General features: G+C 54.0%; 1 protein-coding gene across 1 annotated transcript; it reads right to left on the bottom strand.

Annotated features, from left to right (window-relative positions):
• Positions 1–48,563: 48,563 nt before the first annotated feature.
• Positions 48,564–69,625, bottom strand: FSCN3 (fascin actin-bundling protein 3). Its single transcript, XM_073343969.1, has 6 exons — positions 69,527–69,625; positions 55,960–56,656; positions 52,444–52,562; positions 51,835–51,994; positions 49,675–49,845; positions 48,564–48,769 (listed from the first exon to the last, which is right to left on the bottom strand). Exons 1-6 carry the CDS (start codon positions 69,623–69,625, stop codon positions 48,564–48,566), a joined length of 1,452 nt encoding a protein of 483 aa, XP_073200070.1.
• Positions 69,626–70,608: the final 983 nt, after the last annotated feature.

Here is a 70,608-nt window from a genome sequence, read left to right as displayed (position 1 = left end):
AATTTACAGCCTTGGGATGTGGTGGATTCTCTCTCACTTGCTACCTTTAAATTAAGACTGGATGTCTCTTTCTAAACGACCTGCTCTAGCTCAGCCAGAAGTTCTGGGCTTGATACGGGAACCCCAGGGTGAAATTCTCTGGCCTGTGCAAGGCAGGATGTCAGACAAGATGATCAGAATGGTCCTTTCTCACCTTAAAATCCAACAATCTGGCTCATGGTCTCTAAACCCGATGACTTCTAAACCACGGGTATTCAGGACCCAAACTGCCAGCGTCTTCTGCCTAGAGAGGGGTGCGCTAGAAATACACAGGCAGGGCCAGATGTTCAGAAGAGCTGAAGACCAGATTTCCAGTCGCTCAGCGCTCACCATTGGAGCTGTATTGTCACAAGAGCCCAGCTCCTGTTTAGACACCTAAATAAGGCCTGGATTTTCAAAAGGGCTCAGCAGCCAACATGACGAGCTCTTTGGATGGTCTGGCCATAAAAACGCAGACAGGATACATAGAGAATAGTGTACTTATTAGCATGGACACAGAGCTGCCTGCCCCAGCCCATGCAGAGAGTAATCAGGTCCTCCCAGCTCACTCCTTGCCAGCCTGGTGCCTGGCACAGATGTCACACTTCCAAATCTCTATATTAAGCACGCACACACACAGCCCTGTAGGGTTTAATACACTTTACTTTGTATCTGTGCAACCTCTTGCATCCAAGTATCTCAGAGCACTCCCTGCTACCCCAGGAGGTACAACAGTCACAGTATTTCCATACTACATCCAGGGGAACTGAGGCAGAGAGAGGGTGAAGGAACTTGCCCAAGGCCACATTCACAATGGCAGAGTGAATAATAGGAGCTAGCAGTCCTGACTTTCAGCTTGTCCCCACCTGGGATAGAACCCAGAAGTCCTGAGTCCCCAGCCCTGTGCGCTGACCTCTGGACATCACTTCTCTCCCAGAGCTGGGTCCAGAACGCAGCAGTCCTGACTCCCAGCCCTGTGCTTTGACCACTAGACATCACTCTCCTCCCACATAATTGTATGGTGGGATTTTTCAGTGATGTGCACCGTTGTTCACCAGGGATTTCGCTGAAGGACAGCCTGGTTCTCCCCAACTTGTCAGCCAGTCTGGATTTGAACTCAGGCCTCCAGACAGAGAAAGCTTTCTGTGTTAACCCCCCACACTCATCCTCTTCCCCATGTCCCTGCAGCCCCCACTAGCCCCTTGCTTGCCCTATGGGCTACAGAACTCACCTGCCCCGAATGCCCACCCCAGTGGCAGGTCGAGCCCTTGTAGACGTCACCGTGGACAAGAACATTCTTCTTCATGGGACCTTGCAGAGCTGGAGGTGAGCTGTCGCTGCATCCAGCATCCTTTATATGCCGGGTAATACATGAAGCTTGTTTATGAGGCTTCATTTCAGCACATTACTAAACCAGGGGGCATAAATATGATTGAGGTCTATAAAATCATTACTGGTGTGGAGAAATTAAATAAGGAAGTGTTATTTACTCCTTCTCGTAACACAAGAACTAGGGGTCACCCAATGAAATTAATAAGTAATAGGTTTAAAACAAACAGAAGGAAGTATTTCTTCATACAACGCACAGGCAACCTGTGGAACTCTTTGCCAGAGGATGTTGTGTAGGCCAAGACTATATAACAGCGTTCAAAAAGATAAATTCATGGAGGATTGGTCCATCAATGGCTATTAGCCAGGACAGACAGGGATGGTGTCCCTAGCCTCTGTTTGCCAGAAGCTGGGAATGGGCAACATTCTCTCTGGTCACTTGGTGATTACCGGTTCTGTTCATTCCCTTTGCAGCACTTGGCATGGCCATTGTTGGAAAACAGCATACGGGGCTAGATGGACCATTGGTCTGACCCAGTGTGGCCGTTCTTATGAGAATCTAGATTTCTGTTGGGCAGAAAACTGGCATCTTTTCCTGAGATCTGCCAAGGATCCCGGCAGAAACAAAGATGCATCTTCAGGTCTTTATAGTGGAAAGAAGGGTGAGCTCTGTGGTGACGGGGGATAGGAGTGAGGGGGTGGAGCCGAGCAATGGACATGAAAATCAGGAACCATTTCCTAATGGTGAGACCTGTTGGGCTGTGGCATCACATCCAGGGGTATGATGGGACCCCTATTGCTAGAGTAACTGCAGTGCACTGGGGAAGGAGGTGCTGTAAATACACCTGCACTGGTTTTGGGGGATGGGTGGGGAAGGACTCTAGACCTGATTCACAGATGCCCTGCACTTTGTACCATCATTTACACCTGTATAAAGTGGGTGTGAAACTATCAAATCAGAACGGTAGCATTTTACATACTTTGCTCTGCTGCAAATAATGCAAAGCAATAGGGCATCCGATTTGCATCCCCACCGCCACGCCCCCAACACACTTCATCTCTGATCCATGCGCCTGTGGGGTGTGCCAAGCAGGGATGATACGGTTTTGAAAAGGCTATTTGTTCTCTTCTGGAAAGTGAAGCTTTGAATTCCTGATCATATCCCCATTCAGAAGCACCAGAGACGGCTCTGGGGAGAATTCTTCCTGCAAGGCAAGGAGGAAGCTTTAGGACTACAGAAGCATCTCCTGTTTGCAAGAGAATTCAGACAATCCCTCTAAAATAACTCCCCATCCCCTCTCCAGTGCAAAGGAGAGGAGACTGCAGTGATTGGTAACAGCACCCAAGGGAGCTAAAGAAATAGCTGCTCACCCTGAATTCAGCCAGTGCCCTGGGCTGGTGGCTTGGAGCGGTCAGACTCCCATGGGCTCCCCCCAGTGCAGGTGCAATTTGTCATGGAAAAGCTCTCCCCAGGAATCAAGTCCCATTCCACAAACACTTACAGAGCCAGTGACCTCTTTGGTGGCTTTATCAAAGAAACTCAATTAAAAGGAGCAGACGCTCTCTTCCTGGGCCCGTGCGTATCAGAGGCCCTGGATTCTGTTACTGTGTCTGGCACGATGGAGTCTGAATAGCCGGCAGTCTGCAACAGGGGGAAGAGTTGTACCGTCTGCACTCAGGTGCCCTGCACCAGAGCAGCCGACCCCAGAGCTCTGAGCTTGTGGAATTGCTGCATCGAACTAGCTTCTTGCCCAAGCGGGATGCATAGGGCTGGACTGCACTGGCCTCGCTCACGCGGAATACTGTCCTGAACCTGGAGTCAAATCCCATGGAAGCCGACGGACATAGAATCATAGAATATCAGGGTTGGAAGGGACCCCAGGAGGTCATCTAGTCCAACCCCCTGCTCAAAAGCAGGACCAATCCCCAATTAAATCATCCCAGCCAGGGCTTCGTCAAGCCTGACCTTAAAAACTTCTAAGGAAGGAGATTCCACCCCCTCCCTAGGGAACCCATTCCAGTGTTTCACCACCCTCCTAGTGAAATAGTGTTTCCTAATATCCAGCCTAGACCTCCCCCCCTGCAACTTGAGACCATTACTCCTTGTTCTGTCCTCTTCTACCACTGAGAATAGTCTAGAACCATCCTCTCTGGAACCACCTCTCAGGTAGTTGAAAGCAGCTATCAAATCCCCCCTCATTCTTCTCTTCTGCAGACTAAACAATCCCACTTCCCTCAGCCTCTCCTCATAAGTCATGTGTTCCAGACCCCTCATCATTTTTGTTACCCTTCGCTGGACTCTTTCCAATTTATCCACATCCTGCTTGTAGTGTGGGGCCCAAAACTGGACACAGTACTCCAGATGAGGCCTCACCAATGTCGAATAGAGGGGGACGATCACGTCCCTCGATCTGCTCGCTATGCCCCTACTTATACATCCCAAAATGCCATTGGCCTTCTTGGCAACAAGGGCACACTGCTGCCTCATATCCAGCTTCTCGTCCACTGTCACCCCTAGGTCCTTTTCCGCAGAACTGCTGCCTAGCCATTTGGTCCCTAGTCTGTAGCTGTGCATTGGATTCTTCCGTCCTAAGTGCAGGACCCTGCACTTATCCTTATTGAACCTCATCAGATTTCTTTTGGCCCAATCCTCCAATTTGTCTAGGTCCCTCTGTATCCTATCCCTGCCCTCCAGCGTATCTACCACTCCTCCCAGTTTAGTATCATCCGCAAATTTGCTGAGAGTGCAATCCACACCATCCTCCAGATCATTGATGAAGATATTGAACAAAACCGGCCCCAGGACCGACCCCTGGGGCACTCCACTTGACACCGGCTGCCAACTAGACATGGAGCCATTGATCACTACCCGTTGAGCCCGACAATCTAGCCAACTTTCTACCCACCTTATAGTGCATTCATCCAGCCCGTACTTCTTTAACTTGCTGACAAGAATACTGTGGGAGACCGTGTCAAAAGCTTTGCTAAAGTCAAGAAACAATACATCCACTGCTTTCCCTTCATCCACAGAACCAGTAATCTCATCATAGAAGGCGATTAGATTAGTCAGGCATGACCTTCCCTTGGTGAATCCATGCTGACTGTTCCTGATCACTTTCCTCTAAGTGCTTCAGGATTGATTCTTTGAGGACCTGCTCCATGATTTTTCTGGGGACTGAAGTGAGGCTGACTGGGCTGTAGTTCCCAGGATCCTCCTTCTTCCCTTTTTTAAAGATTGGCACTACATTAGCCTTTTTCCAGTCATCCAGGACTTCCCCTGTTCGCCACGAGTTTTCAAAGATAATGGCCAATGGCTCTGCAATCACAGCAGCCAGTTCCTTTAGCACTCTCGGATGCAACTCGTCCGGCCCCATGGACTTGTGCATGTCCAGCTTTTCTAAATAGTCCCTAACCACCTCTTTCTCCACAGAGGGCTGGCCATCTATTCCCCATGTTGTGATGCCCAGCGCAGCAGTCTGGGAGCTGACCTTGTTAGTGAAGACAGAGGCAAAAAAGCATTGAGTACATTAGCTTTTTCCACATCCTCTGTCACTAGGTTGCCTCCCTCATTCATTAAGGGGCCCACGCTTTCCTTGGCTTTCTTCTTGTTGCCAACATACCTGAAGAAACCTTTCTTGTTACTCTTAACATCTCTCGCTAGCTGCAGCTCCAGGTGCGATTTGGCCCTCCTGATAACATTCCTACATGCCCGAGCAATATTTTTATACTTTTCCCTGGTCATATGTCCAACCTTCCACTTCTTGTAAGCTTCTTTTTTATGTTTAAGATCCGCTAGAATTTCACCGTTAAGCCAAGCTGGTCGCCTGCCATATTTACTATTCTTTCGACACATCGGGATGGTGTGTCCCTGTAACCTCAACAGGGATTCCTGTAGGAGCAAGGCCTTATTCCGCATGAGGATCGCCATCTGCCCTGCATTGAAGGGGGTAGGCCAGATCTACTGCGGGTGCATTCCAGCACAGCTGCAGGCAAATCAGTGGAGCTCCGCCAGTTTGCACCAGGGGAGGATCTGGGTCTGGGTTCTAATTTTTCCCTTTCAAATTGCAGCAGTCACCTCTGGCCTGAGGAAGGGGTCGGCTGTGTTGTTCTTGCTGGTTACCGCTGTTACTGTTCTGCACCTGGCATCTCGGGTTCTGATCCACAGCCACAGTACAAATATTCCGTACTAACAACTGTGTAGGTCACTTGCCATCATTTGATTGTTGAACGAATGCCCAGGTGCCCTGCTCATCCTGTTCCCGCACTCACTGAGCGGAGGCATCATTCACCTTTTCTCCAACCCCGTCAAACTATGGATGGGTTGTGGGGGGAAGAACATGATTCCTTATCTCTCTGTTCACGCCAGGACCCTGGGCTAGCTGGACCCTTGGTCGGACCCAGTGCGGCCATTCTTATGTCTTTGTGTTCCTGATTCAGTGCGTTGCAAAAAGGCTCTGCACCTACACAACTTCAATGTAGGCAATGCTCATGGACCACAGAGGTTGTTGTGGTGTGGAAAGATTTGTGGGGAAGGGAGATGGGGTGGGACTGGGGGTTATATGGAGGCAGAGGGGGAAGGGCTGTGAGGAGGTGCAGGGGGGTTATATGGAGGCAGAGCGGGAAGGGCCGAGAGGGGGTGTGGGGGGTTATATGGAGGCAGAGGGGGAAGGGCTGTGAGGGGGCGGGGCTGGGGGTTATATGGAGGCAGAGGGGAAAGGGCTGTGAGGAGGTGCGGGGGGTTATATGGAGGCAGAGCGGGAAGGGCTGTGAGGAGGTGCGGGGGGGGGGTTTATGGAGGCAGAGTGGGAAGGGCTGTGAGGGGGCAGGACAGGAGATTATATGGAGGCAGAGGGGAAAGGGCTGTGAGGAGGTGTGGGGGGGTTATATGGAGGCAGAGGGGGAAGGGCTGAGAGGACAGGCGGGGGGTTATACGGAGGCAGAGGGGGGAGGGCTGTGAGGGGGCAGGGCAGGGGGTTTTATGGAGGCAGAGCGGGAAGGGCCGAGAGGGGCTGCGGGGGGTTATATGGAGGCAGAGGGAGAATGGCCGAGAGGGGGCGGGACAGGGCGTTATATGGAGGCAGAGCGGGAAGGGCCGAGAGGGGCTGCGGGGGGGCTATATGGAGGCAGAGGGGGAAGGGCTGTGAGGGGGCGGGGCTGGGGGTTATATGGAGGAAGAGGGGAAAGGGCTGAGAGGGGGTGCGGTGGGTTCTATGGAGGCAGAGTGGGAAGGGCTGTGAGGGGGTGGGGCAGGGGGTTATATGGAGGCAGAGCAGGAAGGGCCGAGAGGGGGTGCGGGGGGTTTTATGGTGACAGAGGGGGAAGGGCTGTGAGGGGGCGGGGCAGGGGGTTATATGGAGGCAGAGTGGGAAGGGCCGAGAGGGGGTGCGGGGGGTTTTATGGTGACAGAAGGGGAAGGTCTGTGAGGGGGCGGGGCAGGGGGTTATATGGAGGCAGAGCTGGAAGGGCCGAGAGGGGGCAGGACAGGGCATTATATGGAGGCAGAGCAGGAAGGGCTGAGAGGGGGTGGGGCAGGGGGTTATATGGAGGCAGAGCGGGAAGGGCCGAGAGGGGCTGCAGGGGGTTATATGGAGGCAGAGGGGGAAGGGCTGTGAGGGGGCGGGGCAGGGGGTTATATGGAGGAAGAGGGGAAAGGGCTGAGAGGGGGTGCGGGGGGTTTTATGGAGGCAGAGGGGGAAGGGCTGTGAGGGGGCGGGGCAGGGGGTTATATGGAGGCAGAGCTGGAAGGGCCGAGAGGGGGCGGGGCAGGGGGTTATATGGAGGCAGAGGGGGAAGGGCTGAGAGGGGGCGGGGCAGGGGGTTATATGGAGGCAGAGGGGGAAGGGCTGTGAGGGGGCGGGGCAGGGGGTTATATGGAGGCAGAGGGGGAAGGGCTGAGAGGGGCTGTGGGGGGGCTATATGGAGGCAGAGGGGGAAGGGCTGTGAGGGGGCGGGGCTGGGGGTTATATGGAGGAAGAGGGGAAAGGGCTGAGAGGGGGTGCGGGGGGTTTTATGGAGGCAGAGGGGGAAGGGCTGTGAGGGGGCGGGGCAGGGGGTTATATGGAGGCAGAGCTGGAAGGGCCGAGAGGGGGCGGGGCAGGGGGTTATATGGAGGCAGAGGGGGAAGGGCTGTGAGGGGGCGGGACAGGGAATTATATGGAGGCAGAGCAGGAAGGGCCGAGAGGGGGGTTATATGGAGGCAGAGCGGGAAGGGCTGAGAGGGGGCGGGGCAGGGGGTTATATGGAGGCAGAGGGGGAAGGGCTGAGAGGGGGCGGGGCAGGGGGTTATACGGAGGCAGAGGGGGAAGGGCTGTGAGGGGGCAAGACAGGAGGTTATATGGAGGCAGAGCAGGAAGGGCCGAGAGGGGGGTTATATGGAGGCAGAGGGGGAAGAGCAGAGAGGGGGTGGGGCAGGGGGTTATATGGAGGCAGAGGGGGAAGGCTGTGAGGGGGCGGGGCAGGGCGTTATATGGAGGCAGAACGGGAAGGGCCAAGAGGGGGTGCGGGGCGTTATATGGAGGCAGAGCAGGAAGGGCCGAGAGGGGGCGGGACAGGGCGTTATATGGAGGCAGAGCGGGAAGGGCCGAGAGGGGGTGCGGGGGGTTTTATGGTGACAGAGGGGGAAGGGCTGTGAGGGGGCGGGGCAGGGGGTTTTATGGAGGCAGAGCAGGAAGGGCCGAGAGGAGGTGCGGGGGGTTTTATGGAGGCAGAGGGGGAAGGGCTGTGAGGGGGTGGGGCAGGGGGTTATATGGAGGCAGAGCGGGAAGGGCCGAGAGGGGGTGCGGGGGGTTTTATGGTGACAGAGGGGGAAGGGCTGTGAGGGGGCGGGGCAGGGGGTTTTATGGAGGCAGAGCAGGAAGGGCCGAGAGGGGGTGCGGGGGGTTTTATGGTGACAGAGGGGGAAGGGCCGAGAGGGGGTGCGGGGGGTTTTATGGAGGCAGAGGGGGAAGGGCTGTGAGGGGGCGGGGCAGGGGGTTATATGGAGGCAGAGCTGGAAGGGCCGAGAGGGGGCGGGGCAGGGGGTTATATGGAGGCAGAGGGGGAAGGGCTGAGAGGGGGCGGGGCAGGGGGTTATATGGAGGCAGAGGGGGAAGGGCTGTGAGGGGGCGGGACAGGGAATTATATGGAGGCAGAGCAGGAAGGGCCGAGAGGGGGGTTATATGGAGGCAGAGCGGGATGGGCTGAGAGGGGGCGGGGCAGGGGGTTATATGGAGGCAGAGGGGGAAGGCTGTGAGGGGGCGGGGCAGGGGGTTATATGGAGGCAGAGGGGGAAGGGCTGAGAGGGGGCGGGGCAGGGGGTTATATGGAGGCAGAGGGGGAAGGGCTGTGAGGGGGCAAGACAGGAGGTTATATGGAGGCAGAGCAGGAAGGGCCGAGAGGGGGGTTATATGGAGGCAGAGGGGGAAGAGCAGAGAGGGGGTGGGGCAGGGGGTTATATGGAGGCAGAGGGGGAAGGCTGTGAGGGGGCGGGGCAGGGCGTTATATGGAGGCAGAACGGGAAGGGCCGAGAGGGGGTGCGGGGGGTTATATGGAGGCAGAGGGGGAAGGGCTGAGAGGGGGCGGGGCAGGGGGTTATATGGAGGCAGAGGGGGAAGGGCTGTGAGGGGGCGGGACAGGGGGTTGTATGGAGGCAGAGGGGAGGAAGAAGAGGATTCCATGCAGGTAGAGAGGTGGGGGGTGGTAGGAGTCGGGGAGGAAGCCAGGCAGAGGGGAAAGCGGGTTGCCTAGTGGGTTGGGGTGGGGAGGGGACTCTGCAGTGTGCCCAGGGCTCTGGCTTGGTCCAATGCTTGGCTGGCGGCAGGGCGCGATGCACGTGGAGGAGGAGGCTGGTGAGCTCATGGACTGACTGTTCCTGTCTCTAGAGAAATGGGTCCTCCAGGCACCGTACAACACCGAGGCTTTGACAGCCCGGGCAGGCTGGGGTTGCATGTCGTAGGGAAGGCAGTGTCGTCAGGAGAATTACATTTTCTGCTCCGCACTGACATATTCCCGAAGTCTGGAGAAGGCATCTTGGGAAGTGGGGGGGCTCCTCCAAGCGTATGGATACCCTGGAGGGGTTGGGACAACAGCAGCTGCCTGGCTGAGGTACCTCTGTGGCCCCCATCCCCACAATAATGGAGCCCCTCACAACCATCAGTGCCTTAATCCTCCTCCCACCCCCAAAACCCCACGAGGCAGGGCAGGGCTATTAAGTCCATTACACAGATGGGGAGCTCAGGCCCACTGAGCCTCTGGCCCTGATCTACAAAGGTGGCTGGGCTCCTCATTCCACTGATGTCCATGGAGCCGAGATCCCCTGGAGGGGCCGGGCCTATGGGACTTGGTCACACGGGGGTTCAGCAGCAGAGCGGGGCTCAAATATTGATCTCCCAAGTCTGAGGCAAGTTCCCGGCCCCGGACCCTCAAGGCAGCCCTGTCCCCAGTCTTTAGGGCGGATGCGCAAAGGAGCAGAGTACAGCACAGACTAGCTCCTTAGCCCTAGGGAAGGGACGGGGCAGGGACAGAGGCTCCCATCGGAAGTTCATGTGAATTCACCCAGTTCCTTTCCCACGCCCACCAAGATCCTCCCCATCTGACTCAGCATCCGCTCTCCTGGGACTTCCATGCGGCAGGGCACTGGGGGGTGAGCTGCGGGGGCACTGGGACGGCTCAGGGAGGAGAGGGTGTGGCTGGCCAAGGGAGCCGATCTGGCACATTCCGTCCAGTAGGGGGCGGTGTGGGTGTGCATGTGTTTGTGAGAGAGACACACACGGGTGCCGTGTGTGTTGCTCTTACACAGATTTTTCCCAAGGGCCCCAGGCTCTTTCCTCTGAGCAGCGCCCTGTGGCAGGCCAGCCTTCCCCCTTCATTGCTGCAGGACCTGCCCCTTCTCCCCGCTGCCTGAAGGCCGTCACAGCGGGGTAGAGTGAAGCTAATGACACCCAGAGACCCAGGCCTCCTGCCCTGGCTGAGAGCTGGGAAGAAGTCCCTCAGGATTGATCCCTGGAAGGCCCACAGGGCGGGCTGGTTTCCATACCTGGGGATGAAGAGTCTGTAGGTAGAACCCAAAATATTGGCCTCCAGGAAAATTAACCTGAGCTTGGGGCTCTGACAGGCTCGAGACGGGACAGAGTCAAAGCCTGCGATGGCCAAGGGAAGGATCCTCACAGCAGCTGAGAGATGAGGCCCTGCCCCTCCACACCAGGGGTGCATCCCTGCAGGAGACTCTTAGCAGAGCGGTCTGTCCATGTGATGCCGACGTCAGGCCCAGAAATCAGGGTATGGGAGCTGCCGCTGAAGGGCCTTGCCATCAGGGTTCTTCCTGTGCCCATGCAGTCCCTATGGGTACCATCAGCATCACGGTGCAGGGAGCACCTTCACCTACGTGACACGGGAGCATGTCACCAGGGTAGGGAACAGACAGAGCACCACAGGAATGGCTGCGCATCAGACCAGTGGTGTGTATAGTCCAGTATCTCTGCTTCCTGCCGTACCAAATCAGACCATTGGTCCATATAGTCCAGCGTCCCCACCTCCCGCTGTATCAGATCAGACCATTGGTCATTATAATCTGGTATCCCTGCCTTTACATATGACCACACCACCACCACCTAGACGGCCCAGCGCTTGGATGATAGCAGCTCTGGGATGAAGAGCAGCTGGCTGAACCTGAACAAGGCAGAGGGGATGCTGGTGGGCAGAGGACAGCGTCTTGAAGAGTTCCCAGCCATGGTGCAGCCTCTGTTGGTTGACACCCCCAGTCAATCAATTCAGTCCATAATCTCGGAGTTCTCTTGGATTCCTTGCTGATGCTGAGCTCTCATATCACAAGTGCTGCTTGCTACCAGCTCTGGTCGACAAGGGGACTCCATCCCATCCTGGCAGATGAAGGCCTGGCCTCAGTTAGTCATGGCTTCATCACCTCGCAGCTGGCCTACAGCAACACTGGGTAGGAGAACTTCCACGCTCACTCGGTCAGAACGCTGCAGGGCCTCTCTTCAGCAACACAGGCTACTGTGAACATATCAAACGGCTCTCTGCTCGCTACACCAGCTTCGAATAGATTTTTGAAGCAAGTCCAAGGTCTCGGTCCTTATCTTCAAAGCTCTCCCTGGCCTGAGCCCAGGACATCTGAAAGACTATCTAAAGCTCTGGGGTGAAGACAGGAGTCAACTTCACTCCTCTGGCCCATGGAATTCTCAACAGTAAGAGTGAGGCTTGTCTGGGCTGGAGACAACCTGCTCCGGGAGCAGTCCCAGACCGTGGAATAAACGCTCCCAGGAACTAAGAGCCCTCACAAACCTCATCCCCTGCCACTCCACGTACAAGGCATGTTTGTTCGCCCTGACTTCTCTCACAGAAACAGAGCAATAGGTACATGTATATGAAATCACACACACACGACACTCCTGCACACTCTTCTCCCGGTGGGGAGAGGATGGGCAAACAAACGCCATGTGGCAGACGAGTGGTCACATTGCCTTCCAGCAGCGGGTTTATCACTCAGATGCGGTGGTAATGAGTGCAGTATGGAAACCGATCTGGACTAGACTATCCCTGCCTTATGCCGTATCAGATCAGACTACTGGTCCATGTAGTAAATCATCATAAAATTATGCTTGGCACTTACTTTACACCTTCCGGCCCAGGATCTCAAGCGGTTTTACAGAAGTGGGTAAGGAACATCCAAGGGTTACAGAGGGGAAACTGAGGCACAGGAAGGGAAAAGTACTTACCTAGAATCACATAGTGAGTCAGTGGCAGAGCCAGATAAGGACCCCGGCATACTGATCCTGCATCCTCTCCCCTACACACCTATTCCCAGAGACAAGAATGAAACTTATGTTCCCAGGTCCTGCTGATCTAACCATCAGACCTCCCTCCCTCCAGAAGGGACCTTCTGACCACTAGAAAACACTCCCCTCCAAGACATAGAACCCAGGAGTGCTGGCTGCCAGTGCCTTAGGCTAAGTACTAGACCCACCTCCTCCCATGCCAATGGAACTCATGCCTCCTGACACAAAGTGCCATGAACTAACCACTAGTCTACACCATCTCCTCTGGCAGGGGATGCTTTTTCCTTTCTGTTCCGATCCAGTCTCAGGGAAGGGGCGGGGGGAGTTTCATTTATCTTGGCCATGTTTCCCTGTGTCTGCAAATGGGAGCTGCTGTTGCCAGGCCGAGTTCCCCCCTGCAGGCCTGATGGAGCCCAGGACGTCATCTGTCACGGTGGAGGATGGCAGGGGATTGATGGTGGCTTGCAGCAGGTGAAAGACATGGGGGAGGGGGCAGTTTGCAGAGAGGAAAGAGGCCCCAACACTCAGCCCTGGGGCTGCATGAGCCCCTAAAGGAGTCCATTGTGCAGCGAGAATGAGTGGCACAGAGGTTTTCCTGAGCAGACACCAGAGTGTCACCCAGAGCGCCACAGAAAGGCTCTAATGGTCATGGACCCAGACGTATCACCCAGGGCACCCTCAGCACCCTCTGCTGGCACATGGCCCTTGGCTGAAGTCTGGGCAAAAGCCCAAAGCAGAAATGTTGTCAATTTTTGCTGGAGGGGGGGAAAAAAATCTATTCCTGGCAAAATGATGTTAATCACGTGTCGCCGGGTAAGGAAAATAAAAATGGGGCCTGACTGAAGAACACGTGATTTGAGATTTATATAATGTTTTGCCAGGGGAACTAATTATTTCCCTCCAAACTCTTCTGGGTCCCCTCGACTTTCCTGTGTGTGCCAGGACGACGGAGACGTTGGACCGGGGAGGTGGCCTTCGAGAGTCTGCTGCCAGGCAAGAACCCAGCTCCGGCAGAGATGGGGTGGGTGACTCGGTAGGAGGCGTTCTGCCTCCTGAGTCCATTCTAATGCCAGTGCCCCGAGCAGGGCTGGGTGTGGGCAGCCTGGCACCAGAGGGTGCTGTGCTGTGCGAGCGACTCATTCTTAGAGGAGATGTAAAACCAAGGCTCTGGCCGTGTGTGCCTGTAATGGTCCTCACGTGGGGCCTGATAGGGAAGTATGGCCTAGGGGCCACAGCCACAACCCCAGACTGCCAAGGGGGTTGGGGGGAGCCTGGGCCCTCCCACTCCACCAGGCTGCAACCCAGGGCCCTTCAGGCTACCAGTAACCTGACAACCAAGGCTGTCCTCCCTGGGCCTCTTCCTCTCATACCCCCCAGGATCAGCTCAGTCCAAGGCCTTCGCCTGGTGGAGAAATCCAAACCAAACTAAATAAGAGGAGGTGACCAAATGTCCAAGGTCACAGGATACTTCTCTCTCCGCAATGGATCCTCCCTTCCCACAAGGAGGGCCCCTTTGAGCAGCGGTGTCAGAGCCTTTGGGTTTGGTTTGGTTTGGTTTGGTTTGGGCTCTGCTCTGCTCTGCTCTGCTCTGCTCTGCTCTGCTCTGCTCTGCTCTGCTCTGCTCTGCTCTGCTCTGCTCTGCTCTGCTCTGCTCTAGCTGTGGGTGCAGATCTGCTCACCTCCAGCTCTGCCACCTAAATGAGCTAATTCCCTGTCTTTTAATTCCTCCAGCAGAGGGAGCATTTGCTGCAGGTGTGGCAGGGTGGGGCTGGCTGATCCTTTAACCCCTTGTTGCCTAGTGTGGGGTTTGTACACCTCATCACAGTGCCCATTTCAGGCTCTGTTTGTAAACCCTGGGGTCCAGGCTTGCTGGCAATCGGGGATGTGCTTCTGCATTGCAGCACAGGGCGGTCTCAGAGACAGCTCTGGGCCTGCCCAAGAAGAGGCTGTATTATCAGGCACTCCACCTTCTTTGCCTTTTTCTCCCCCTTACGTGGTGTTTCAGCTTTCCTCCTTGGCCTTCTCTCTCCAACCTCCTCCCTGTGGCTTGGCCTGGGGTGGGGTTAGGGAAAGAAGATGCTGCACTTACATCTCAGCACAGCCAGGCTTGGCCTCCATCAACTCCCCTCTGGAGGAAGGTGGTCTGCAGCCAGGGTTCTGTCTCCAGGGGTGCTCTAACCCTCAGGGGGCTGTGGTCTCCCCATGCAGCATGGCTGTCTCAGTGGTTCGTGGCCAGGCTGGTGGCATATGAGCTCACCCGGTCGGCACCCATCTTTGGCCATATGCCATTGGAACCAGGCTTTGTATTTGCTCTGGGAATGGAGAGACAGCCAGAGAGGTCAGCAGGCCATTTACACCAGTTTCACTCCATAGACTTTAATGGAGTAGCTCCTGATCAATCTGATATCCGGAGCGGGGACTCAGATCCATGGATTGCAATGGCAGGATCCTCACTACAGAGGCCAATAGCCTCCCAGCGAGATGACCACAGTATACAGCCTGTGTGTCCAGGAGCAGCAAGGAGACCAGCAAGTCCCTGCCCCTTTATCCCTCATTGACTGAGCCAGATTCTGGGCTGGGGTACACTGGCAGCCGAACACTGGTCTACACCTGCAGAGAATGTGGCCCATAGCGTTGCCATTGTCATGCTCTTGACACTGGAGTCCAAGGGACCTTGTTCCCTCTTTGATGGTTCTCTGTGCTGATGAGACGGGGTGACAATCCGGCGTCTAGCTGGACGGCTTTGGAGTTGGAGGGCTTTTGACCTCCAAGCTGATTGGTCAGTGCTGTCTGTGAATGGCAAGCATTTTGGGTGGGGGCATGGGGGGGAGATCTGAGTGTGTGCCTTCACATCTCTATCAACTGCTACTCTCTTCACCCTCTCTAATCCATCTGCCTGGGAAATAAGGAGAGATCAATAAAGTATGTTCCAGGCAAAAGGCCCTGGAAGCATCATCCTGTGATAAAAGTCCTGAACCTGCTCAGGCTGAAGTGAACTGTAGTTTGCTCAAATATAAAGTTCCCACTTGGAGAAACAATAATTATGTGGTGAGAATAAACGGCTGAGCCTCTGACACAGCTGAAGCCACGAGGAATAACAATTATTTATCCCACTGCATGCTGGAAATATAAAAGTAAATGCCATCTTCATGTTTCGAGGGCTCCGTGGGATGGGATTTTCAACCAATGCAATAATACTGCATTACAATGTCACGCCAAAGGATCCCAGCACAAGAGACTGAAATCACGACTCCACACTCTGCTGGAATGCAGGGGGAGAAACAGGGCCTGATCCAAAGCTCGGGGAAGCAGGTGGGAATCATTGGCTGTGGAGCTGGTCCACAGAGAATGCAGCCCTGGACTGGACAGCTACAGTGGAGAGGCTGGTGTGATGGCAAATGCAGCACTGATTCTGGGCAGGGCAACAGAGAATGTGGCACTCACTGAGGGGGTGGACTTTGGTGCAACAGAGAATGAAACACTGGTTCTGACCTGGGCATTTTGTAGTGATAAACTGGAGTCCTGGTCAGATTCTAATCTGGTGGATTGTAGTCAGCCTAGCTACACTCTCCTGCAGTTACAATTAACTGACACATTCTTCTCCAGCTGCTGTAGCTCACGAAAGCTTATGCTCAAATAAATGTGTTAGTCTCTAAGGTGCCACAAGTCCTCCTTTTCTTTTTGCTTATACAGACTAACACGGCTGCAACTCTGAAACCTGTTCCAGACTGTTCCACAGTGTTGCTGTTCACTATATATCTCATCAAGAACCACAGGAATTGTATTGCATGGAAGCACTAAGACCCTGGTCCTGCAAGAGGATCCACATGAGTGCAAAGGTTATCTGACATGAATCTGAGTTTGGGGTTGGCTAGTCAGGGTTGTGGGTCTCTGTAAATGTGTCTCCTGTGTTTTGGGTCCATAACTGGCAGGCTCAAGCGTCAATTCAAGGATATTTCACAGCTCGGTGGAGCGGCGCCCTTGCTTTGTTTAGTGTTTGTATGGTGCTGAGCATGTTGTGAGCCCTGTAGTAAATAATCACCACAATGCAGTGTGGTTATTCTGTTTTTATGCAGGGCCATGGGAGTGTGTGGCACTTTCCCAGGGAGTGTCTGCAGGAGAGAGCTCCGTTCATGGAGCTACCATGGTGTAGATAGGGTTAAACATTCTTTGTTTTTAAAATCCCCTTGTTTGTTGGGCAGGCTGTGAGCTTGGGCAGAGAGGTTGTAACTGCTCAGGTAACCCTTGCTGTCGTCCCATGTTAGTCCGACAGGCTGTGTAATGTCCCAGGGCTGGGAGAGCAGGGGGCTGGGGGCTAGGACTGAGGTGCATCGGCGGAGCTAGCAGAGTGTGGGGCGGGGGGGAATGCTCAGGACAAACATAAGAGGAGGAGACTCCGAGATGGGACTGAGGGGCATTGGCAGAGCTGGGGGAGGCTTCGAATAGTGGGATGGGGGAATGCAGGTCAAATTTGAGGAGCTGTTGGGGTGGGGAGCCCAGGGCTGGGCTAGCAGGGGGCTGCGGGTCGGGATTGAGGGGCACCAGCAGAGCCAGGGGTGTGGGGAGCCCAGGGCTGGGCTAGCAGGGGGCTGCGGGTCGGGATTGAGGGGCACCAGCAGAGCCGGGGGTGTGGGGAGCCCAGGGCTGGGCTAGCAGGGGGCTGCGGGTCGGGATTGAGGGGCACCAGCAGAGCCGGGGGTGTGGGGAGCCCAGGGCTGGGCTAGCAGGGGGCTGCGGGTCGGGACTGAGGGGCACCGGCAGAGCCGGGGGTGTGGGGAGCCCAGAGCTAGGATAGCAGGGGGCTGCGGGTCGGGATTGAGGGGCACCAGCAGAGCTGGGGGGTGAGGAGCCCAGGGCTGGGAGCCCAGGGGGCTGCGGTTCGGGAATGAGGGGCACCAGCAGAGCCGGGGGAGTGGGGGGGCTGTATGAGAGGAATAGTGGCAGAGGCTAGGGGAGGCCTGCACAGTGTCTGCCCTCTCCTTGCCTGACTCCAGCGCTACGGCTCACTCCCTTTGGAGGGCATGCCTAGGGTTGCCAACACTCCAGGATTGTCCTGGATTCTCCAGGAATCAAGGACCAATCTTTAATTAAAGATTATGTCATGTGGTGAAACCTCCAGGAATACATCCACGCTAACTTGGCAACCCCAAGTCTGACACTCCCTCTCTCCCTGAGAAGAATTTTGGATTTATTATTTGTTAACCCCCCTTCTTGATAATGCCCAATAACAGGCAGGTTTTGCTATCCTCTAAGAGGCGCCTGGTGCTGACTCTGCCAGTGGGCTCCAGGGAGCAGTAGACCCAGGGAAATTGGAAGTTTACATAAGAACGGCCCTACTGAGTCAGGCCAGTAGCCCAAATAGCCCAATATCCTGTCCTCTGACCGTGGCTGGTCCCAGGTGCTTCAGAGGGAATGAACAGAACAGGGCAACTTATCGAGTGATCCAGCCTATCAACCAGTCCCAGCTTCTGGCAGTCGGCGCTTTAGGGACACCCAGAGCACAGGGTTGTGTCCCTGACTATCTTGGCTGACAGCCATCGATGGACCCTATCCTGCAGGAACCTTTCCAAACCCAGTTATAATTATGGCCTTCACAGCATCCCCTGGCAGTGAGTTCCACAGGTTGACTGTGTGTTGTGTGAAGAAGTACTTCCTTCCGTTTGTTTTAAACCTGCTGCCAATTAATTTAATTGGGGGAACAGATGAACAGGTCCAATCTTTTTAATTTCTCCTCATACGGAAGCCGTGCCAGACCCCTAATAATTTCTGTTGCCCTTCTCTGTACTTTTTCCAATTCTAATGTATCTTTTGTGAGATGGGGCAATCAGAGCTGCATGCTGTGTTCAGAGTATAGGTGTCACATGGATTTATATAGAGGCATTATGATATATTCTATTTTATTATCTATCCCTTTCCTAATAGTCCCTAGCATTCTGTTAGCTCTTTTTACAGCCACGGCACATTGAGCAGATGTTTGCAGATAACTCTCCATGGTGACTCCAAGATTTTTCTAGAAAGGTAACAGCTAGTTTAGATCCCATCATTTTGTATGTAGAGTTGGGATTGTGTTTCCTAATGTGCATTACTTTGCACTGATCAACATGGAATTTCATCTGCCATTTTGTTGCCCAGTCACCCAGTTTAATGAGCTCTCTTTGTAACTCGGATCGCTACCCCTTCCTGCTTCTCCACGTGGGCACCAATGATACTGCCAAGAATGACCTTGAGAGGATCACTGCAGACTACGTGGCTCTGGGAAGAAGGATAAAGGAGTTTGAGGTGCAAGTGGTGTTCTCATCCATCCTCCCCGTGGAAGGAAAGGGCCCAGGTAGAGACCTTCAAATCGTGGAAGTCAACGAATGGCTACGCAGGTGGTGTCGGAGAGAAGGCTTTGGATTCTTTGACCATGGGATGGTGTTCCAAGAAGGAGGAGTGCTAGGCAGAGACGGGCTCCACCTAACGAAGATAGGGAAGAGCATCTTCACAAGCAGGCTGGCTAACCTAGTGAGGAGGGCTTTAAACTAGGCTCACCGGGGGAAGGAGACCAAAGCCTTGAGGTAAGTGGGGATGTGAAATACTGGGAGGAAGCATAGGCAGGAGAGCGCGAGAGAGGAAGGCTCCTGCCTCATATTAGGAAAGCAGGACAAACAGCAAGTTATCTCAAGTGCCTATACACAAATGCAAGAAGCCTGGGAAACAAGCAGGGAGAACTGGAAGTCCTGGCACAGTCAAGGAATTAGGATGTGATTGGAATAACAGAGACTTGGTGGGATAACTCACATGACTGGAGCACTGTCATGGATGGATATAAACTGTTCAGGAAGGACAGGCAGGGCAGAAAAGGTGGAGGAGTTGCATTGTATGTAAGGGAACAGTATGACTGCTCAGAGCTCCGGTATGAAACTGCAGAAAAACCTGAGAGTCTCTGGATTAACTTTAGAAGTGTGAGCAACAAGGGTGATGTCGTGGTGGGAGTCTGCTATAGATCACCGGACCAGGGGGATGAGGTGGACGAGGCTTTCTTCAGGCAACTAAGGGAAGTTACTAGATCACAGGCCCTGGTTCTCATGGGAGACTTCAGTCACCCTGATATCTGCTGGGAGAGCAATACAGCAGTGCACAGACAATCCAGGAAGTTTTTGGAAAGTGTAGGGGACAATTTCCTGGTGCAAGTGCTGGAGGAACCAACTAGGGGCAGAGCTCTTCTTAACCTGCTGCTCACAAACCGGGAAGAATTAGTAGGGGAAGCAAAAGTGGATGGGAACCTGGGAGGCACTGACCATAAGATGGTCAAGTTCAGGATCCTGACACAAGGAAGAAAGGAGAGTAGCAAAATACGGACCCTGGACTTCAGAAAAGCAGACTTTGACAACCTCAGGGAACTGATGTGCAGGATTCCCTGGGAGAATAACATGAGAGGGAAAAAGAAAAGGAGTAATTGTGGCATCTTAGAAACTAACACATTTATTTGAGCATAAGCTTTTGCGAGCTACAGCTGTATTTTAAAGAATCCTTATTGAGGTTACAGGGACAAACCATCCCGATGTGTCGAAAGAATAGTAAATATGGCAGGTGACCAGCTTGGTTTAACAGTGAAATCCTTGCTGATCTTAAACACAAAAAAGAAGCTTACAAGAAGTGGAAGATTGGACAAATGACCAGGGAAGAGTATAAAAATATTGCTCGGGCATGCAGGAGTGAAATCAGGAAGGCCAAATCACACTTGGAGGTGCAGCTAGCAAGAGATGTTAAGAGTAACAAGAAAGGTTTCTTCAGGTATGTTAGCAACAAGAAGAAAGTCAAGGAAAGTGTGGGCCCCTTACTGAATGAGGGAGGCAACCTAGCGAGAGAGGACGTGGGAAAAGCTAATGTACTCTATGCTTTTTTTGCCTCTGTCTTCACGAACAAGGTCAGCTCCCAGACTGCTGCACTGGGCAGCACAGCATGGGGAGGAGGTGACCAGCCCTCTGTGGAGAAAGAAGTGGTTTGGGACTATTTATAAAAGCTGGATGAGCACAAGTCCATGGGGCTGGATGCACTGCTTCCGAGAGTGCTAAAGGAGTTGGCAGATGTGATTGCAGAGCCATTGGCCATTATCTTTGAAAACTCATGGCGATCGGAGGAAGTCCCGGACGACTAGAAAAAGGCTAATGTAGTGCCCGTCTTTAAAAAAGGGAAGAAGGAGGATCCTGGGAACTACAGGCCAGTCAGCCTCTCCTCAGTCCCTGGAAAAATCCTGGAGCAGGTCCCCAAGGAGTCAATTTCGAAGCACTTAGAGTAGAGGAAAGTGATCAGGAACAGTCAGCATGGATTCACCAAGGGCAAGTCATGCCTGACTAATGTAATTGCCTTCTATGATGAGATAACTGCCTCTATGGATGAAGGGAAAACAGTGGACGTGTTATTCCTTGACTTGAGCAAAGCTTTTGATACGGTCCCCCACAGTATTCTTGCCAGTAAGTTAAAGAAGTATGGGCTGGATGAATGGATGATAAGTGGATAGAAAGCTGGCTAGATTGTCTGCTCAACGGGTAGTGATCAATGGCTCCATGTCTAGTTGGTATCAAGCGGAGTGCCCCAAGGGTCGGTCCTGAGGCCGGTTTTGTTCCATATCTTCATCAATGATCTGAAGGATGGTGTGGATTGCACCCTCAGCAAGTTTGCAGATGACACTTAACTGGGAGGAGAGATAGATACACTGGAGGGGAGGGATAGGATACAGAGGAACCTAGACCAATTAGAGGATTGGGCCAAAAGAAATCTGATGAGGTTCAACAAGGACAAGTGCAGAGTCCTGCACTTAGGATGGAAGAATCCAATGCACCGCTACAGACTAGGGACCGAGTGGCTCAGCAGCAGTTCTGCAGAAAGGACCTAGGGGTTATAGTGGACGAGAAGCTGGATATGAGTCAACAGTGTGCCCTTGTTGCCAAGAAGGCCAATGGCATTTGGGGATAATAAGTAGGGGCATTGCCAGCAGATCGAGGGACGTGATCGTTCCCCTCTATTCGACATTGGTGAGGCCTCATCTGATGTGCTGTGTCCAGTTTTGGGCCCCACACTACAAGAAGGATGTGGAAAAATTGGAAAACGTCCAGCAGAGGGCAACAAAAATGATTAGGGGTCTGGAACACATGACTTATGAGGAGAGGCTGAGGGAACTGGGATTGTTTAGCCTACAGAAGAGAAGAATGAGGGGGGATTTGATAGCTGCTTTCAACTACCTGAGAGGTGGTTCCAGAAAGGATGGCTCTAGACTATTCTCAGTGGTAGAAGAGGACAGGACAAGGAGTAATGGTCTCAAGTTGCAGTGGGGGAGGTTTAGGTTGGATATTAGGAAAAACTTTTTCACTAGGAGGGTGGTGAAACACTGGAATGTGTTACTTAGGGAGGTGGTAGAATCTCCTTCCTTAGAAGTTTTTAAGGTCAGGCTTGACAAAGCCCTGGCTGGGTTGATTTAGTTGGGGATTGGTCCTGCTTTGAGCAGGTGGTTGGACTAGATGACCTCCTGAGGTCCCTTCCAACCCTGATATTCTATGATTCTATGATTCAATGAACTCTTCACAGTCAACTTTGGACTTAGAATCATAGAATCATAGACCTGTAGAGTTAGAAGGGACCTCAGGGGTCATCTAGTCTAACTCTCTGCCAAGATGCAGGATTTGTTGTGTCTAAACCACCCAAGAGAGATGGCTCCAGCCTGCTTTTGAAATCCTCCAGTGAAAGAGCTTCCCCGACCTCCTGAGGCATCTGTTCCATTGTCCTGCTGGTCTTACAGTTAGGAAGTTTTTCCTAGATTTAATCTAAATCTGGTCTGCTGTAGTTTGAACCCATCGAGAGAACAACTTTTCTCCATCTTTTTATGGCAGCGTTTCAAGTATCTGAAGATGGCTATCACCTCCCGCCTTCATCTCCTCTTTTCCAAACTAAATATACCCTGTTTCTTCAGCCTTTGCTCATATGGCTGGTGTTCCATCCCTCTGATCAGCTTGACTTAACTAACTTGAGTATTTTGTGTCATCTGCAAACTTTGCCACCTCACTGTTTACCCCTTTTTCCAGATCATTTATGAATATGTTGAACAGCACTGGGCCCAGTACAGACCCCCCGGGGAACACTACTATTTACCTCTCTCCATTCTGAAAACTGACCATTTATTCCTGCCCTTTGTTCCCTATCTTTTAACCAGTTACCGATCCATGAGAGAACCTTAGAATCATAGAATCATAGAATCATAGAATATCAGGGTTGGAAGGGACCCCAGAAGGTCATCTAGTCCAACCCCCTGCTCAAAGCAGGACCAATTCCCAGTTAAATCATCCCAGCCAGGGCTTTGTCAAGCCTGACCTTAAAAACCTCTAAGGAAGGAGATTCTACCACCTCCCTAGGTAACGCATTCCAGTGTTTCACCACCCTCTTAGTGAAAAAGTTTTTCCTAATATCCAATCTAAACCTCCCCCACTGCAACTTGAGACCATTACTCCTCGTTCTGTCATCTGCTACCATTGAGAACAGTCTAGAGCCATCCTCTTTGGAACCCCCTTTCAGGTAGTTGAAAGCAGCTATCAAATCCCCCCTCATTCTTCTCTTCTGCAGGCTAAACAATCCCAGCTCCCTCAGCCTCTCCTCATAACTCATGTGTTCCAGTCCCCTAATCATTTTTGTTGCCCTTCGCTGGACTCTCTCCAATTTATCCACATCCTTCTTGAAGTGTGGGGCCCAAAACTGGACACAGTACTCCAGATGAGGCCTCACCAATGTCGAATAGAGGGGAACGATCACGTCCCTCGATCTGCTCGCTATGCCCCTACTTATACATCCCAAAATGCCATTGGCCTTCTTGGCAACAAGGGCACACTGCTGACTCATATCCAGCTTCTCGTCCACTGTCACCCCTAGGTCCTTTTCTGCACCTTCCCTCTTATCCCATGACAGCTTATTTTGCTTAAGAGCCTTTGGTGAGGGACCTTGTCAAAGACTTTCTGAAAATCTAAATACACTGTATCCACTGGATCTCCTTTGTCCGCGTGCTTGTTGACCCCCCTCAAAGAATTCTAGTAGATTGATGAGGCATGATTTCCCTTTACAAAACCTGTTTTGACTCTTCCCTATCAAATTGTGTTCATCTGTGTCTGATAATTCTGTTCTTTACTAGAGTTTCAATCAGTTTTCCTGGTACTGAAGTTAGGCTCACTGGCCTGTAATTGCCAGGATCACCTCTGGAGCCTTTTTTTAAAAATTGGCTTCACATTTGCTATTCTTCAGTCGTCTGGTGCAGAGGCTGATTTAAATGATAAGTTTCATACCACGGTTAGTAGTTCTGCAGTTTCATATTTGAGTTCCTTCAGAACTCTTCCGTGAATCCCATCTGGTCCTGGAGACTTATTACTGTTTAGTTTAGCAATTGTTGCCCAAAGCCCCTCTACTGACACCTCAATCTGGGACAGTTCCTCAGATTTGTCACCTAAAAAGAATGTCTTAGGTGGGTGAATCTCCCTCACTTTCTCCACAGTGAAAACCAATGCAAAGAATTCCTTTAGCTTCTCTGCAACAGCCTTGTCTTCCCTGAGTGCTCCTGTGCACCTCAATCATCCAGTGGCCCCACTGATTGACTGGCAGGCTTCCTGCTTCTGACCTACTGAAACAAATATTGCAGATAGTTTTTGTGTCTTTAGCTAGTTGCTCTTCAAATTCTTTTTGGCCTGCCTAATTGTATTTTTACACTTGACTTGCCAGAGTTTATGCTCCTTTCTATTCTCTTCAGTAGGATTTGACTTCTCACTCTGAAATGATGCTTCCCCCCTCCCTCCAACAGCATCCTGTGCTCTGGTTAGACATGGTCGTGGATTTTCGGTCCTGGTTCTGTGTTGTTGTTTTTTTATTATTTTTATTTAGAGGATACATTTACTTTGAGCCTCTCACCTTCTCACCCCTTTCTTGGCTTTTCCCTTTTTTGTATTTGTCTGAAGCCAGCATTATAAATAAACCCTGCCCTCCTCCCCACAGGCTGCCCCAGCGAGGGACCCAGCCCATCTCATTCTGGATCTGGGGAAGAGATGCAACTGGATCTGACTCCCATGGGTACACGAGTCAAGATGCCCACTGATGCCAGCACTAAGATGCCCATAGATACTAGGGCCAAGATAGCCATTGGTGCCAATGCCAAGAGGCCCCTGCCTCCTTCCAGTGCCAGCGGATGGTAAATTGTGACCCGCACACACCACAGGATTTGCACATAAAGCAACCCCGGCTTCCTTAGAGGCGAACCCAGGGGGCTGTTCCCAGACCACTGCCGAGACAAGGGGGCGGGGGACACTAGTCAGCCGCTGGAGACCTGGAATGAGGCGCGCAGCCCCTGGCAGCCGGGGTGGGAACGGGAGGCATTGCCCAGGGGAAGGCAGCTGCTCCACGGGGCCAGCCCTGGAGCCGGACCAGCGGGCAGTGCTCTCCCGCAGCGGGGGTACAGGGCTCCGCAGCGGTCAGCAGGCAGCCCCTGGCCCCAGCCCCATCGGACTGAGGGCGAGCGCTGGCCCCAGGGGGCCCCTCTCCGCAGCACCGCCAGCTGCCGCCGGGCAGGAGCTCCAGCCCATGCGCACCGCATCCTCCCGGGGCTGGGCCCGGGGGCTGGGCCCGGGCGGGGCTGGGGAAGGGACCGAGCCCTCTTGGCTCTGGGGGCGCTGGGTGGCAGGGGAGGGCAGAGCCCGGGGGCCGCGCAGGAGAGCTGCTCCAGTGCGCTCCCCCCGGCGCCGGGCCCTGGAGTCCGCGGAGGCGGCGCCCCCCGGGCAGCTGGGCACCCTGGGCAGCAGGAGGCTAGTCTGGGGCGGCGTGGCCCGGGGACCCCCCGGCTGCTCCAGGGGAGGGAGGCAGGGAAGCAGGGTGAGCAGCCTCCTCCATCACCCAGCCCCAACCCCCCGTCTCCCCTGCCTTACGCACGGGTCTCCCTCGGCGGCGGGGCCCCCCCCGGTTCCCCATTGCGGGGGGCAGCTCAGGGGGACCCTTGGCTTGCAGAGCTGCCCGCGCCAGACGTGGGGTCGGGGCTCCCCGCTCTGCCCCTGCCCGCGGGGTGCCCGGGGAGACGCTCAGGCCCGGAGGCGGGGGAGGGGAAGGGGGGGCGCGGTGGCTGCTCAGGGCTGGGGCTGGGGAGCGAAGGGCCGTGGTTAATGTATAATTGGGAGCATATGGTATTGAGAAGGCAGCCTGTTCTCTCGGGAGCGCTCGGGGCTGGGAGGGCTCCGCTAATGATGGTCAATTACTCACCAGGCTGGGCCAGCAGGGTTGCCACTCCGGGCTCCTGGCGGGCTAATATTTGCTCTTCAAATATTTTACTTGAAAGGTTTACAGCGTGTTTTTATCTGCAGCCCCCGGCATAGGGGGCCATCTGCGCCGGGGCCTCGGGGTTTGTAGAGACATCGCCCCCCCCCCCCCGGCCCAGGGTCCTCCAGCCGGGCCTGTCTTCTATTTGTTCAATGCAGGAGGGAAGGGGGCGGGGGGCACAACAACCCCGTAATAAAACAGAACCCGAGCTGGGTTTATGATTGAATCCGAAGCACTTTGCCATCTGGCAGGTGCCTGTCACCCCGCCTGCCCTGTTTGCTCAAAAAGCGCCAGAAAGCCGGGCACCCGGCGAGCCTGCGGGCCCAGCTCGGAGAGGGATGCTCCGCACACGTGGCCGGCCGGCCCCGCCACCCCCGGGATGCAGGAACCCACGGGGGAGGCCGAGAAAGACCCCCTGCCCCGCCCCCAGCCAGCCACCCGCCGGGGATGCTCCGGGCTCGGGATGCTGCGGCTCCTGCAGCTGGGAGGATGCAGGCGGGATGCAGGCGAGGCGAGGCGGCGGGGCAGGCGCTGGGAAGTGCTGTCCACCCCGAGCTAGTGCTGAAATCCCTCTTCCCACAGGCGCTGCCTTCGGGGAGCGGCTCCTCCCGAGGCGGGTGTCAGCTCCGGGCCAGGCTCCGCTTCCCACGGCCGCCCCCCAGGGAGGGCCCGGAGCCCAGGGAGCGTGGAGAGGGGGCTGGGAGGGGACAATCAGAGCCATGGGGTGGCCTCCCGGCCCGGGAGATTGGGCCGCTGCACCCTCCATTCAGGGCCAGTGTCCCCTGCAAAGCCACAGGCAACGGCGCAGGGCCCTGCTGCCGCAAACCCGGGAGTCCCTCTGCTTCCCAGGGGACAGAGCCAGCTGACAGCAGCCCCTGCCTGGCCCAGAGCCAGCCCGGCCCGGCCACGACCCCGGCCCGGCCCCAGGAGAGCGAGTGCGCCCAGTCCGCGGGTTCAGCCCCCTCGCCCCGGCGCTGGGTGAGTCACTTCGCCCCCCGCCCGCAGCCACCGGACCCCAGCGCCCGCCCGGCCTAGGCTTGTCCGGGGAGCCTCTGTCCCAGGAGCAAGGGCTGGAGAATCCCCCTCAGCGGGGCTGGGGCTGCCCTGGGCAGAGGGGAGACGGCCCGGCGCTGGCGGGGAGGGGGGGCGGGACATTTCGAGGGGTGGAAAGCAGCCTTTGGTGCAGGGGGGGACGAGTTCAGATAAATTTAGCCTGCACAAGAGTGTGAGTGCGAGTGTGAGTGCGAGTGCGAGTGGGCGTGGGCGTGGGCGTGTTATAACCCTGCCTGTCTGGACGCTCTGCGCACGACCCAGGTGCCTTCTCTCCTCCTCCGCCGGCCCCTGCCCTGTGACATCACCGCCTGCTACCCCCGTGCGCCTCTGCCTGGAGTCGCGCTCGCCCTGGGCTCCCCGGGAAGGGACTCCAGCTGCTCCAGGGCCCGGAGCCGGGCAGGGCGGCTGAGCTCTCCCGGGCGGAGCTGACACCCCAGGAGGGACAGAGAAAGTTCCCCGAGGCTTCCAGCAGGAGACGTCGCCTACTGGGCCGGCCCCCCTCTTTGCTCCGGTCAGGTAGCTGGACTTTACAGGCTGCTTTAACCCTGGGGGGTGGGGGGGCTAGTTTCTATTTGGCTTCACTTTGCTGCTTCTGCTTCTTTGTAACACCCAGCCCAAGGCACCTGTGCCCCCCTCTGGCCTCCTTCCTACCAGCCCAAACAGCAGGGGAAGCAGCCTTTGCGCCGGACGGAGGCTTCGGGGTTTGTTCCTTAGCCAGACAGATCCCGTGGTCCTGTCTGAGCTACGCCAGAACAAGCGTCTGAGCTGCGCCAGATTCTTCAGCGAACGGGGAAGTTTCAGGCTTCCTCCCTGCCCCTCTTCCGGCCTGTTCTAATCTGCCCCTGCGCCCAGCGCTCTCCTCCATGAACCCAGGGCCAGACCCTGCCGTCCTTCCTCAGGCAAAACGCCCACTGGCTGCAGCAGGGGCTCGACCTACGCGAGGGCTGCAGGGTTGGAGGTCTGGAGGTGTATTCGCGCCCCCCCCCCAGCATGGCAGGTGAATTCACAGGGAAGGGCCCCCTGCCCATCGAGGAGCAGGTTCTCCAGCCACTGGAAATCAGTGCGGCTCGGTTCGCGTCCCCTCTCATTGCGCCAGCTGGGGCTCTGGCCCAGGGACGGCGGTGATAGGGGCTACGACGCCACGTATCCAGTGAGTTACACCCCCAGGCAATCCGCAACGAGTGTGTGGGGTGGGGGAATTGCCATTGTTCAGCTCCAGGAAATGTGCGGGACCCTTTCCCCTTTGTTTAGTTCCTTGGGTTTGTGTTTTATTGGCGTTAATGAGCACAGTCCACCACCCCAGACAACTGCCCCGAGCTGTGGGGTGGGTGGACCACAGGGAGGGAAATCGGCACACGCCTCTGAGCGAGCCAGCAAGTCACAAGACATCGGTGAGCTTTCTTGGGTGATCGCTTGCACCGGGAGATCAAAACCTTTATGTCAAAAATCCCGGGCAGGATTCTGCACGCCAGCGATTCTGGGGAGGCCTCTGGGAATCAGGCTGCCGGCAGCGGTAAGGGGATTGTGGGGGAGCCCGCAGGAGGGGGCAGGGCCGAGCTAGGCACTGTACAAACACAACAAAGAGATGAAACCAGCCCGGCAGCTGCCTCCAGGTGGATTTCGGGGTGGAATTTTAGGCACACAAGTTGGAAAAGTTGAGTTTATTCATTTCAGGCGGACTTTTCAAAACCACCCGAAGAAGTTAGGCACTCCTCTTCCATTGACTTCCCAAGGGAACTGGGCTCCTGTCTCCTCTCTAAAATCTCTGAAAATCTTCCCCTTCTTCTTTCAACAGTTTTTGATTGTGTGGTTTTTATATGTGTGTGGGGGGGAGGGGAGAGAAGGTGGCAACAAATATACAATATTGTGTTGGCTGTTGCGGTTGGTTGTTATGAAGATGCAGAAGTATATACGCCTTATTTTAGGCTCTCAGTTACAAGTGAGAAGAAAGAAAGAAAGAAAGAAAGAAAGAAAGAAAGAAAGAAAGAAAGAAAGAAAGAAAGAAAGAAAGAAAGAAAGAAAGAAAGAAAGAAAGAAAGAAAGAAAGAAAGAAAGAAAAAGAAACTGGGGATAGATAGATGGGGTGTGTGTAGATCGATAGACAGAGAGACTGATGGGGTGTAGATAGATAGATAGACGGGGTGTATGAGGATAGATAGATAGATAGATAGATAGATAGATAGATAGATTAGATGGATGGGATGTATGAGGATAGATAGCTAAATAGCCAGTCATTTTCATATAAGACCTGAAAAACTAAGGTCCACACAGACGTTAAGCTCACATGCCATTTTTCCTAAGAGCAAGGCTGGCCTCAAGGCTGGCCTCAGTGGCCTTGGCCACAGTTTCTTCTTGCCGTGTGCAGAGTGATGTCTGGTAGTTGCTCGCCCACCCAGCGATGGCTGCATATTCGTGGGGCTGGGTGTCTGCACTTGCAAAGCTCCGTCGGATCCCTCCCGTCTCCCCAAAGATGAGACATTCGTTGTTATTCGGTACCGCATTAAACGCGGCACAAGGAGCGCGTCTTTAGTTCTCTCTCCGCGCAAGCTGCCGGGACGTTGGCAGGTGGTAACTTTCGGTCATTAACACTGCGAGGGAGAGTCCGGCCGTAACCTAGCAGTGAAAGGCTCCGTGTCCTGGCAGGACCCCCCCCCCTCGATGCCAAAACTTGCCCCGGCGTTTCAGAGGCCTTCTGGCTGGGACGTGACTGGGCTTTGCAAGCCGCCGCTCTGCGGAGACACGGACAGGCAGGACCTGCTTTGGGTTGCAGTGCAGGGGTGGAGTGAATCTCTGGGGCCGGGGAGGGTGGCATCCGTCCAGCACCAAACAAGAACGCTGGAAATTGATTGGAAAGTTGTCCGGTTCTTCTCGCCATGGCATAATTATCCAGCCTAAACAATTCAGTCTCTGACACACAATGCGCAAGGCTGCATTTGGCGCGGGGACGGGGGCGGCTTGCGGACTGGAGCCTGGCCCCCAGGGGTGCCGTGCTCGCCGTCTGTGCCAAAGGCCAGGGGTTGCGGCCGTGGCGTTGAAAGCCGGTTGGCTGGAACATGCAGCTCCCAGGGGACAGGGGCGGGGTGTGCGGCGTGGGCCGGAGGGCAGGAACACCCCGGGCCCAGGAGGAGTCTGCTCTTGGCACAAGAGCAGCACCTGGAAGAACGCCGTTTGCACTTTCGAAGTGTAAGACAGGGCAGGGAAGAAGCAGCGCTGGGCCCTGGGGTCACGGTGCACTAGCCAGATCCGGGGGTGAGCGAGAGAGACTCTGACTCAGCCCCCAAAAGCTGCCACACAAAAGACAGCGTAGCCTGTCCCTGCTCTTCCGTGCGCTGCGATAAATCTGGAGCGGTTCCGCCGCCCCAACGCAGCTCCACCGATGGGCGTGCGGGGACAGTCAGACCTTGTGCATTCGGAGTCGGGCTCTCCAGGCCAAAGGCTGGTCTCGTGTGTCGTGGTGTAAACCTGGAGTGAGTGGGCTGAAGTCATCGGAGTGACTCAGGAGTGCCGGCAGGACCGGGGCTGCCCCGCGGTTTAAAACGAGCAGAAGATTGAGAGGCGGGCACAGAAACGGAGAAACGGTTTGGAAAATAAGCCCCGTAGGGAACAGCTGGAGAAGAGGGCTGGGCGAGCCGGGAGAAGCAGAGGAGTTAGATGGGCGAGGGGCCAGTCGGGCGCCCCAGCTGCTAAGGATGGGGCTGTCGGGGCAGGCTGACACCGCCCGCAGGACGCCAAATACCTAACGCGCCGGTAGCTTCCAGGGCCGGGCGACCCAGCGCCAAGCCTCGCCATGGAAGCCGCCCCAGAATCGACGGCGCCCCCAAGCCCCCTGGAGCAGAGGCACCCAAGGCCACGGATTGACCTCCAGCCTCTGCCAAGCGACGAGCCACTCCGCACCTTTTCCCCGGGCAGTCGGTTCCAAGTCTGCCGGTTCAAATCCCTGGCTTGGGACAGGGGGTACGAGTGACCTCGGTTAGACCTCGGCAGGGAAACTCCCGGTGAGAGGGCGGGGGAAGGAGGCTGAAACCCCCCTGCCAAGCCCCCCAGCTTGGGCGGCGCAGCAAGACCTCGAGGGAGGCTGAGGAATTGCTGTCAGGAGAGAAATTCACAGACACGGAAGAAATCAAGTGTGGTCCAGGGATCATGGGACCATCCCGCCAAAGGAGAGAACCAGACAACCTGTGAGATCTCCCACCCCAACCAAGCCAAAGTGTCCCTGATTATCATCACATGCACAGGGCTGACCCCTAGTGTCTGGGCTGGCGTTTCCTAGGTCACCCCCTCCCAGGCCCCTCTCCTCCTGCTCCTGTCTGGTGCGGTTCCTTTCTGCTGCCTTCCCAGCGTCCCACTAGCCAGAGCCTCCAGCAACCCCTGGGAGCAGACCCCGCGGGGATGGGCGGCCGCAGAGCACCCGAGCAGAGCGATGTCCTTGCCAAGGGGTCGGATTCATTCAGGAGCAGCTGTATTGTCTCACCCCTAGTGGGGCGCCTCTAACACTCTGGGCATGGCAAGCAGCTGCCGGCACACCTGTCTCCGGCCCCGAACCGCCGACAATAACCCGGGGGGGGGTGAGTACATTCCGCGTGCGCAGCGCCGAGCGCAATGGGTGCACGGGGGTAGCAGGCGGTGCGCTGTCGAGGGGCTATGGCGGTACAGGTGAATGGATACTAGAGGACGGCCCGTATTCTGGCCTGGGGTCGTGGGCTCTCCTGGGTGGGGTCTGCAGCCCGAGAACATCCTGTGCGGGGCACCTGGGCTCACCATGTGGCAAGGGGGAGGGACAGCATTTTCAGAAGCTTCCAAGTGACTTGGGGGCCTAAGTCCTATTTCCAAAAGTGACTTAGGCACCGGAAGTCTAAAGCCCCATTGACTTTCCATGAGACGGAGGCTCCTAAGTCACTTGGGTGCTTTTGAAGATGTGACCCTATCGTTGTATGTCTCTGACCCTCTGGTCTCAGGTCCCCCCTGCAGCAGGGGAGGTGTCTGGAATTGCCTCCCCATCACTCAGGTATCCTGGCCTGATCGGAACGACCCTCTGGAGGAGGCCCAGGCACTGAGACGCAGCCAGCTGAAGCCTGAGACATGCAGCACCAAGGTGAGAGATGCTTCCACACCGAGGCAGCCACCAGCCAGTGCTGCTCCAGCTTGCAGCCCCCCAGGGCAATTCGGGGTTTGCTGCAGCAAGCCACAGGGCTGGTATTACGGCTGATGTGGGTTGTTGCAAAGAGGGTGAAAGAGGCACGAGGGAGGGAATCCAGTCGACTCGCTTTGGCTCGAGAGGGTGGGCAAGTTCTTAGCGCACAGGAGACCCCAGATCTGCCACTGGTTCTCTGAGCCAGGCCCCGCATTGGGGGCAAAGGGGACTCCTTGGATTGAGAACAGAGCAGGATTCGACACGGCCCACAGAGGACCTCAGAGCAGCTGGCGGGGGGGCTCCCCCAGGTGTAGACAGGATGTATCCCGGGGTGGCGGATCGCATGGTTAGGGTCACCCCTAATGCCACTCTCCACCTACATCAGGCTGCTGCTTCCCTCAGCACAGGGCAAGGCCAACCCTTTCGTTGTGGTAAACAATTATCCAGGCCCCAGCCATCTCCCCCTCTGTTACCATAGTCATGCTAACACCCACCTTGCTCCCCTCCAGTCCATCCAGCACTGTCTTCCTTCCCCACCAGCCACACACCCTCCCTCCCCGTCGCACCGAGTATCAACAGTGCCTCATTGCCCTGCCCTGCCCTGCTGGCACATGAGGGCTCATTTCCTGCCAGGGTCCCACTCGCCCTTTTCTCAGAGGGGCCATAACCCGCACACCCCATCCTCTCCCTGTTCAGCCCCTTCTGCCATGATGCGCACGTACACCTGCTCTAGCCCATCCCAACTCTTCCTAAGCTGCGCTTACTCCCTTCACTGGGGCTCCCTGTAAGCCCAAGCTCCTCTGGGCCTGTCTTCAGACAGGGACCTCGTCTGAGCGGGGGCTGTCTTTGGACTGGTGCCCTGTATAGCACCTGGCATATTGCTGACACTACGCAAATAATGACAATGCAATTTGCACTCCTGGTCTTTCAGGGGCCAGAGACCGGCTCTTGGCCGTGAGCTAATTCCTGAGGTGTTTTTTTTAAAGCTGCATAGAAAGGCAACAGTGGGAACAGAACTGGACCTGCACCCTGCTGCAGTGATCTGGGGTGCTCAGCAGAGTGAATTGAGATTACAAGGAGACACACACACGTAGATTCATAGATCACTGAGATCATCCAGTCTGACCTCCAGCCTAGCACAAGCCAGAGAATGTCCCCTAGTGATTCCTGCACCAAGCCCATATTTTGTTGTTGGGCTAGAATTTAGGGGTTGGTTTAGAAAGCATCAGCCAAGCTAGGTTTGAGGACACCAAGTGGCAGAGAAGCCACCGTGTCCCTTGTTCCATTGTTCCTCCTTATTAACACTTCACATCTTATTTCTAGCCTGAAATTACCTGGCCCATCATCCCCCCAACCCACCAGCAGAAACCTCCTCTCAATGGATCTGAGACAACATGCTCCTGAAATAGTCACGTAGACGTCCCACTGCACCGTCCTCTCCCCTTCCCCAGCCCTGCCCGGCACAAAAGCCCCCTTGTCTCCTGTTAGGCAGCCTGTGGGTGGGTTGAGGTCACCTCTCTGCTTGCAGGAGCCCCACATCACCCGCCTGTCCGGGCTTTTCCACAGGGGCTGGTGGCGTGAACCAGCTGGGGGGACTCTTTGTGAACGGCCGCCCGCTGCCCCCTTGCAAGAGGAAGCGGATCATCGAGCTGGCAGCGAGTGGGGTGCGCGCCTGTGACATCTCACGGAGCCTGAAGGTGGGAATCGGACCAGGGGGGAGGCTGAAGAGGGGGAGGAGGTGTGTTTATTACTGTTCCCAACACATGGGTGGAGGGTATAATAGTCCAGGGGAGGCTGAGCCTCCCCAAACAGCCAGGCTGTGACCTGCCCATGCTCCATCCTGAGGCCCCGCTCTTCCCTTGTGGCCCCACTCATGCGGCTCCTCTTCCAGCCCTCGCTCCACCTCTCCCCCGACGCCTGCAGGGGCTTGGGCTGGTTAGCCAGCAGAGCAGGGCTTGGAGTGGCTGGCGGGCTGGGGCTTGGGGCAGGTAGCTCAGCTGGGCTGGCCAGGGCTCCTTCTGCCATGGTTGGGGGCTCTGGTGGGTGAGGGGAGGCAGAAGGGGCAGGGCCTCAGGCAGAAGGGGCGGGACACCTCCAGATACCAGCAAAAAGCAAGGGGTGGGCCTGGGTCAGCTGAGAGGAGACAAGCAGAGGCCGAGGGGCAGAAGCCATGCAGAGAAGGGCCGGGGGGAGCCTGGGCAGCAGGCTGCCAAGGGAGGCTGGTTGGGAGGGTGCAGCTTTACGGTGCTTGATCCCCTATTTCTCCCATCTCCTTATGCCCCCGAGTCCCCACCCAGAGCCTGTGCCTCAGTGTCTCTCTCTCTCCGTACCTGCAGGTATCCAATGGCTGCGTGAGCAAGATCCTGGGCCGCTACTACCAGACGGGCGCTGTGGAGCCGAAGGCCATCGGTGGCAGCAAGCCCCGCATGGTCACCCCAGAGGTGGTAGCCCGAATCTCGCAGCTGAAGCTGGAGCACCCGTCCATCTTTGCGTGGGAGATCAGGAGGAAGCTGCATTCTGAAGGCATCTGCGCCAGTGACCGGACGCCCAGTGTAAGCCACAGCTTGGAGAAGTCACAGAGCCAGTCCAGGGATCTACGTCGATCTGCCACCACTGAGGGCCTGGCCCTCTGCTTCCATCCCAGGCTATGCACAGCCCACACACAGTCAGCCAGGAGCTGCTTTACTCTTGTTACTATCTCGGGCAAGCCAAGGGTGTGAGGAGGGGGCTATCACTACCCTGACTGCCCATCTCCAGACTTGCCATCCATCGGCACTTTCTCACAGGCTCCACGGGTGAAGTGGGCCGGAGGAGGGGTTAGGAGGAGACGGGACGTGGCCTGCCAGATGGTTCAGCGAGAGCCGCCCATGCAGAGGGGAAGGAAGCATTGGGACAGTGGGGGGAGAAGCGGACAGCGGGGGAACGATGGGGAGCTGCCCTGAGAGCAGCAGGGGGTTAGAGCTCATGCCAGGGGTGTCGTTACTGCGCCTGACAGACAGTGGGGATGGTTCTGTTGAAGATCCAAGTGGAACCACCCATCTGCATTTCAGGTCAATGGAATCAACTGTGGAAAGATAGAGCCTGGCAGTTCCCAAGGCCAAGTCTCCACCTGGGACCCAGTGAGACCACTGCGCTAAGTGGGAGCCCATGGTGAAAGCCAGGCTGTTTTCTGGAGAGGGTCCCCCACAATGGAGCAAATTCCCAGGGGAAATCAGAATGCACCTCACCTGAGTGTTCCCAGAAGGAGAGGCAAGACCTGCTCCTGCTCACTAGCTTTCCCTCAGTAACGTCCGGTACTATTCCCGGGGGCAGACCACAGCGCCGAATCTATTAGAAGGGCCCCGGACAGAAAGAAAGAGAGAATAAAATGTCACCTCCAATGTCACAGCATAGGGTTAGATTTTCTAATCACAGAGTCTCTGCTATAAATCTCCAGTTCACATCTCTGATTTGCAGATTGTCTCACTGCAAATATTATTATTCCATTGAAATTAAAGGGCTTTCCAGCTCATCAGGCATTAGGAGCAGATGGGCGCCGTCCCTTGGAGTGGCCATACCACAGCATGAACACAAGAGTAGTCAGGGAAGGCTCAGGAGCATCGGTACTTCTGGAGGTTCGGCTCGGAGACTGGAGCTTCAAGACTTCCACGACTCCAGGCCTGCCTGCATCTCGACCCTAGCTGCCCCACTTCTCCATCTACATGCCCTGAGCCAAATCCTTCTCCGTCTACATGATCCAGAGCCAAATTAAGTCAATAGAGAGACTCCTGTTGACTTCACTCCCCATGCTCTGCTCATTCAGTGTGCAAGAGCTGCTTAGCTCCAGGGCTGTGGGTAAGTCCGACTGGGTCACAGACTCTGTCCCCAAGCAACTCCCTGCATCTTCTTTGCCCAGGTGTCCTCCATCAACCGGGTGCTGAGGAACCTGCAAGGGGACTTCGGTTTCATGATGGAGCCGTCACCACCAGGTGAGACATGCCATGGAAAGTTCCCAGGAGCAAAGACCCTTGGGACAACTTCAGCCAGCATGTAACAGGAACATGCTCATAACATACATACATGGGGAGACACTCACGTGTACCCTACCTCCCGACCTCACACAGACTGCTACCCCTGCAGACATCCCCTCCCGAGTCCTCAGTGCAGCGGTGATGCTGACGTGTCCCCCAGCGATAGCGTCCGTACAACCGGAGCCCGCTCCAAGGCCCCGCGAACACCAAGCTGCTGGGTAACAGCTCCCTCCACTATGGGAAACGCACCAGAACGACCCACTTCTTGCAGACCCCGATTTAAATCCTAACCCCACCAATTCCTTCTCTCCTGCCAAGGGAAACCCCGGAGAGCAGGCGCAAGTGGCATGGGACAGTATCAGCTGCTCAGGGTCAGACTCTTGGGGGTCTGAGACCTTCTCCCCCTGGGGCTGGCAAGCACAGCACACACACTCCCCGAGGGGCAGGGAGAATCTCCCGTCACTCGCCAGAGCCCCCTTCGGCTGGCTGGTCAGAGCAGCAGTGACTTGGGGAATACCACGGCCAGCCCTTCGTGGGTGGAGAGAGAGGTGCTTCAAAGGGCAGGGATCAAAGCGGAGTAAAGAAGGGGGCAACTCCACAGGGCCCCATTGTCCGTCCCCTCCAGAATGCTCCTACGGAGACATTTATTATTATTAGCACCATAAATGGGCATGCCGTTATATTAGTGAATAGCTAGGGGTTCTGCTTCTAGATACCAGCCCCACTGCTGGCTTCACCTGCCCCACCACCACCAAGGAGACTATCCCACCCAGAATCCCTGGAGACAGTTTGAGTGGCCACCCTAAAGGAAAGTGCCTAGAATTTACCACTCCACCCAGCATGCTTCACTCCCCTCTCCCCCATGCTGCAGGTTTCCCCTGGCCAGGAGAAGCTGGCAGCAAGGTCTCAGCAGAGGCACCCGCATCCCGATGGCACCCTGGGAGGAGCTTGGCATCGGCCAGGGGACCCCTGCCGGGCGTCCAGCACAGGAACAGGACAATCTTCTCAAGCCAGCAGTCAGTGGCCTTGGAGAAAGGTGATTGGCTCGAGGGCTGTGAGGATGAAGCCATGATCTGATTCTCAGACCCGCATGTACACTCAGGCCAGGCCTTGAGAGACACGTCACACCATTGACTTTCCAGCTTCAGAGCGTGACCCAAGCACAGATGGCCAGGGTCAGGAAGGAACTTCCCCTAGGGGCAGGTTATGCCATAATTGTCATTTAAATCGTACGCTGAAGCAGCTGGTGCTAGTTACAGTGTGACCCCGGCTCTGAATCAGATGAGCCATTCTCATAATCCTAAATAGATTCCCTATTGAAATCAATGGGGAGTAAGCAATGATGGCAGGGTGTGGCCCTGTATTATGGGGGAGGTGTTGACCTAGCTGTTCATCTCTGGGGTGGTAGCTGTGGTCCAAGGCAGGATGACTTTGCTCCAAACTCCCTTCCAGAATTCCAGAGAGGGCAGTACCCCGACTCCGCTACCCGGGAAAAACTGGCCTCAGCCACCCAGCTCCCCGACACCACCATCAGGGTAAGTGGGAACAGCTGCTGACCCCCTACCCCCCCATGCTGGCGCTGCACATGCAAACCCAGGCTGGTGGCAGCTGTGTTTGCACACCTGTGCAAGTGCAAAAGCACGTGTATGTGCCAAGCAGTGTCTGATAGTGAGCAGACCTGGGCAACGCCTTTTGGGTGAGACTTTTTTTCAGCAAAAGATGCAGATTTGGCGACACCAAAACTTTTCACAAATTCATGTCAAATAGTTCACTTCAAAAATGTAAAAACAAAAAACAAAAAAAACCTCCCCAATTAAAATGTTTCATTTTGACATTTTCAAAACAAAATATTTGGATTGTTTGGTTGGAAATGACTTGTCGTCTCAAAATTTCCTTTGTTTTTTAAATTTCAAAAGCATGACAAATGGCCAAAATCAAAACAAAGCTGCTCGTTCCACCCAAAATTATTTTTTTCAACTTTTCTATTTGCCAAATATTTGGAATTTTTTTTGTCAGTCTGACCCCAAATGATATTTTTTCTGACTTTTCAAAATCGCCAGTGAACCCAAACATCTGTAATTCATGCAGCTCTCTGAGGGGGAGCAATTGTCAATGAGCAAATGAGCGTGCGACGAGAGTGCAGCTGAGTCTGTCTATAACGGGACCGTGCAGGCACGCCTGTGAGCGGCCGTGTCTCGGCGTGTGCATGTGAGTCCGAGAGAGGGGTGCATTAGTGGCTGTGCATCTGTGAGTGTGGCTAAATTAGTGAGTGTGCCTCAGTGTGGGTGTGTGAGAGCGGCCCAGCCAGTTGAGGAGCCAGAGGAAGGCTCTGTCCCTCTGTGAGTCTCCCCAGCACCTTGGCCAGCTACCAGGTGCACATTATGTGGGAGGCAGAGTCCCAGGGAGCTCAGATTTCATTGCCCTCTTTGTGTCACTTGCATTCAAGCCTATGCTGGTGTGTCTAGACCAGTGCCAGGGCGCCACCCAGAGGAGACTTTAGGTGACAGCAGCTAACTTCTGAGTCCCAAGCTCTGGATATTTTTGTCCTCCCCTTTGCTGAACCAACAGGCCCCAGGCTAGGGCTGGTTGCTCTCTTTGCTGGCATGAGGACTGTGGCTCTGCAGACACGTATTGGCCCTGCCATGGGGGTGTCAGATCATGAGACAACAGTCACACACACACGCACACTCACTCACAGACACACACCAGCAGGCACAGCCAGGTAGCGCACACCCTGGAAAATTAAAACCCACACACACATTCTCATATGTATTCTGGACACACTTTGTAATGCCAGCTATAAATCCTGGTGTCATTGGGAATATTGAGAAAGATGACCTCTCTGAGGACCAGGCACTGGGGCCTACTGCTGCTCACTCACCAAGCTAGGAAGAATTGGCTTTGATTGGAATAGCTCTGACACCATCATCGTATTCCACCAGCCTGCTAAGACAGCATTGCCCCTACACACTGCCCAGGCTGCCATGTGACACACTCACAAACCCCTGGGAAACACACACACACACACACGCTGGGGCACGCTCTCCTGGGCCGTGTGCCTCCGATAGTCATTTACCGCTATGCAAAGGGGAGGCGAAGTGCTTCCAATCTGGGTTTGTTGAGCACACGCCTTGCACCATGGTAAAAGGCCCCACCAGCGGCAAGGCAGAGAGGTCAGGCCCACCCTCTGCTTCTCTCTTTCACACGCAGCGAGACGTGTCTTATCTATGCCCCACTGTGGAAGGTGAGCAGCCAGCCCTGACTCAGGAAAGACATTCCAAAGGGGCAGAGTTTTGCCCTGACACTCAGGTTCATGGACATTAATGCATTAGAGACAGAGCAGAACAAAGCTCAGGGGCGGCGTGTGAGGATTTCAGGCTGTCGTCTTGGGGATGCCCTATCTCCAGCCCCAAATGTTCCAGAAATCATGAGTATGGCTCCAAACAAAAGCAGGAGATGGAAAAAAGTAACTAGTTATGACAGAGAATTCTTTCCCAGGTGTCTGGCTGCTGGGTCTTGCCCACACGCTCAGGATCCAACTGATCGCCAGCTTTGGGGTTGAGAAGGAATTTTTCCCTGGGTCAGGTTGTCAGAGACCCTGGGAGGTTTTCGCCATCCTCTGCAGCATGGGGCACAGGTCACTTGCAGATGCAAACTAGTGTAAATGGGGGATTCTCTGTAACCTGATGTCTTTAAACCATGGTTTGAGGACTGCAGCCAGAGGTTAGGGGTCTGTCACAGCAGTGGGTATGGCCTGCGATGTGCAGGAGGTAAGACTACATGATCATGATGGTGCCTTCTGGCCTTAACGTCTGTGAGTCTGTGAAAACAACAAGGAGTCCGGTGGCACCTTAAAGACTAGTCTATGAGTTTCCTTGTTTGTCGCCTTCTGGGTTTGGAGCCTTTAGGGGTCACGTCGTCCAGCTTTTCATGAGTGTTTGGGTGCACCCCGCCAGGAAGGGTGCAGTGGTCACTGGGAGAGTGGGGCAGGTCACTGACCGTCTCCCTTCTCCTGTGCTAGGTTTGGTTTTCAAACCGAAGAGCCAAATGGAGACGAGAGGCAAAGTTGAAGTTGGAGACTGACTGTGCAGGTGACAATCTACGTGCACCGCTGAGCCGTGATGCTCCCAAGGGAGCTTTGACAGTCCTGTCCCCTCAATGCACCTTCTCTTTCCCCCAGCCAAATGCTCTGGCCCGTTGGCCAGCTGCTCCCAGCAGCCGTTTCCCTATAAGTAGGGTATACAGCAGCCTTGGACAGCTTCCCAGACACCCCAGACAGTCTCCGATGGGTGGCAATGTCATTATAGCGTCTGTCCGTCCCATCTCCCTCTGCCCACGCAATTCAACCCTTCACTGCCCCTGGCATCCGGGACTGCTTCAGCGAACGCACTGTCATTTCACTTTCAACTCTAGGGAAACCTTCTCCCCTTCAAATTCTTGGGCAGCTGCATGGGCTGGATTCAGTACAGATGCCACCTTCACAGAGGCCCTGAGGCTGCAAATAGCTCTCCACGGATGCCCAAGCCCTGTGTTAGACATTAGAGAAGACTTTCTAAGTACTCTAAGGCTAAATGAGCACAGGAATATCTCCCCGAGGGAGGCCGTGCAGTCCCCATTTGTAGAACAGATCAGCCAACACCTGTCAGGGATGAGCTAGGTTAATTTGGGGCTGCCTCAGTGTGTGGGGGGGAAAGGGGTGGACTTAATGATTCCTTAAGGTCCCTTCCAGCCGTTTGCAGGATTCATACCTACAAAGATTGTTCTGTGACGCTGTATGAGATTCTTGCCCTGGAAGTTGTTAGAGAGACGCCAAGATCATTTTTGATAAGGAAGTCGGAGAAGGGATCCAGGAGTCAGGGCGCTTGGATTCTGTTCCCAGCTCCGGGAAGGAGTGTGAACTACTGGCTGAGCAAGGGCCTGGGAGTCAGGACACCTGGGTTCTGTGCGCGGCTGTGTGACCTTGGGCAAGTCCCTTCACTTCTCTGTGCCCCAGTTATAAGATGGAGGTGATGACTTTCTCCGGGGGACTGGTGGCTGTGAGGCTTGTGAAAGGCCTGGTGGCTGTCCCTAGAGAAGCGTCCATACGATTTTCTCTTCCTTGCCTCGCCCAGGGTCGTGGTGTGACCGGATTCGATCCCCGCTTGCGCCAGCTCTGCAGGCCTTTGCTGCTTTCCATCCGTCCTCAATGACCGAAACCATCTCCACACAGGTAGGCAGTGTGCCCAGATCTCCCCTGGGCCAGCTCTGTCGGGGAGGCCTACCCTAAACCCAGGGTTTTTCCTGTTTCAACTGTAATCCCCAGGCTGCCCCTCTGCCTGCCAGATCCACCCTGTCAGCCAGCAATGGGGCGCTGGCCCTTCTCCCTGGGGATGATCCCGGCTGGATCCACCCCCCATCAAGCCGGTGGATTAAAGCATAGCAAACTAAGGCCCCTTGACTTCTGAACGGGCGCGTCCACACAGGGGTTTAATGCACTTCGACATCACAGCATTAGTTAATGCCTTGTAACGCTTCAGAGTGTTCCCATGTAGACGAGTCCTGAAGGAGCAAAGCAGCTGGATTCCCGTGGGAGAGGCGCTGGCCTGGAGCAGACTGGGGCCCTGAGTCTGGAGTGTCCCATCAAGCGTGGCCTTGCTCCTAGTGGGATGTCTGGGTGACCTTCCCAGTGGGTGACATCTCTCTCCTTTCTGCTCCCCTCACAGCACCTGGCTGCCTCCCCAGCACCCTTATCATGCCCAGACGCCCCCAGCTTCACTGTCTACCTCAGGACCTCCCAGCCACTGCATCTGAGCTCCTCTCTGCCCTGTGCCTGGGAAGAGCCTTGCTGTGGTAAGTGGGGCTGAACAACTCCAGGTCTGGCTCCCCCACTGCTTGGTTTCCACAGCATCCCCAGACTCAGCCCATGGGGTAATAGGGCCAGGGACATGTGTCCTCCACTGGTCCGTGGAGGGGGGAAGGAGGGTAGCCCAGAGAGGGCACAGATGAGTAACCCGGAGGGAGAGCACCCTACGCCTCTGCCCCCCACAAGGCTCCAGTGACAGGGGAGGAGGAGGGAAGTCCCCCCTCTTTCCCTCCCCTGGAGACTCCATCTCAGGCAGAAAGAAGACCTCAGGGGTGGGGAGAAGACAGGCAGGGCCCCTGGGGGAGGGGACCCCAGGACAGCCCCCACCCATCACTGCCACGCGCATTGAGCTCTGAATGCCTCTCCTCCAGGGATGCCCCCAGCTCCAGGCCCGCTGAGCATTCACCCACCCCCAGATAGAAGGGGAGGAACCGAATCATATGGCCCTGGGGTTGATCCTTTGTTCTTTCACTGCAGGCCTGGCTCCCAGGGGCACTCTGCCTCCAGCTTCTTGGAGGCCAGCTCTGGCACTCCCCCACTTGGACGCCTCACCCTTTGCTCTCCCCGGCGGTGCCCCGCAAGTCTCCTTCTCTCTGTCGCCCAGTGCCACAGTGATGCCTCCCTTGCACCCTTCTACTCCCTCTCTGCTGTCCAGAGCCCAGTTCCTCGCGGAGGATCAGACTCCTGGATTCCATCCCCGCAACCCCGGCTCAGCAGCAGCCTTTGGACACTTCCACTCCAGGCTTCAGTGCTTATGATGTTTCCCTCGAGTGCCGGGAAGGCAGGAGGCTGCCCTGCCCTTTGTTCACTCCCAGCCGGGCTGGAGCCCAAATAACCCCATTGTCTAAACCATTCTCTAAGGGGAAATCTGGCGCTGAACCCTGGGCTCAAGGCGACAAAGCAAGTTCATGGCCCCGATGCTGCAGATTAGCATTAGAGATGGACCTCCCCATTGCTGAGTGGGTGAACAGAGCTGCCTGCTACCCCGGAGAACACTCAGATGTTAAACCTCTCCCTGTCAGCATGCACTCCCGCAGGCAGGCATGGGAGGGTGGGCTGCAGTCCCTGGGGCTCTTGGCCTGGCTCTCCGATGGTGCCCAAGCACAGAGTTAGGGTTATTCTAAATGAACCACGTGCCTCGGGAGCAGCCCATGAGGCAGTCATGAAATGGGGAAGAGAGCGTCCATGGCACATGCTGGGACATAGCAAGCTGGACTTGATTTCTCACAAAGCTCTCTCAGAGTGGGGGAAAAGTGGGACCCAGAGTAAGGCAGCCCGCAGTCAGTGGGACTTGGGGGTACAGGAGAACAGCAGGATGAGGACCCTGGTCTGCATTTTCTGCTGGTGCATGGGGTGTGGGTGGTTTGTGTATTCAGTCTCCTCTTCACCACTTCCCTGACCTTGGGCACAGCTTCCATAATGGGGCCAGAAGGGCAAAAAACCAACAGTCTCCTGAATAGGGTGCGATGCAGCTCATCACCTCCTAGCGCCCTCCCACTCCTCAGCCATGATGCATCCCCATCCTCACCAGTCCTCGTAGCTATTGCCTTGGGAGTCTGTCAGCCAGGCGGACCCCAGGGCCTCGTCAGCTGGTTCTCTAAAGCTACCAGGGACACAGCCACAAGCTGCAGTGTGCCCCAGGGCGGCTGAGGTGGAATACACCAGGATACAGACGCCTGCTCTCCTCCATGGCTTCACAGGCCCTTGCTCCTTAGCTTGTGATGTGCTGGGGGGACCAAACAAACGTCTCGGAGACACCTAGACACACAGCTAATGAGCTGTTTCAGAGGAACAGCCGTGTTAGTCTGTATTCGCAAAAAGAAAAGGAGTACTTGTGGCACCTTAGAGACTAACCAATTTATTTGAGCATGAGCTTTCGTGAGCTACAGCTCACTTCATCAGATGTTTACCGTGGAAACTGCAGCAGACTTTATATACACACAGAAATCATGAAACAATACCTCCTCCCACCCCACTGTCCTGCTGGTAATAGCTTATTACTATAATAGTAATAGCTAATGAGCTGGCTCTTTGATACCTCCGGACACCCTGGCTTGAGTTTTCCCTCCCACTCTCTGAGCAGATCCACACTTGTCCTCTTTCAAACCACAGGAAGGTAGGAACCTCCACACCAGATCCAGCCCGCCTGTACCCTCGCTCTGTCACAGACCAGCACCAGCTGCTTCAGAGGAAGGTGCAAAGATCCCAATGGACCGTGAGGCTGGGATTTCCAATTTGTTTATCCGTACCTCACTTCTGTGAGGTAGGGCAGCGCTATTATCCCCATGGCACAGATGGGAAACTGAGGCACAGAGAGACTAAGTGACTTACCCATGGTCATACAGGATCATAGAATCATAGAAGATTAGGGTTGGAAGAGACCTCAGGAGGTCATCTAGTCCCACCCCCTGCTCAAAGCAGGATGTCTGTGGTGGAGCAGAGAATTGTCCTAGACTAGTATCCTAGCCACTGGCCCATCCTCCCTCTTGTTGGGGTTTCCAGATGTTTGCAGCATTGGTCTAACTGCTAGTACTGGAGTTTTACCCTTGACTTCAACCACAGCAGTCAGGCAAGCACCAAGCACTTTTGGAAACCCCTTTTACGGATTATCCAGCACACAGGGGAAGTTTCTTCCCAGCCCCATTAGTTAGGGCCTGCCCTGATGCATGAGAGTCTATATCCTTGATAAATGTTTTATCCTCTCTGGGAAGGGACTTCTTTAGCCATACGAATGTCTGATCCTTTTGTTACTAATCCTGCTAAGCCCCGTTCTAAGCCTGTTATTCAATGTACTGGAGACAATAAATTGTGAAGTAGGTTTGATAATCACTTGCCGAGACCCACTGCACTGACATCAGAACCGCAGGTTACTCATCACATTCCAGGAACTCTAGTTACAACCACTGAAGGCTGGCTCCTAGGCAGCCCTAGGTCTCGATGGATTCCCGGCAGCCTTTGTACTTCCCCAGAGGAAGACCAGTTTTCCCCTTCCCTCCCACTCCAGATCTGAAGGCTGGGTGCACCAAGCACCCCCACCTCTGGCAGCTCCTCCAGCCCTTTGCCATGGCATGGTAAGCCAGTGCTATCCCAGCATGATTTATTACTTGTTTCCAGAACAAAGGCAGGAAAAGAAAAGAAAGAGAAAGAGAAACTATTTGACATTGGTGAGGCCTCATCTGGAGTACTGTGTCCAGTTTTGGGCCCCACACTACAAGAAGGATGTGGATAAATTGGAGAGAGTCCAGCGAAGGGCAACAAAAATGATGAGGGGTCTGGAACACATGACTTATGAGGAAAGGCTGAGGGAACTGGGATTGTTTAGTCTGCAGAAGAGAAGAATGAGAGGGGATTTGATAGCTGCTTTCAACTACCTGAGAGGTGGTTCCAGAGAGGATGGTTCTAGACTATTCTCAGTGGTAGAAGAGCACAGGACAAGGAGTAATGGTCTCAAGTTGCAGTGGGGGAGGTTTAGGTTGGATATTAGGAAAAACTTTTTCACTAGGAGGGTGGTGAAACACTGGAATGCGTTACCTAGGGAGGTGGTAGAATCTCCTTCCTTAGAAGTTTTTAAGATCAGGCTTGACAAAGCCCTGGCTGGTTGATTTAATTGGGGATTGGTCCTGCTTTGAGCAGGGGGTTGGACTAGATGACCTCCTGAGGTCCCTTCCAACCCTGATATTCTATGATTCTATGTGTTGGAGATGGATAAACACGCACGTTAAAAGGCACCTGACTTGTGAATGGGAACCTGCCCTGGTGGCCAGTACCACACATCTGGGGAGGGGACAGAGCCCAGAAGTAGTTTGGCTTGATGAAGACATTACTGAGATTCTCTGGCATGTGCTATGCAGTAGGTCAGACCAGGTGATCACAATGGCCCCTTCCGGCCCGTACTATAGGTGATTCTATGAAATCCAGGGGCAGAAGCACGCAAAGATTATTAAAGAACAAAAAGCACCTTGTGACCATAGCACCTTCCACCCAACAATCCCAACCGTTAATGGCTGGTCCCCCCGGAACAGTGGAAATTCCCGCCATGTTACAGGTGGAGAAAACAAAGCACAAAGGAAAAACAACGAGGAGTCCTTGTGGCACCTTTGAGACTAACAAAGTTATTTGGGCATAAGCTTTCGTGGGCTAAAACCCACTTCATCAGATGCATGGAGTGGAAAATACAGAGGCCGGTATAAATTTACAGCACTTGAAAAGATGGGAGTTGCCTTACCAAGTGGTGGGTCAGTGCTAACGAGACAATTCAATTAAGATGGAAGTGGGCTATTCTCAACAGTTGACAGGAAAGGGTGAATACCAAGCGAGGGGGGAAAAAATCACTTTTGTAGTGCTAATGAGGCCAATGTAATCAAGGTAGCCCATTTCAAACAGTTGACTAGAAGGTGAGAGTATCAGCAGGGGGAAATTAGTTTGTGTAATGACCCATCCACTCCCAGTCTTTATTCAGGCCTAATTTGATGGTGTCCAGTTTGCAAATTAATTCCAGTTCTGCCGTTTCTCAAAGCACAAAGAGCGGATGTGAGTGGATGAGGTCAGACAGGAAGCCAGGACTAGAACTCCATTCTCCTGAGCATGCCCCTCAGCCACGAGACCCTCCTCCCCCTCCCTCACCACCCAAACTCCATTCTTCTGTCTTCAAACCTGGCACCTCAGCATGTTCAGTAACAGTTGGGGAGCTGAGAGGGCCTCCATGTTACAGCATCACTTGGCCAGGAATCAGGGACGCTTGCAATGCCACAGATCGTAGGGGTTCGGGTTCTGCCATGCAGGAGATCCAGGTTCAGTTTCTGGGTGCGTCAGCAGGCACTAGGCATGCAGAAAGACCGACCCCCTGTACTGTGTTGGGGCTCTGTAATGCCCGGGGGGAGTCCTGGGTTTGGTTCCTGATCTAATGTGGTCTGATTTGCAGAAGGGCTGAGGACACTCCTATCTCACTAAAGCCAATGGAAGCTGAAGGCGTTCAGCAGCTGGGACAATCAGGCCTTAGAGGTCTGGGCTGGCAGGAAGAGAAAGCTATTGAGGCCCAGAGGGAAGGGACTAGACAAGTGTCATGTGACCTTTACAGTCATCCCTCTGGGTGATGAAAGAGCAGCACCAATAAGGATGGGAAAGGGCAGCGCACCTCCAAGCCCCTCCCAGCCAGCTGCAGTGCATGGCTCATTGGGTTGAAGCACATGGGTTGGTTTCTTTTGCTAGGGGCAAAGAAACTCCCTGCTGCCCTGCCATGGTGCTTAACAGACACCTCTTCTCCCCACTGGAGGACCAAGAGACCCACCCAATGGCCTGCCGCCTTCCCCATCTTCCATATGAAGATGATGCCCCCGGAGATTACAGGTCCCTGGATCCTTTCTACATGCTGGGACCTGCAGCCTCTGTGGGCCACACCTCAGGGTACCATTAAAGAGGGGAGCAGCTGCCACCTGCTCTGTTTCATACAGGTCAGGCCCAGTCCGTGGGCTCCTGGCAGGATGTCTAGGCAGCCCTCGGCCGTGCAGCTTGGCTCAAGGCTCTCTCGCTCTCCCAACGCTTTTGGTGTCTGAGCTATGCTGCTAACCCAAGTGCAGAGAGAGTCACGTCCAGTGTGAACAAGCTGCTGAGTATTATTGCGCAATCCTGGAGCCGCAGGGAATGGGTACGTACTGGGTGGAGTTTTTCCTCCCACACAGCGCTCAGCTGCTCTGACGCCACGCCCTCACTCTCCCCAGGGCTTCAGTGCCCGGCGGCCTCCTCCCCACCTAGCAGGAGGCAAAACAAATCCATCAGCCCCCCTAAACTCTAGCACTCAGAAGAAGAGATGAAAAACCAGAGGTGGGGGTCCTTAGCCAGCCAGAATACAGAAAGTATTTGACGCAGACAAAAGGCTGCATTAGCAAAAGTGGGGCATGTTCCTCCGTAGACGGACGCAAAGATCTTGGTGTAAGCTAGAACCATTCCACTGTAGTCAATGGTGCAGGGCTGGTTTATGGCAGATGGGGGAATGGCCCCCCAGGGGATGACTCCGTTAGAAGTTAAAGCTAGAAGAGCCCATTCACTCCACCAGCCCAAGGGCCATGGCTGGACGGCCCCATGGTCCCGTGCTTTTGTGCCAGGCTGGTTTTAAATGCCCCCATCTGGAGCGAGTTGAATTTTTTCCAAACAAAAAGATTTTTCGTAGGAGGGAAAAACCACCCTTTTATCAAAAACAAACATTTTCACAACAAACAGGCAGCCAACATCATCCACATTTGTCACCTTTCGCAGAAAAGTTTTGCTCCATTTTTTAAAAAATCATCAAAGAGGGTGTTATCGAAAGATTTTGTTTATCAAAAATCACCCGGCTGGGTCTCCCCTGAGAGAGCAGGAGGGGTCAAGTGGGATCTTAGGGGAGAGGAGTGGAAGCTCTGGAATTGGCACAAAGGGGCTGATGGAGACATTAGCCAGCAGAGCGTCGTGCTGGTGACAGGTGCCAGACTGACAGCGCCTGTGAACTGACATGCTTCATCCACGAACAATGCCAGCACAGGTGTGAAGGAGCCACCCCTAGCAGCGTTCAGCCTCTGGCTTCCCCATAGACCCTGGTAGCTTTTGTGATGTGGAGACGAGAACTCGTGCCAGGCACAGAATAGTTGTAATTTTCAGTCTTTACTAACCCAGCCTGGATTAGAACCAGCCATTTAGCACTGGAAGACTCTCTAGGGCATTCCCCGTTTGCTGAGCCACCCCTTCATTTGGGCCTCTCTGCTCAGACTTAGCAGAAGTGTTTGTGGCAGGTGGGGTGAAGAAGTGGGTGTCATGTCCTCTGAGACCTACTGGACTCTGGCCGGATATTATTTAATATTTGTATTAGCACTTAGGAGCCCCAGTGATGGATCAGAAACCCACTGTGTTAGGCGCTGTACAGACACACAACAAAAGACAGCCCTTGCCCCTAAGCACTTGCAATATAAGAGAAGAGACAAGAGGTGGAGACAGATGGGGGAGCACAAGGAAATGGTGAGACAACACTGGCCATGGTCTTTGCACGCCTAGACAATGGCATAGTGGCTATCCAGCCAGTCCAGCAAGACATGGGAAAGGAGAGATTCCTCTGTACCTTCCTCCATCTAGAATTCCCAGAGGCACTCGCTAGTGACTTCCTCACTATCTGCCAGGAGGGTGCCGCTCCGGTCTCCTCTCATGTAGTACCCATTGGGGGCTAACACGGCCAGGATGTTACTCCCTTGGATCTCCAGGCAAAAGTTCAAGGCAAACTTCCCCCAGGTTCTGAAGGTGCCGTCTGAGCTCAGAGACCAAAAGCTCCTGCCGTGGGCTGGGGAAGGAAGGAGAGCTGGTGATAGCTCAGGGGAGCGCGAGCAGGTCCTTGCTACCGTTCCACCCCTCAGGCACTGGGCGAGGATTCACTGAATGGGCCACGGGGCTCTTCTGATTACACCAGGTTTGCAGGTTAGAGCAAGATCACCAAACTCACATTCATGCCCCAACAAGCCTGGAAACTCGATGCTCATCTTCACCAGCAAATCCCATTTACTCTTGGCCAAGCTATGCACTTTTCTCCTCCCGCTGGGTCCCATCTCAGAGCCCTGGGCAGCACCCCAGAGCCTGCAGGCTCATTGGCTTAATCACCAACAAATTTCCATGCGGCGCCTGATGCCCCTGCAATGGCTCGAGTGAGGTCTGCTCGCCCCACCGTCCCATGATGAGCCGAACATGCTGACGCTGCATCCCCTGCCAGGCCGAAGAGTAAGGACCCAAACTCCACCCCTCTGCTTGGTAAAGGGCTGGTGCCACCCGTCTGCCTCCAGCTGGGGGGGCGAGGGGGGCTGCATCTAATCTCGGCCCAAGAAGGTGCACGGAGGCGAATACCATCCATTCTGCACTCTGGCTTTCCCAGCACTTTCTGCCTCCGGGGTTGCAGATCTGGTGAGACGGGGAGGGGGTAAGACACCCCTTGAGATCTGGGAGTGGGCAGCTGGAGCATACGGCAATAGGACCATACAGCTTGCTTCCCTCCCCAGCCGGCATGCCCCACCCTGGCTGCTGCTGTGGCACCCCCTACCATGCAGCCCTGACCTGCTCTGCCCTCGTGGCTGGTCCAGGACTTGAGCTGGAGAGCAGAGGTGGGTGGGGCTGAGGTCAGGTTCACATGGGCCCCATTTGCCCTGAGGCAGAGCTGGACTCAGCAACAAGTGGCCAGGACCCCCAGGGCTCCCTTACCTTGGAAGTGGTAAATGCCCGGCTTGCAGGGCAGCAGCTCAATGCAGTCGGGGTCCACCAGGTTACACTGCAGAATGTCATGGCAGGCCAAAGTCCCCACGTAGCCATACCTGCCACGCAGCACCAGGAAGGAGCGGTTGGCCAGGCGCACCCCAAAGGCCTCGCCAGGCCCTGCGGGAGGGGAGGGGTGACAGAGGCAGGTCGATGGTGTGACGTTACACCCCATAGTCTTCATACAAAGATGGTTACGAGAGGAATAAGGCATAACTAAGATGTGTTTTATGTGAGATGGGTCATGTGAGGTATCATTGGAAAGGTTCTGATGTAATGGCTGTGATTATCCAATTTGTAGGCATGTATCTTTTCTGTATCTAAAGTGAGGAATATGGACTATGTAACCATTACAACTGGGTGTGTATTTGAAAGACACCCACCAGACAACAGGCCATCAGATTTGATGGGCCATTAGGAAGAAACCACAAGACTGTGAAGATACTAATGTCTCTCCCTCCTGGGAGGCGTCCGGGGACTTAGCCGGGACACTACTAGGTCAGGTGGTCTTGTCACCTGACACCAAACATTACCGGGGACTTCTTGTAACTTTCCACTAAAAGGAGGGTGGGGGGTCAAGTTTGGGAAACAAAAGATTCCCACCTTCTGTAAATCTTATTTCAGGGTGGGGAGGAGGGCGAACGGGATTCCACTCCATGGCCTGTCTGCCCAAGAAGAAAGACACTTAAAGACACCTGAAGGGAAGGCAAGGGGGGGAGTCCAGGCTGAGACAGCGGTCTAGTCTGTAAAGAGAAATAACTGGAACTCTAAGCTATAGAAACTTTGCAACCTGCCTAAAATAACATGTAGGGTAAGAAATTACATTTCGTAACCTGTTTCTTGAGTGTACTAAGCTTAGCTTGCGTATTTTGTTTTATTTGCTCAGTAATCAGCTTTGTTTTGTTTGTTATCTCTTATACTCACTTAAAATCTGCCTTTTATAATTAATAAATTTGCTTGGTTTATTATTAAACCCAGCTTGTGCAATTTCTAACTGGGGTGGGATGGGCAAGAAGTTATGCATCTCTCTCTTCACATTGAGGCAGAGGGCGAATTTTATGAGTCTGCGCTGGGCAGATCTTTCTATACAGTGCACGACAGTATTATTTTGGGTTTACTCCCCAAAAGGGGTGTGTATGTGAGTGCTGGGGGAGTCCTCTCACACAGAGCTGACTTCGGTCTGTGTCCGCAGCTGGGTGTGGCCCTACCTACGTATGTGTGCTGCAAAAGGCCGGAAAACCTAATTCAGCAAAACAGGGAGAGGGACCCCAGGCTGGTGGAGCAGGACGAGCGGCTCAGTGAAACGCCAGTACATCAGGTGGCATCCCAAAGGGGGTCTAACCCGCCACAAGCAGCTCTGACATACAAGCTCTTCCTTGTCTTCCCGTGAAGTGGGAGAGGCCTGGGGCTGGCGCCATGGGCTGGGAGGTGAGTTGAGGAGAGTATCGGCCACTTGAACTGTTGCAGCCCAGATGTTTCATGCCGGGGGGGGGGGGGGGGGATGAGGGGAGAGGGCTACAGCCACTTGTTACATGAGCGCCTCCTGCTGGTAGAGCCACAGAGGAGAGCTGGCATCAGCTGGCCATACAGGGCTGCCCAAGTGTGGAGACATGGAATTAGCTGGGTGGGGTCTCAGACCAGGGACAAGGAGCTCTGGATGTTGACTTATGGGGTTTGTCCTCCTAGGTAAGGCCTCTGAACCCAAATTTCACTCACAAAGAAATAAAAGTTCTCCTTGCAATGGTCTCTCTCACTCCCTGAGGTTCTGGGGGCATGGTGAAGGCAGCACGCTGAGCGCCTAGGAAGGGAGGGAGACCCTCATCTGTGACCGCTCCCAGTGTGGGGGCGATGGGCCCCTCAGAGAAATGCCATCCACTCTCACAGCAAGGTGTGGGGGGGGGCGCATATCGGGTATATGAGAGACATGGGGGAATGTTAGTGTGAGTGCAGCCGGGTGGGTCCACAGGCTCCAGGCAGGGAGGCCTAAGAATATGCACCCCTCCCCACAACAAGTCCTGAAGTCTCAGTCATGTGCCACAGAGATGCCAGGGGGCTGCACTGCTCAGCTGTTGGCAGGTTCCTAGGGGTCCCCCCACCCATTTGCCTTACCTGGGTGCACAGCACTGGCCACCACCAGCCCAATGGGCATGGTGCCCAGGTACCGGCCGTTGAAAGCTTGCAGGAAGATTTTCCCACAATGCCACAGGGCACGGAAGTTGGTCTCTGGTTCCATGCGTCTCCCATTTGCCACTATGCTCTTGAATTTTCTCTGCAGGGAATGGAAGGAAAGAGGTCAGCTCCTGCCAGGTGGTGCCAGGGTGCCCTTCCTACCAGTGCTCTGCACCGGGAAGTCAGGAGATCCAGGGCTCAACTCTCAACAAGAGCAGCCCTGCGCCGTGAAAGGGAGGAGGTTCCCTGGGGATCTGGTGAGGGTAGTTTAAAGAAACAGCATGAACCCTGGGGATACTGCTTTGTATATCCATGTCTCTATTACATGGAATTATCCCTTGTGGTTCATTAAGAGACTAGTATAATAATGTGTAAATCAATGGGACACTCTCCCCTGGAAGAGCGTTTTCAGTTCTGGTCATCTAGAAATAGAAAGGGGTCCGGAGACAAGCACTAAAATGGTGAGCGAAACGCCCACAGATTCAGTGGCAGGCTCAGGCTGTCTGGGCCAACAGCGTCCCACCACGAGCCAGGAGAGGGGTCGCTCACCTGGGCCAGGTAGTGGTTGTTAACTGTTTTTAGCTGCACCGCGCTGGTGTCTGGATTGAATTCGTAGTGGAACACGGACTTTGGGGTCACTATGTCCGAACCGGCATACACTTCCGTGTCTGTGCAGAAGGAGAAAAAATCAGACAATCTCAAGCCAAACACACTCAGACAGGGCGCTGCAGGTTGGCTCAGGGTCGATTTGAGATTCGGTCCCCAAATTATAGCAGCTCCGAGAGCTCCGAGAAAGGGACTGGGGCCCCAGCAGTTTATGCTCTCATTATTGTATCTTGTTTGATTCTTTAAAAACATGAATGAGTTTATCCTCCCAACACCCCAGGGAGGGACGGGGGTGGAGGGATCCCCGTTTCACAGGTGGGCAACTGAGGCATGGAAATTAAAGCCCAAAGTGTCAACTAATTGTGGGTGCCCAAACTGCAATGTCGTGGGCCTGATTCTTCAGAGCACTTTGGTCTCCAGCTGCTGTGAGGGCTCAATGCTTGTGCAAATCAGACCCCTGGTGTCTTAAGTGGGGAACGCAGAAAATGACGAACACGCGGCAGCTGCCTGAAAACCCTTGGTTTAAGTGACTTGCCCAGCATCACACAGGAACTCTGTGTCAAGGCAGGGCTGGAAACCAACCCTCCAGAGTGGCATTCAGCTCTGCCTTAATCCTGAGAGCATCCTTTCCCATCTTTCAGTCCCTGGCCTTACAAACCTACACACCTTCCCACAGAGACGACCCGGACCTGCCAATAGTGTGGGGGCAGAGTGAGGGCAGCGGCTTCAGCAGGTGTTACTGAGCATGTTCAGTCCGTGTGAGGATGCTCAGTACAAGCCAAGCAGCAAATCCGGGGGGGGGGGAGTGACCCCACGTGTCCCCCCTCAACCGTTGCCTCTGCCTTCCAATGTCTGCAGAGGGCAGGGGCAAGGGGCCTACAGACAACTACCTACTGCACTGATTAATCCCAGAGCAAAGCCATGCTGTGCACTGAATGAGGCAGGGGTCCTGTGGGGGGGAAAAGTACGTGACCATGTAATTAAAGACTATCATAAGAATATAAGAATGGCCATGCTGCGTCAGACCAAAGGTCCATCTAGCCCAGTGGCCAATGCCAGGTGCTTAAGAAGAAATGAAGAGAACAGGTGATTATCATAACCCATATGCATGTGGGAGGTCGAATTATGGTTGCACAAGCAATCTCAATTCTGGCATTTCCTAACTTCTGAGTGCTCGATTTTGCTCAACCTTCATGTTCTTTAATGTAGGTTTTTTTCACATTTAAAAAAAAAACATAAAAAATTTCAAAACAAACATTCCATCGTGTAGAAATAAGTTGATCCCCAGGGTTGGGAATCTTCAGATCCACAGCACAGACCTCCACTTGTGCTAGCTGAGTGACGACTGAGAAAACAGCAGTGATAGGCTGTTATCTTCAATATGGACCTGCCACTCTAAGGGGCTGGAGACACAGTTGGCCCCTGGGTTTCTCAGCTATTTGCTGACAGCAGAGGCATGTTGACCCTCAGGAATAATGGATTAATCTCCAGGTTCCATAGGGGAAAGTGCTCCAGCGACCACAGACCCTTCTGCCCCTGTCCCTACCACTCTCTTTCTGTCCTCTGCTGCTCCATCCCCTCACTCCCCAGCTCCTGTCTCTCTCCCCCTAGCTTCTATCCCCCACCCCCAGCCTCTTCTTCTGCATATCTGTCCCACACTGCTCCTATTTTCCCTTCCTGCTGGGCTCTTCCCCTGCACCTCCCAACCCTGCAACTCTTCCTTTCCCTGCCCCCATCCCTCTGCATTTGCGTCAGGCAGCTTCCTCCTTCTCCTCCTGCTCACTACCAGGTCCCCAGCTGGGCAGGATTTGAGAGCAAAGGGGAGACATTCTCTCTGCTCGCAGTTCCAGTGCCCAGTGGCACAGCCTCCAGCACTGAGGAGCAGCAAATGGCAGGAAAAGTCCTGCTCAGGCTGTAGCCCATAAGCTAAATTCATTAATAGACTAACCTACAGGATAAGGGCATGCTCAGTCGTTCTGTGCAGGTCTGGTCACACACAGGAGATGCGAGGGGCTGGAGCATGCTCAGTGTAGCTGGAATATTCAGAGAATTTAGCTGCCAAATTCTAACAAGTCTCTACGGGCATGCATGAACTGAGATATTTCGGAGGGTCAGAATTTGGCCAAATTTGGGCACATTTTTACCGGGACAGAAAAAGGTACTTCCCTGACAACCAGGTGAAGCCTCCTGTCAATTTTCAAGTCCCTGCTCCAAAGCATGGAAGTGGTGGAGCAGTACTGCCCACCTCAAGAGTTCAAAGAGGGTTGGACCTTGAAAAATCATAACTTTTGGCTGTAAAATCATGAGACTTTTAAAAATAACAACATATGGATTCTTTTTACTTGCCTACCAATGTCATCGTCTTTAGGGATCACATTTTAACTGGGTGGGCTAAAAACTTTCCTTTAAAAAAAAAAATAAAAAGCTGAGATTTTTCCCAATCACATGCCTCTGGGAGCTGGGGCTTTAAGAAAAGCAGCAAAAAATTGCAAAACTCACAGTTAAGTTGCAGGAGTTGGCAACCTTGCGAGAGCTTCTCAACGAAGCAGTTTTAAGGATTTTTGTAATGTTGGCAGAACAACCCATTTCCCCCTAGCCCGGGTCACAGAAACAGCGGAGCCAATTTAGCCGCAACTTACCAGAAGAAGAGTTTCGCCTGAGGCAGACTCCTGGCCTGGGAAATCTCAGCACAGACACTGTAAGTGTGGAGCGGTTAGAATACCCTGCTTGCCGTTGCTCAGAGTGGAGAGCGTTAGGCAGCTTTCAATGTACGCGTCAGGTGCATCACGGTCTCTGCTCTGCCTATTTCTGTCTTTTGAAGTGCTGAGTGCTGGCTGCCCTACTGCTAGTTCTGACGAGCAAGCCCTGCCTGTATCCTCCTAACAGGTACCGCATGGGCAGTGGCCAGACAAGCTCCCCCCACACTGCTCTGCCAGCGTACAGCAGCCCTGTCCTGGAGAGATCGCTGCAGAGATGAGCAGGGAGATCCCTTCCCATGGCCTGTTCAATCCGGCGCCCCCGGCTAAGACACGCAATGGGGGTGTCACTGATGCCGGTGGGTTTTTGTGATGTAGGCATACGTCCCATTCTGAGACATCCCCCTGCCGGTCACTCCCTCCCGCCCACCCCTTTTCATACGATACCCTCTCGTGGGTGTTTGGCCTCTTGTGACAGCTTTGCCATGGTCGGGGTGTGAACTGTGTCTGGACTCTCCCTCTGCGGCGCTGTACCCCAGCTATCCTGCACCCTGAAATAATCCTATTAAAAAGTGGTTCTACCCCAGCTTGCCCTCTGTGCAACCTCACTGCAGTCAGGGGTGGCTTCACAGGGCAAAGGCAGGGCAGGACTTGTCCAAAGAACTGTCAACCCGGGTGGTGACTTAGGTCAAGGGGGCATGTCCTGGCATCCTTCAGCTGGGCCCTCCACACACGCTCAGACTGGAAAATGGAATTTACTTGCCACATATGATGGACACGTATCTCTTGGCCTTAGTTTTCAGACTGACCCATTGTGGACACCTCTTTATAACGAACCACTCTTCCTCCTCTTTGGGGTTGTCGCCAAGGCACAAACGCCTCCGCTTGCCCTGAGGGTACAGGACACACCCATCTTGGTCGCTCAGGAAAGCCAGGCACCTGGGCTTGAGGTTTAAGTTGAAGGCCGTCTGTGCAGAGGGTTTCTTGGTTAGCGTCTCCGCTCTGGAGACGTACTTGTGGCTGGAGGTCTCCAGGTGGTACATCCCGTTCCTGAACCGTAGCACGAAGCTGCACTCTTCCAGGTAAGGCACTGGGGTGTCGACCCACACTCTGTCCAGGTCTGCGTCAGCTCGGGCGTAGCATTGGTGTGTGGGGTTGTACAGCACGATGTGGACATGCATGGCCAGCTGGGGCAGCCACTTGTGGTAGGAGGCTGGGCTCCGGGAAACGCAGAAAACATCCTCCCCGTCAGACTCCAGGTACTTCTTGCTGTCCAGCAGCTGGAGAGTCCACTTGCCACTGTGATGGAGCTCCAACAGGAACTGGCTTTGCTGGACGGATGCTGGCTGCCCACACCGGACTGATCCGTCAGGATCCACTAGGAGGTAGTGGCCCTGATGGCCTAGCAGTTCCACCACGGTCTGCTTCCCCTGCTTCATGGTGACCTGCAGCTCCCAGGTCTGTGAGGAAGCAATGAGCCAGAGTCAGCTGATTAGCTCTTAGAGAAACCCCTCTGGCCATGAGCTGGGATCTGACATGCCCGCTGCTTCTAACCTATCTCCAGGTGTCTGCAGTGCCAGTGACCCACCAGGGTCATCCCACTGCCCTGATTGCTAAGTGTTCTTCCTAGAACCTAGTGCAAACGTCGTCTTCCGCAGCTGCATGCCACTCGCTCCTTGCCCCACCATCACCAGAGGCAGTGAGCAATCCCCTCCTTTGGAGATGCAAGCCCCGTCATTCCTAGAACACAAATACAGCTCCCTCTGCCTCTCACACACTCACACACACAGCACCATGCACCCCCTCCCTGGGAGGCTGCTGGTGGCTTCTCCTTTCTATACGATAAAAACCACTCTGCATCTCCCAGGCCCTTCTCAGCTAGGACCCCAAATAACTCCCAGATCTTTCTGTGCCCTATAACCGCCTCCCCCGCCACACACACACACCCTGCCCTGCCAAAACAGCCAGCTCCTTCCACGGTCTAACTCCCTCCCAGCGCTCTGCCTGTTCTCCCCCACCCCTCGGTGAAACATTGGCCCCTCGCTGCCTCTGGAACTGCCGGTCTGCTGCGCTCCCAGTCTGACGCCCAGCTGGGCAGTCAGCCAGCTCCCTCCTCAATGGCAGCCCTTCTCACCCTTCCCTGTCTCCCCCGCTCCACGGCACGTTCCCAACACCAGAGCATGGGATTCTGTGAGCCAGCTGTACCTACATTGCCCCATTTAAAATTGAATGGCATTGTCCTGGACCATCGGCTTTCCCATGCTAGTAGCCGGGCTTTCCTGGGAGACTCCTGGCTTAATTGCCATGAAACGGAAAGTGGCAAAGGGGACACAGATCAATGGCAATGCAGATTGCTGGGGAGAGCCGTGTAGTGGATGTCCCCGGGATCAGGGTAAGCCCCATCTTATTTAACAGGCTCATTAATAACCCGGAGAAGGCCACAGACCATGAATGACGTTAGCCAAGGTCAGTAAATTCAGAGCTCGGGACAGAGCTAAAATACAAAGGGCCCTAATGAGGCAGAAGCCTGGGCAGGACTCACATAACCTGGGAAGATGGAGCTAATCCAAAATCCAGCTGCGCCATGGGAGAGGGGAACCTGGGAAACAGCACTGTCTGAAAGAGACCTGGGGGACAGGAAGGAGCAAACTAGGCCTGAGTTTCCCATGTGCTGTTACAGCAAGAAAGGCCATCGCAGTTTGGGGGCTGCCGGTGGAGAGACATGGGACAGGGACGGGATAGTTCCTCTCTCCACAGCTGGGGTCCAGCCACTCCTGGAATACCGAGCACGGTCCTTGACACTTGTGAGGTAACTCCCTTCTCTTCATGTGTCAGTATATTTATGTCTGCATCTGTAACTTTCACTCCATGCATCTGAAGATGTGAGGTTTTGACCCACGAAAGCTTATACTCAAATAAATCTGTTAGTCTTTAAGGTGCCACCGGACTCCTTGTTGTTTTTGTGGATACAGACTAACACGTCTACCCCCTGATACAGTACTCCGGAAGAGGCCACACCAATGCCGAATAGAGGAGAATGATCATGTCCCTCGATCTGCTGGCAGTGCCCCTACTTATACAGCCCAAAATGCCATTAGCCTTCTTGGCAACAACGGCACACTGGTGACTTATATCCAGCTTCTCGTCCACTGTAACCCCTAGGTCCTTTCTGCAGAACTGCTGCCGAGCCACTGGGTCCCTAGTCTGTAGCGGTGCATGGGATTCTTCCACCCTAAGTGCAGGACTCTGCACTTGTCCTTGTTGAACCTCATCAGATTTCTTTTGGCCCAATCCTCTAATTGGTCTAGGTCCCTCTGTATCCTATCCCTGCCCTCCAGTGTATCTACCTCTCCCCCCAGCTTAGTGTCATCTGCGAATTTGCTGAGGGTGCAATCCACGCCATCTTCCAGATCATTAATGAACATGTTGAACGAAACCGGCCCCAGGGCAGATCCCTGGGGCACTCAGCTTGATACTGGCTGCCAACTAGACATCGAGCCATTGATCACTACCCATTGGGCCCAACGATCTAGCCAGCTTTCTATTCACCGTATAGTCCATTCATCCAATCCATACTTTTTTAACTTGCTGGCAAGAATACTGTGGGAGACCGTATCAAAAGCTTTGCTAAAGTCAAGCTATATCACGTCCACCACTTTCCCCATATCCACAGAGCCAGTTATGTCATCATAGAAGTCAATCAGGTTGGTCAGGCATGACTTGCCCTTGCTGAATCCATGGTCTCTTAGAGTTGGAGACTGACCTAAACCCCGAAACACAAGGTTTAATATGCCCTGCCAGAATTATTATTGTCATTAATTATTATAACTCTGGATAATCCTGTTATCCATATAAATGTCCAGTCCATTTTGGAATCTTAAGTTATTGGCCTCAAGAAATGTCTGTGGCAGTGAGTGCCACAGGTTAATGACCCCGGCATGAAAAGTATTTCCCTTTATCAGTTTTGAAATTCCCGTCTTTGAATTTCATTGAGTGTTCCCTTGACCTTGTGTTATGAGACAGAGAGAACAGAAACTTCCACTCTATCTTCTCTAGACCAGAGGTTCTGAAACTGGGGGGGCGCGCTTCTCTGGCGGGGGCACGGAATGTATTTTGGGGGAGGGGGCATGAGAAGCTTTGGGAGAGTGGAGGTTACTAGCCAGGCACCCAGTTCTGAAGGCACCAGGGAGAAGGAAGGGTGGCGATGCCAGACCAGGCCACCCTTCCTTCGTTGCTGCTGCTGGTGGCACCGCTGCCTTCAGGGCTGGGGGGCGGTATATGTACGTGTGTGGCGGGAGCAAGGGGGATTAGGGAGCATCCAAGACTACAGACACAAAGAAATGGGGGCTAGACCAAACCACTGCTTTGGACCATTCATGATTTGATACATTTTTATCAGGGCCCCTCTGACTTGTCTCCTTTCTACGTAGCAATCGCAGCCTTTTCAATCTCTCTTCCTTGGAGTGTGTTTCCAGGCCTTGGATAATTCTGGTCACACTTCTTTGAATACCCTCCAGTTCTGCAATATCCTTTTGGAGATGGGGGTGACCTGGACTGCCCACAGTACACAGGTGAGGCCACGCCCTTGATTTATTATAAAAGCATTATTGTGTTTTCAATATTATTCTCCATCCCTTTCCTCATAGATTCAAACATTTGGTTTCCTTCTCTGACTGCAGCTGCGCTTTGAACAGGGGGCTCCACTGAACTGTCTACAGTGACACCCAAATCCCTTTCTGAAGCTCAGACAGTTAATTTAGACTCCTAGGAGGCGTGTGAGTAATTTATATGGTTCCCTCCAATGTGCATTCCTTTTGATTTAATTTTCCACCATGTTGCCCTCTCCCCTAGCTGGGTTAGGTCTCTCTAAATTTCCTCACAATCTTATCTGGTCCTGACTAACCTAAATAATGTAAAAGACTAAAAAATGTATTTGGACATAAACTTTCATGGACTAAAACCCACTTCATCAGATGCATGGAATGGAAAACACAGTAGGCAGATATATATACACAGTACATGAAAAGATGGGAGTCGCCTTAGTAAGTGTGTGCGGGGGGGGGTCAGTCGTAATGAGACAATTCAATTAAAGTGGAAGTGGGCTATTATCAACAGGAGGAAAAATAGGACCTAACCACATCAGCCACACCATCAGGGGCTTGATCACCTGCACATTTACCAATGTGATATATGCCATCATGTGCCAGCAATGCCCCTCTGCCATGTATATTGGTCAAATCAGACAGTCTCTATGCAAAAGAATAAATGGACACAAATCAGACATCAAGAATTATAACATTCAAAAACCAGTCGGAGAATACTTCAATCTCCCTGGACATTGAATAACAGACTTAAAAGTGCAATTCTTCAACAAAAAAACTTCAAAAACAGACTCCAGTGAGAAATTGCAGAACTGGAATTAATTTGCAAACTGGACACCATGAAATTAGGCCTGAATAAAGACTGGATGGGTCACTACAAAAACTAAAAACAAATTTCCCCATGCTAATTTCCCCCTACTGTTACTCACACCCTCTTGTCAACTGTTTGAAATTGGCCACCCTGATTACTACTACAAAAGTGATTTTTCCTCCTGTTGATAATAGCCCACTTCCACTTTAATTGAATTGTCTCGTTAGAACTGACCCCCAACTTGGTAAGGCAACTCCCATCTTTTCATGTACTGTATATATATATATATATATATATCTTCCTACTTTGTTTTCCACTCCATGCATCTGATGAAGTGGGTTTTAGCCCAGGAAAGCTTATGCCCAAATACATTTGTTTGTCTCTAAGGTGCCACAAGGACTCCTCGTTGTTTTTGCTGTTACAGACTAACACGGTTACCACTCTGAAATCTAAATAATGTTGTGTCATCTGCAAATTTTGCCCTTTCTTTGTTCACCCCCCTCCCTTTTCCAGAGCATTAATAAATATATAAACACAAGACCTAGTACGGAACCCTGAGGCCCTGCTGTTAACCTGCTGTCATGGTGAAAATGGACCACTGAATCCTAGTCTTTGCTGTTTGTCTCCTAGCCAGTTTTTGATCCAAGACAATACTTTGCCTCTCACTCATGATTACTTAGCTCTTTAAGGATCCTCTTGGGCAGGACCTTGTCCAAGGCCTTTTAAAAGTCTAAATAAATTGCCACTTGGTTCTCCGTTATCCACTAGCTTATTGACATGCTCAAAGAATTCTCAGTGTTTAGTAAGACACAATTTTCTTCTGCTGAATCTGTGCTAGTTAGACTCTGTCAGACCGTGGTCTCACAGACATTTAGTCAATTCAACCCATTTGCTTGGAACGGATGTAAGGTGTACAGGCCTAATTCCCTGGCTCAACCCTACAGCCATTTGAAATATGGGGACAGCCTTTGCTACCTTCCAATCCTCTGGAATAGTCGCTGTCACTAATGAGCAATTAGGACTTTTTTTCAGAGTAGCAGCCGTGTTAGTCTGTATTCACAAAAAGAAAAGGACGACTTGTGGCACCTTAGAGACTAACCAATTTATCTGAGCATAAGTTTACGTGAGTTACAGCTCACTTCATCGGATGCATAAAAGTGGAAAATGCAGTGAGGATATTTTTATACACACAGACCATTTTTTCATAGTCTGTGTGTATAAAAATATCCTCACTGCATTTTCCACTTTTATGCATCCGATGCAGTGAGCTGTAACTCACGAAAGCTTATGCTCAGATAAATTGGTTAGTCTCTAAGGTGCCACAAGTACTTCTTTTCTTTTTAGGAATTTTTTCACATAGTGTGGGGCCCAAAACTGGACACAGCACTCCAGATGAGGCCTCACCAATGTTGAATAGAGGGGAACGATCACATCCCTCAATCTGCTGGCATTGCCCCTACTTATACAGCCCAAAATGCCATTGGCCTTCTTGGCAACAAGGGTACACTGCTGACTCATATCCAGCTTCTCATCCACTGTAATCCTCGGGTACTTTTCTGCAGAACTGCTGCTTAGCCAGTCGGTCCCCAGCCTGTAGCGGTGCATGGGATTCTTCCGTCCTAAGTGCAGGACTCTGCACTTGTCCTTGTTGAACCTCATCAGATTTCTTTTGGCCCAATCCTCTAATTTGTCTAGGGCCCTCTGTATCCTATCCCTACCCTCCAGCGTATCTACCACTCCTCCCAGTTTAGTGTCATCTGCAAACTTGTTGAGGGTGCAATCCACGCCATCCTCCAGATCATTAATGAAGATATTGAACAAAACCGGCCCCAGGTCCGACCCTTGGGGCACTCCGCTTGATACCGGCTGACAACTGGACTTGGAGCCATTGATCACTACCCGCTGAGCCGGACGATCTAGCCACCTTTCTATCTACCTTATAGTCCATTCATCCAGGCCATACTTCTTTAACTTGCTGGCAAGAATACTGTGGGAGACAGTGTCAAAAGCTTTGCTAAAGTCAAGGAGCAACACGTCCACCGCTTTCCCCTCATCCACAGAGCCAGTTATCTCATCACAGAAGGCAATCAGGTTGGTCAGGCTTGACTTGCCCTTGGTGAATCCATGCTGACTGTTCCTGATCACCTTCCTCTCCTCCAAGTGCTTCAAAGTGGATTCCTTGAGGACCTGCTCCATGATTTTTTCAGGGACAGAGGTGAGGCTGACCAGTCTGTAGTTCCCCGAATCCTCCTCCTTCCCTTTTTTAAAGATGGGCACTATATTTGCCTTTTTCCAATAGTTTGGGACCTCCCCCGATCGCCACGAGTTTTCAAAGATAATGGCCAATGGCTCTGCAATCACAGCCGCCAACTCCTTAGCACTCTCGGATGCAGCGCATCCGGCCCCATGGACTTGTGCGCGTCCAGCTTTTATAAATAGTCCCAAACCACTTCTTTCTCCACAGAGGGCTGGTCACCTCCTCCCCATGCTGTGTTGCCCAGCGCAGCAGTCTGGGAGCTGACCTTGTTCATGAAGACAGAGGCAAAAAAAGCATTGAGTACATTAGCTTTTTCCAAGTCTTCTGTCACTAGGTTGCCTCCCCCATTCACTAAGGGGCCCACACTTTCCTTGACTTTCTTCTTGTTGCTAACATACCTGAAGAAACCCTTCTTGTTACTCTTAACATCTCTTGCGAGCTGCAGCTCCAGGTGTGATTTGGCCTTCCTGATTTCACTCCTGCATGCCCGAGCAATATTTTTATACTCTTCCCTGGTCATTTGTCCAACCTTCCACAAAGACGACCCTTTTCCACAAAAAGTTTTAGTTTTGGCGAATCAGTGTTTTGTGACAAAAAATAGTTTCCTTGACCAAGTCCCTACTAGCTTTACTTAGGCCACAGTTCAACTTCCTATTTAAGATCCCTGCCGGAGCACCAGCATCTGTCCCGATCCCACCTCCTCCATTGAGCGAGCACCTTCACAAGGCGAGCGCTGGCTGCATCTGAATGCACCTCCCTCCTGCACAGAGGCAGGGTCTGTGCCTTGCTTATGTACGCCCCCCATACACGGACAGGGGCCCAGCTGGCTTTCCGCTGACCTGGTGGCACAAGACTAGTGAATACTAGAGGTGCTCCCTGTCTGAGGAGCGGGCGTGTGCAGAGTGAACATGCTGCCCAGGGTAGGAAGTTAAATGTGGCTTGATCCACAGGTATTAACTGTTCCCTGTGAACTGTCACTGCGTTATGCTCTTGTGGAGAACCAGGATTCTAGGGGATGCCCCGGCTACTGCATGGTGCCCCCACCTCAATCTAGGCAGTGCCCAGCTGGGCGAGTGCACTATGAGAAACCTGCTCCAGAAAGCTATATCCCATAGGGCAGCATTTCTCAAATGTGGCCACATGCAGCCACCAGGGAGTTTTCCTGTGGCCATGACAGCCTCTTGTGCAGAGATGGGGGAAGTGGCAAAGCAGCAGCCCTTCCCTAGAGCGCCCAGGGGCTCCAAGGGCAGGCTTCAGCCCCCCTCCCCAGTTCAGCCATGGGACTCCAGCGGCAGGCTTCAGCCCTCCCCTCCACCCCTCCTAGCTTCAGCTGCAGGGCTCCGGGCTCTGGGTTTCGCCTCCCTCCCCCCCCGCCCAGGGTGGCAGGGCTCCGGGCTTCAGCCCACCCCCTCCTGTCTCCAGCTGTGGGGCTCTGGCTCTGGGCTTCAGCAGGGCGGGCCTTACCAGGCTCCATGGTCAAGAGGCAAGGAGTGGGGTGAGCCTGGGGTGCAAGGCCGTGGAAGGGATACTGGGGCAATGGTGCGGGACCAGAGAGGCAGCGGGGGCCCAGGGGCACTGAAATACAACTGTACATTATTTTTATTATAGAGTCTGCAAAAAAACCCCAAACCCTACATAAATCAGTTACAGGGATTTGGATGGGTCTGTGTGGATAATTATTTGTTTTTCCTAAAGTTACTTCAGAATTTTAGGGAAATTTGTCAGAGCGGCCACCAGCAAGAGTTGGTGGCTGCGCTCTGAGGCCACCAAACAAGGTGTTGTGAGAACCCCGGCGTAGGGAGTGCAAAGGAATGCTCACCTGTATTGGACGTTCGGCCAGTAGAGGGCGCAGCGTGCAACAGTCCTTACCTGAGCTGGCCTCAGCCTCACCTGGCAGCCCATTAAAGGATCCTGCAGGGACCAGGTTTGTCTCTCGCTACGTTGGGAGCTCTGTGGCCAGGCCGTGTCTGGTTCAGGAGCCTGCCCTGAAGCCTACCTTGCACAAGCAACACATGACACGGAGTCAGAAGTGCCAGCCCAGCCCAGCTGGTGCCCGAGGACAATCGAAACCAGCAACAAAGGATGCCAACAGAAGAACAAAACAACAAGAGTTGCAGGCATCAGTGGCTGTACTGGGTCTAGAATCTTGGGGGTTCTCCCGGCTCCCACGGTCCTTGGCTCCTCCAGCAGCCTATGTGACATCACAGTCCCTCAGCGGTGACAGCCAGAAGCCCTGGGAGCGGCGGGGCCTCTCCGCCACCTTAATTCCCTGCTCTGGGAGCAGCCAGGGTGGTGAGGGAAAGAGCCATCCAGACACGCTGTGAACACCTCCCTGAACGGGGGTTCTTGGCTTGTCTGCTCCTGTGCCTGGCACCTCTCCCAGCCCCTGGCCATCATCGGCTGAGAACCGACCGACTCCAATCCATACAGCTGGAGAGCTCTGCAGAGCGGCCGGTGGAATGCAGGGACCTGCTGGGAGAGAAAGCGACGGACAATGGGCCCAGCTCAGGTTGTTCAGTGGTGGGGCAAGAGGCTGACGCAAACCGTCATGGAACGGCAGCTACCAGATGCTGTCAGTGGTGTGTTTGGCAGCTGACACTGCACCCGAACAGAGAGACTGAGGAGCGTATAACGTCCTGGTGAGAGACAAGGGCTGGCCCAAGATAAAACGGTGCCCCAGGAGAGGTGTGTCTTCAGCGCTCCCCCTCCATTTATTCAACTTTTGCATACCTCATTTTTTATTGCCTTTGTAGCTCATTTCGCGACTCTGATGCACAATTTACATGCATGATTTATCCCTGTCTTATAAGACGAGACATTTGCAGGCCAGGATCTGTAAATCTGTATTTATTCATGCCATGTATAAGCAAAATTTTTAAAAATAGTTTCTGCTAAGCTTACAGAAACGTTTTAATGTGAAGAATAAGTGAAAGGCGCTAATATCAAGAAATGGAACTGTGCACCCACATTGGGCGGACCAGCATTAAATAAGGTTACAGTAGGTGACAGCCTGAGAACGTTACCCTAGTGCTTTCGTTCAGAAAGTCGCTTTCCTCACCTTTGCCCTCGTGAACTGAAGCCCAGCGTCAGAGAGACGCTGCTTACACTCTTCAAGTCTTAAAACACAAGTACACATTCACAATTACACAACAAAATAAGGTTCACAATGCGGCAGCTGGGCTCTCACTTCACTTCGTTCTTACATCTCACTGACTGGCAGGCGATGCCCCGCCCCGTAGATACCCGCCAGGGCTTGGCTGACAACATTCTGGGAGGTTCGAGGAGAAGATAGTTCTTGGAAAGTCTGGAAGGTTCCACGAGGTTCTACAAAGGTCCGGAACATTCTAGGAGGTTAGTGAAAAATGAATCCACCTACAGAATACCTGAAACGTTACCTCAGACATTCTATTTTCCCTTTTGTCACGAACAACGGGCAGTCGCTGCCCCTAAATCCGGCCCCGAGAGAGAGGGCTGCAGGCTCCATTTGCATCGTTGTGCGAAGAATGCTTGAGGGAGCGATTTGTGATGGTCAGTGTTAAGAAATAGGGCCCTGAGCTGAGCCCCAGCCAAGTCCCAGGGAGCCTCTTACCGCCAATGAGCCCTAGGCGTGCCCAGCGTAGCTCGGCTGATGGGGGGAAGTGAGAACTATCTGAGATGGGTAAACACGGGGAGCAGGGACTGCTTGGTGGGAGCTGCTCATTTACCAAGCTGGGGGGAAAGGGGTTATGGGAAAACAGGAGCCACAATGGGGTGAGAGCAGGAAAGGGATCAACGGGGCTGAATCTCAGGGGCCATTTGCTCGTGGTGAACGGTATTTGGCCGTGGGATAATCTCCCAGGAAAGAGGCAGGAGCCCTATGGCTTGGGGACTTTGGCACTAGGCAGGAGAAAGGCCTGGAGAGTAGGCTGCTGGGAACTTGCCTCGCGGAGTCGGGGGACAGAGACTCGATGTGCTCGGATAGGCCCTAAGTGCTATAACGAGGCAGGGCTGGGCGCTCCCCTAGCCCAGACACGCCTGGAGTTCAACCCTCACTCAGCTTCTCTGCTCTCGGTACACTGATGGGGCTAGCGTTTCTCGTACTGGCCAGGTGGGACTCCTGGGTCCGCTCCTCAGCCTCTCACTCTGCAACCCGGGAGCTGGCAGTGCAGAACTCGGCACTACGCCACACGGGAAACGCAGCTTCCCTTTCTGGCCCTTTCCCTCCCCAGCTGCACCACTCTGAGACCCTGCTTTGAGTTGCTTTATAACCTTGCCAAGTTTCACCCACGTGGGATGGGATTTTCCATGCAGTGGGTCCGTCTCTGGATGAAGGGTTTTTTTAAAATAATTCACCCAGAACGGGGTGAGCCATTTCCATGAACCAGGCTTGGGAAAACGTGTTGTTTTGCCCATATTCAAAACATTCTGGCAACTTTTGTTTTTAACGCTGTAGCTTTAAAATCGATGCAAATGTGACCAAGCCATACGCCGTTGAGGCTGAGCGGGACTTTCCCTGCAATGTTCCAAGCAGTGCCGGGTTCAGGTCCAGCCACGTGGACTAGGAGCAGGGGGAGGCTGGCTTTCCAGTGCTCTCAATGACCGCCCTGCTGACCAAGGAGTGTAGAGGAGGAAGCCCTCTGATTTGAATGCAGAGGGGACCAGAAGAGGACCTGCAGGTGGGTGGCGGGGGAAGTAGGCTCAGACAAGAAGCCCAGGAGCGTAGTAGATTGGGAATGGAGGCTGGTGCGGGGAGATCAGGACTGGCTGTGCTGGAATGAGAAGCCTGAGGAGCGGGGGCTGGGACTGGGTAGATGAACAGAGTCGGGGAAAGACAAGACTGGGAGAAGGATGGGTTGGAGGGCACAGGTCAGAAGGGGTCACGCTTGGGGGGAAATATGCAGCAGACTCTGTGCCCACTAGAACACACTCCCCTCCAGAGCCTGGTTTGGAACCCACAAGCCCCGAGTCTCGCCATCCCTCTGCTGTGAGCAAATATTTGTGAAACTCACTGGCACAGTGTGTGTCTCGTCCCCTCTCGTGCTGGGCCACACAGAGGACGATAACCTTCTACTGCTACCAGTTATTGCATTAACTCAAGTGGCAGGGGTCTGTTTAGAGGATTTAAAGGTTCCAACCCTGCTGATAACCCATGTGGGTGTCAGTATGGTGCCATATGCTGGAATTCCTGTTTTATTCAGATGGATTCTTTAAAAACATAGGAAATTACAAACACACCTGCGTGAACAGACCCTCAGTAAGACTGGAATGTCAAGCATGCAAAAGTCAGAGGTTGTGCAACCTCAGTTCAGCTTCGCATGTGGCTGGATTATACGTCTTCAAATGCATGATCATCACATGCTATTTTTTCCACAGGATCCCTGCCTCTTCCTGCCAAAGTCTGCCCCAAGCTGAGATCAGTCAGTCCAGGCTGGCCCTGCTGTGCCTACATGCAGTCCCAAGGTGAGCGCCCCTTGAAGGCCTTTTCTGGGGAAGGATGCGGCCGCAATAAACATGCGTCTCAGCTTTTGTCTAGTGAAGCTCTTCAAGGAAGCAAGGGAGGCTGCAAATGGGATGAGGAGCCTGTCAGGTCTTGTCCTCTCCTCTCCAGCCTCCCTGGCCCCCACATGGGCCTTCTCCAGCCCGTGCATATCACAGCTGCCTGGGTTAAAACCTGTGTCTACCAATCTCCCCATATCCCTGCCCCACCCCTCCTCCTGTTCTCCCTCCTCCACTACATCAAGTTCAAGTTGCTTATCCTCCCCTTCCGGTCTGCCGCTCCCACCTATCACATGGCCCTGCTACTCTGCCCAGGACACCAGCCTGCTCCCCCGCATCTCCTGCAACCGCATTTCCCTTCCATGTGGGACCCGCTCCCTGAGCTGGCCTGCAAAGCCACCACCCTCCCCTCTGCAGAGTCCCTCCATGAGCCCTATGCCTTCCTAGAAGCCTACAAGAAATTAGCTAGCAACTTCCCTCCCTTTACTCCGTCATGCAGTGCACCAGCCCTCTACCGTGTAACCCTGCTAGCCCATTGATGATGCCTCCGTGTGCTCTCCTTCCACCCCAATGCCCCCTCCACAGGTCACCTCTGGAATTTGTCTGTAAACCCCCCAGGGAAGGATGTTGTCTCTCTACTTATCCTGTGAGGGGTTTAGCACCCCCTTGGGAGCGAATAACATTCAGGGGCTGGGAGCAGTTAGCACTGGGGGAATGGGGGGGGCACACTACAGCAGGGTCCCGCCCCACCCCTTTGAGGGCTCGTCTCTGCCCTGGGGGGGATTATAACCACACTGCAATGGTCCACAGCGCCTATCCAGTGTGGAGTTTGGCCTTCCTGGCCCGCAGGGCGGGGAACGCTCATCTCTGCAGGTGGAAGGCAGCGTCTCTGCCCGGCCAGTGCTGGGAACGGTGCTCTCAGCAGCAATGCGCTCGGGCAGGAAGCAAAGCTTCCCAGCGCACTCTGCCAGGAGGGGAGAGGCACCCCCAGAAAAACCCCATTCCTTGGGGAAATCAAGATTCATGCAGGATTGAGGGATAGAGGCTGAACCTCAACTTCTCACGCGGTCACATCATGGGCCACCCCGATAGGGGCAGCACCAAACCCGCGGGGAGTGCGGCTAGTTCTGCTCCAGGGGCGGGTTGCAAATCTTTGGCATCACGGTGGATTTTTAGCATCACTCACCTGCTTCCTGCCCAGTGAGTTTCCCAGGACAGTGACGCCATCCCCGTAGCATTCGCTGGTGAGGTATCTCCCGGCACAGTTAATCAGCCCAACCTTCATGGCTACAGAGCAGGGCAGCAGCTGGTGACTCCCTGGTCCTGTGGGACATCAGTCCCGAATGCACCCCTGGGTGGATGACTCTGTCAGGCCCGGTTCAGCCCTAAGTTCACCTTCACAGGCCATGAGATCCCTCCCAAAGGCAGCCAGGAAGCAGGGAGGGCCATTGCACCCCAGTAGGCCACCTGGGCAGGGATCCCTGCCTACGTTCTGCTCCTGCAGGCCTGGCCTTTGTGACACACACCTTACATCACGGCAGCTGGTGAGAGACTGCAAGTCCTGCCTAATAATGGGTTGGACCCCATGTCTGCTGGAGTCAAGAGGGGGACTTTCCATTGACTTCAGTGAGCACTGGGTCAGGTCCAACATACACCCTTCATGGGTGACAGTCCCACTCCCTTCCAAATCCCCCTTTCCCCTGGAGAAAGCCAGCGATGCAACGCCACTGAGCACCCGCACTTCCCCAGGCAACATCCCCCGCGAGGCCAGACCAGGCCCTCGGTCTTCCCACCACTTGGGCACCCAGCCCCCCCGGTGGCGGAGGTACTGCAATGAGAGTGAAATGCTGGCAGACGACAGCACGTTTCTCCTCTTCCTTTTCAGTGGGGCCAGGAGCTCCGGGAGTCTGGCCACTCCCCCCGGGAGAGGGACAGAGCATGTCGAAAGCCACTGCCGCCTCCTCACTGCCCGGCAGATAAGATGCCTGCCCAGGGGGGAGAGCAGCAAGATCTCTTAAAAACTTTATGTCTGTTTCTGACGTGCATTACGGGAACGTCCACAGGCCCTGCCTGAGATCAGGGGCCTCTCCTGCTAGGCACTGTCCAGGCACCACCTACAAACCCCTCGTCCCCCATGGCTCCCCCACAGCGCTCAGAGCCCTGTGGATGCACAAAAGCGCCTCTGGGGCAGGTAGGAATTTCTCTGATAGGGCACGGCCCAGCTAACTCAATAGCCTCATCCTGGCCCTGACAGCGGCCAGCACCAGC

This window comes from Lepidochelys kempii, chromosome 1 (genome assembly GCF_965140285.1).
Source record: "Lepidochelys kempii isolate rLepKem1 chromosome 1, rLepKem1.hap1, whole genome shotgun sequence".
Lineage (NCBI taxonomy): Eukaryota > Metazoa > Chordata > Testudines > Cheloniidae > Lepidochelys > Lepidochelys kempii.
The sequence above is the reverse complement of the archived record's forward strand: the minus strand, read 5'-3'. Positions and strand labels throughout refer to the sequence as shown.

Bases quoted from the DNA above. Each gene is read 5' to 3' on its own strand.
- FSCN3 (XM_073343969.1), bottom strand. From the start codon at position 69,625: ATGAAGGTTGGGCTGATTAACTGTGCCGGGAGATACCTCACCAGCGAA. The intron at 51,995-52,443 runs GTGAGCGACCCC...CATTCCCTGCAG, and splicing joins ACAACCACTACCTGGCCCAG to AGAAAATTCAAGAGCATAGT. The intron at 49,846-51,834 runs GTAAGGCAAATG...CCCCTCCCGCAG, and splicing joins GGCCAGTGCTGTGCACCCAG to GGCCTGGCGAGGCCTTTGGG.